The sequence below is a fragment of the Vigna umbellata genome, chromosome 7 (genome assembly GCF_029865625.1).
Source record: "Vigna umbellata cultivar VRB3 chromosome 7, Vumbellata_1.0, whole genome shotgun sequence".
Classification (NCBI taxonomy): domain Eukaryota; kingdom Viridiplantae; phylum Streptophyta; class Magnoliopsida; order Fabales; family Fabaceae; genus Vigna; species Vigna umbellata.
The window spans coordinates 44931439-45003527 of NC_142171.1; the positions used below are offsets into that span (position 1 = coordinate 44931439).

General features: G+C 35.6%; 1 protein-coding gene and 1 pseudogene across 2 annotated transcripts; both read left to right on the forward strand.

Moving 5' to 3' along the window:
• Positions 1 to 6058: 6058 nt before the first annotated feature.
• Positions 6059 to 55969, forward strand: LOC124824169 (kinesin-like protein KIN-14B). Of its 2 annotated transcripts, none has more exons than XM_088093793.1 (24): positions 6059 to 6164; positions 6264 to 6496; positions 15566 to 15689; positions 22801 to 22887; positions 23113 to 23283; positions 23420 to 23526; positions 23725 to 23856; positions 23948 to 24126; positions 24867 to 25028; positions 25225 to 25316; positions 28440 to 28591; positions 29022 to 29195; positions 30379 to 30525; positions 38477 to 38665; positions 41169 to 41240; positions 46699 to 46754; positions 46857 to 47070; positions 48199 to 48390; positions 48500 to 48691; positions 48875 to 49225; positions 53232 to 53330; positions 54352 to 54492; positions 54581 to 54739; positions 55237 to 55969. In XM_088093793.1, exons 2-24 carry the CDS (start codon positions 6305 to 6307, stop codon positions 55690 to 55692), a joined length of 3840 nt encoding a protein of 1279 aa, XP_087949919.1. In that variant the 5' UTR covers positions 6059 to 6164; positions 6264 to 6304; the 3' UTR covers positions 55693 to 55969. The 2 variants fall into 2 exon arrangements, with proteins under 2 accessions (XP_087949919.1, XP_087949920.1); XM_088093794.1 differs by having other exon boundaries at positions 29022 to 29156.
• LOC148196377 (uncharacterized) lies at positions 9270 to 11547 on the forward strand (annotated as a pseudogene).
• Positions 55970 to 72089: the final 16120 nt, after the last annotated feature.

Sequence of the window (72089 nt, forward strand, 5' to 3'; positions counted from 1 at the left end):
TATGTTGATCATATAATTAATGAAACATAAAACATTGAGTTTGTAGAATTCATTCATTGAAGGTGGTACAAGTGGTAGAGTTGAATGTGAGGCTATTGAGATTCATGAAGGGGGTGATGTTAGTGTGGAAGGTGAAGGTGTTCAGGTTGATGAAGGGACTGATATTGTTGTGGAAGGTAAGGGTACTAAGATTAATGAAGAGGGTGATGTTGTTGTGAAAAGTGAGGGGGTTGAGATTAGTGGAGAGGTTGATGTTGTTGTGGAAGGTGAAAGGGCTGAGATTGATGAAGAGGTTGATGTTGGTGTGGAAGGTAAGGGTGGTGAGTTTGATGAAAAGGCTGGTGTTGGTGTGGAAGGTGAGGGTATTGAGTTTCATGAAGAGACTGATGTAAGTATGGAAGGTGAAAGTGTTGATAATGATGAACATGAGTCAATTGAAGATGTGAGTTTTAATGATAGTCATGCATAATTATGTCAAGATAGAGATGATGGTTTTGAAACAGATTATAAACTTCAAAGACTCATCGATGAAGTTTTAAAAATGTGGAGACAACTTGTTGAAAGATTTAAAAGAGGTTGAAAGATTTAAAAGAGGGTATGGAAGAGAGAATTAATGCATTAGTAACTAAAACTTTAGTAGCTAATGTTATTGACCAATTTAGATATTAATTTATTATAATATATAGAGATAAATATATAAACTATTTTAGTTATTAATAGTTTTGAATTTATAAATTGGTCATATGAATAAGTATTTATTGTTTTTAAAATTGGTCATTGTTTAGAGATTTTCTTTATAATAATTGTTTTAGAAAAATTATATGACGCTACGTAATCATTATAACCTTTCTTTTGAAAAAAATAGAGTAATTAATATAAAGTGATATTAGTTTGAGAGTGATTAATTTGTTTGTTTTTATTTCATATCAAATTATTATATACTTAATTAACTATTTTTATATTTGATGATAGATTTTAATGGTCCATTTTTTCACTTATCTTCTTAAGAAAATGTGAAGCAAAGCGTTGTCCTTAACTATTTTTTCCTTATGACGGAATTTTAGAAACGATATTCATATACACAGATTATAGCACGTGAAATGAATGAAGTAAAAATAATTGACGATAGGAATCGAAGTTTTTCTAAAGTATATTTTATTTCATATAATTGTTCTTTATGGAAAAGATGATGAATTAATTTTGAAATGGTCTTCGAATAAACTTTTGTGTGGGATCCAACTGTCTATGCTTAAAAAGAAGAACAACTTGATTATTTGATATCGTTACTGCAGTAGAAAGAGCCAATCCCCCTTAAGTCCTTTGCTATTGCAATTTCAAAACCCAAAAAGAAAAACCAACCATACATACATATGATTTTTAAAACTATTTCTAAAACCTTTGAAAAACATATATCACCAAAACATGTCGGTAGATGAACAATGATATGATGGAATTATTGTGTATTTTTTACAAAGTTAACTTAGCTGGCTTTGTCTCATCAACAGGTTGCAGATTAACAAAATATAACAATATATTTTAAGAACAACATATTTTGGTAAATATGTAAAATATATTAAGAACAATATATTTTGAACTGTATACTTTTAATTTTTAACTTTCAATTATTTTTTGTTTTTTTGTTATTTTACTTCACTTTAACTCAATAACTTTATTTTACTTATTTGTTTTTTTTTTATTTTAATTCGTTAAAATAGTATTATTACGATTAATCATATATTCTTTGCTTCGAAACTTAAGAATATATTTTATCGAAAAATGACGTAAAAAATTATATTTTAATTACATTTTGTAATAAAACACTTTTATTTTACATTCAATTTTGTCCTCGTTTTACTAAAAAAATATGTTGTATTTGATATAGTGGAAATCAAATAGGAAAATAATAAGAATGATACGAAGGTTTGAATTAGAATAAAAAAAGGCAAGTGAAAAAAAAAAAAATTGGGCTAACTACAATATTTGTGGTGCCCATAAGATGAGAAATAGTCATACATGTGAAGAGAGAGTCTTGCTCCCTCCACCACCCCTCTTCTCTCTCCGCCTGCTCAACTTTTTCTAAATTCTAATTCTACTCTTTTTACTTTTATTTTTAATTATTTTACTTTTTATTTTTTAAAACTTTAATCCCCTTTCAATTTCACCCTTTCTCTTAGAGGCAAGCCCTACCCTCCACCTCACTTTCACTTTCTCTCTTTCTTTTCAATTTCCACATCTATTAACACCATTCTCCATTTTCATCTTTTCTTTATTCTTTATTCTCGAAAGCTTAGTTACGTTATATTGTATATGGTTTGATCACTTTTGTCATATTTTTTAAAAAGTAATGGAAAGAAATTGACAGTTTGAACAACAAATTTCATGTGGTAGCTCATCAACCTATTGGATGTGAGGATTTCTCAATGTGGTGTAGGTTCAATAAACTAGTTCTGATATTCAAAGTCACACAGTGTGATATATGGTGGTGACGTAGGTGTTAACGAATGTCAAAATTGAAAAAAAAGAGAAAGTGAAAGTGGGGATGAGGGGGTGGGGGCTTGCCTCTGAGAGAAAGAGTGAAAGTGAAAGGGGATTAGGGTTTTAAAAAATAAAAAGTAAAATAGGTAAAGGTAAAAATAAAAAAGGTAAGATTGAAATTTAGAAAAAATTGGAAAGGTGGAGGGAGAAGATGGAGTGGTGGAGGGAGTACCACTCGTGAAGAGATAATAGTAAAATTGTCCCGTTTTAATTTCAACGACCACACATTTTTTCTTCTCCTTTATCATATTTAGGATATTGAATCACTATGGATTAAATAACTTAAAATGAAATAAATAAATAAAATTTAAAAATGTCAGGAATAAATATGTAAATTCTTACGAATTACCATGTTTCTTTTTTCTTTATTTTTATTGAAAGCACACATATAACTATACATTTTTCTCTCTCTATTTTCACTCTATTTCACTTCAACCAAATAAGATTTTCACTTTCTGTTTGATTGAGATTCCTTTTTTTCCCATCCATTATTTTCTTTCAATAAAAAGACAAAGAAATTTTCAATGATCCTAATGTATTAACATGTTTTATTCAATTTATTATATTTTGACTAAATATTTATTGAATTAATCATTTTTATTTTATCTAGATGCAATCTAGTGGACAAATAAGACTTGAATTTCACATGACAGATTGAATTGAATAATGATACTTTGACAACATTTTTTAAAAACATTTTAATATCATCTACATGTTATTATGTGATTGGTCCATGTTGGTGTTTATGATTATTATTATTATTGATTGTGGAATAATTTTGAACTAATCACATAATGACACGTAGATAATGTTAAAATGTTATCAAAAAAATGTTATCAAAATATCATTATCCGATTGAATTAGAACTGGTACGATACTTGTTTTACATGTTTGGTGCTAAATTACCATCAATATATATTTTTTTTAGCTGTGTGAGGGTATAAGTGAAAAATATACCTATATATTGTGAATGACTAATATATTCTAAAAATCTTGATTGGTGTTCACCGTGAAGTCCTTAACTTAAATGTTTTAATTTTGAAGGTAAATTGTAAACTAGGAAGGTGTGAAATGTAGCGTAACTTAATTGTTTAGAAAATGAAAGTTGTATTTTAAGTATGATACTTAAGCCATGACATCATTGAGGTAAGTTGTATTTTAAAATTTAATTTAACTCTAAATTAGTTACCAAGATATATTAGGATAATTTTTTAAATTAATTAACAAGATTGGCTAGTATACTTTTGAGACTGATTTTTTAAATTGAGTTATAAATTTTGAGATTCATCCTTAAATTAATTGCCTCAATCCACATTTAGACTAATCTCTCGAATTAACTAACAATACTAAGTAGTTGTGGAATAAATGTGAGATTAACACTTAATAATAATAAATATAAATTAATTAATTAATAATAATTAAAGTATAATTGAATCACAACTAAAAAAAATAAAAGTTAATAATAATAATTATTATTATAAAACACATTTATGACCTGACTTAATACATTATGTTCAAATTCTTATTGATTTAAATATTAAAATACCTTATTAAAAAAGTCTCAAACAAATGAAACAGTGAAATTGGACAAACATGAGTACTATTTTAGAAATTTAAAAATACTTAAAAAATCCGGAGATTTTGTAAAATATAAGTGATTGTTTGACCTAAAAATAGTTACCATTTTTTTTATTAAATTATAAAATTTAAGAATAAATTTATATATAGTTTACTTCTAACAAAACCATTTCTTACTTTAAGAATTGAATTAACAATCTCACGTACGGGCAACATTGATGATCGTTTATCCTTTAATATTTTTAATAAGCACTTATATTTTTAATTTCTTACTATGGAATTTCATATGCATTATTATTTGTATTTTTAATGAAAATCAACAAATCAATATTCCAAAATTTTTATTTGTATTTTTAATAAAAATTAACAAATCAATGTTCCATCTTTTCCCAAAAACTAATAAAGACACGTTTTTATCACACCAGATTAATACAATTTTAGAAAAGCTTATAAAATAGGTAGCTTTTGTTAACGACTACTTTGAAAGTATAATGATAAGAGAAACATGCTTTTCCTTTTAATATTTGTGTAGATATGTTACGCAATTATTTTTAAGCAGAGAAAATATTCCACCACCAATTTGTATTAATTTTAAATGATAATCTTGTTATTTGTTAAAAAAAAACAAAACACTTCAATATGCGAATGACAAAAACTGTATTTTCCTTCATAATAAGAGAAACATGTTTTTCCTTTTAATATTTGTGTAGAAATGTTACGCAATTATTTTTAAGCAGAGAAAATTTGTAGTATATTACCAATTTGTATTAAATTTGAATGATAATTTTGTTATTTGTTAAAAAATAAAAAATAACTTTAATATGCGAACGACAAAGAAATCATATGTATTTTCCTTATACAATAGTAATAGTTGAAATACAAGTTGAATTAAAATTTAATATTTATAATTATAAATATTTTAAAGAAAATAATTTGCATTTTAAAATGTAAAATTTAAAAGAACATCACATGTCACAAGATTAAATCGTGTCCCCATAATTAACTTGTCAAACTTAGCTCTTAATCTTCTCTTTTCTATATGATATAATATTAATAATATTAATAATATTAATAAAGGAGAAAGGAAGAAATCACCTTATAAAAAATAATATACTTAATTAAAACTTAAAATTTTTGATAAATTTAACTATTTTTAGTTGAGTTTATATTATTTTTTATTAAATATTAAAAGAAAAATATTTTTTAATTGAATTTTATCTATTTAATTTTTTAAAATGAGTGACTTTATTTTTATCTTACTTTATTGTCTTGCTTATAGTTGTCTTTAAGTATTATTTTGTATTAATATTATACTATATTCCTTCATATAACAAATTAAGCAAAATATTAAGGAATTTTATGTCTTTATACTAATGGATTGGTGAACTTTTTCATAACAATAGTATAAGAGCTTTACAACAAATCTAATGTCTCGAGTTTAAACCTCGTGGAGAACCTATTCCTATAAATAGGGAATTTTGAATTCACATATGGTCAGTCTATAAAAAAGAGATTTTTGTTAAGGAATTTTATGTCTTTGTTAATTTTTCATTTTATTTTTCTCTTTGTTTTGTTTACCCTCATTCAATACTTTTTTGTTTTCACTTCATACTCAATCTCATTTAACACTTAGTTCAATTTTATACTAATTTCATAATTTATCAATTATCACATAATATATTAAAAATATTAAATTATAAAAATTCAATTAAAACTATAAATTTTTTTAGTACTAAATAAGTATTATTTTTTAATAAAAACTCAATTTAAAATATCTAAATATATTCAAATTTAAAATTTAATTAAACCAAACATAATATTACCAAATTACATGAAAGTCTTGGCGTAGGACTCAAGTCCAATCCACGAACCATGTAGAATATTTGCTGGGCCGAAAATGCAACAAAAGTGTTCTATTTTCTAAAACGACGTCGTCTGCACGGTCTAAAAAACCAAACAAACACCCGCTTCCTCACTCTGTTATTATTACAGGCACAGCCGGTACCGTACGGTAATGATGTTGATGCAAACCAAAAAGCTGTTTCCATTCAGTCAGTGTTTTTTTTCGTATTTTTTTCTTTCACTTTTTAGAACAATCTCAGTAGTAATTATATCACATTAATCATAATTGCTCTCTGTCGATTTTGAAGGTGAGGGAGTGGAAATCTGAGAGGGTTTCGCGGCAGCGGCAATGGCGGAGCAGAGTAACCGCTGGAGCTGGAACATCACCGGCTTCGAGCCGTGGAAGTCGACGTCGACGTCTCCTTCGCCGGAGCAAAACGATCAGAAACCATCTACACCGTTTGCGAGAAGAAACTCTACCTCCTCGGTTCCTTCGCACTCCATGGCTTCCAAAGTTGAGGAATTAAGAGACAAGGTTAAGGTAATGCGTTTTCATTTCCACGTGTATCGCATTCTTCTTCTTTCGAACTATTTCGGCGAGAGTTCCAGTGGTTTCTGCTTCCGCATCGGTTATCTATGCACTTTGAATTTCATGATTTTTTTAGAGAATTTTAGTGACTGTTAGTGGAGAGGATTTGACTGTGAAGTAGGTATGGAATCGGAAGAATATTTAACTTGCTGTCTAGGAAATTGTTTGCCTTACACGACCTTGAGTTCTGGCAAAGGTGACACGTTGAACACTTTTTTGATCATTCCATATTTCAAAAAGGAAAAACAAAACAAAAGAAACGGCGTGTTGACGAAAGAAATAAGACTTACCTGCTTACTAAGGTTTCATTTCTAAAACTTGTCTCATTGTGTGTAATGCATTTGGAAGAAGATAGCCAAATGTACGCGTTTGATTGTTGCCTTGAATGTTTCTTCTTCCAGTCGAAAGCTGTTTGTGTTGTGTTAGGCAACAAGATAGAATTTACAAAGGGAATGTGAGCTAAGAAGGGATTCACTGTCCCCATCGAAACTGGCAAGTCAGAGTGTCTAGAACATACTCCTAGGTGGTAATTTATCACAGCCGTTGCTTGAAAACTACGTCAAGCAGTTTCAGTCTGCATTAATTAAGATTCCAGGATCAATCAACATGAATTAAATTAGAGTATTCAGATTACAAAGGAAAATGTGTGGAGAGAAGGGATTCACTGTCCTTACTGAAACAGGTGTATCAGAGTGTTTAGAGCATAGTCGTTGGTGGTAATTTCTTTCAGCTGTTGCTTGACTCTATCAATCAGGTTCAGTCAGATTAAATTACGATTCCGGATGAAAATGCCAATTTTTTTTTTCTTTTCCTGACAGTTTTATTGCATGGTTTGAATGAAGGTGGACGTCTGGCTTCTATACGTTTTTATGTCTTCAAAATCTGCATTGAATCTGTTAGAGTGAGGAGATTAAAATATCATCTCAATAAGTGCCAGAACTGGACATTATAAAATACCTAGCATTTATTTTATCGAAACTATCACTTGTCTAATATTAAAGTGACAATGTAAAAATATTCTGCCAATACAAATAGTTTCAAGCTAGTTTGTGGATTTTTTTAGCGAAGAAGTAAAATCAAACCTTTTTCTCTTTAAAATTTGTGCTAAATCAACAGCAATTCAATACATAAAAGCAAATTAGATTATTTTCTGTGAAGAAAAGATGTTATCTATCCACAAATATATGTGTATCATTTTTCTACTTGTAGTAGTGCTCAAATTTTCCTGCATTTATGGAAAACCTTTTCTACGTTCGAGTTCAAATTATTTTTGAGTGGTTCATACCATTCCATGTTTGGTTGGCATTATTTTGGAAATTAATTGCTGTCTTTTTGACAAGCTTTCTTAGGAAATTGTTTGAAAGTATTTATTTTCTAATCGTGCCAAATATATAGTAGTATGATAACATTTTCCCTAAGAACAGTGATTCCAGATTCAATAATATGCGAAAATGATTATTTTCTAAAACACTTTATTTGAATTGTGCATAATTTGCTTATTTGTTACTATGCACATAAGACAAAACTAAACGGTTAGATAGCTGTTTTTTTCCTTAGTAATTGTAGAAAATTGAGTAATTGTCTCTTTGGCTAGCAATGCCATGTCATCAGAGTCTATGAATTACTTTTTTAACTTTTATTCATACACTTTGCAAACTAATAAGTGTTAATTGGAGCGGTTCAGATTACGTAGTGGGTGAAGTTCTCAATACACAATAGAGAATGCAAATGAAGCAAACTATTGATAAAACAAAATATAAACTTAATGGGGCATAAAGTCTCTTAGATTCTTGAGTGAACTTTACTTAAGTGGAATATTGCAACTTGCATGATCTTACTGCTTGGTAGTTCTGTAATGAAGAAGGAAAAAATGTGGTCTTTCAATTTCAATATTATGAATTTATATGGTAGGCATGTTGGGAGAGTCTGTTAGACCATAATAAAAACTTTGGAAGATAAATAGTTTAAGATTGTTTTCACTGCTAATTCTGAAGGTTTGACTATTTGACGTGCAAACAGTGAACACAGATCTTGTTAGGAATAAAAGAGAATGAGTTAGACACGTGTGAGACACGTGTAAGGAGAGTAATATGTTATAGTTGTTAGAAGAGAGAGAAGGTATAAATAATAAACTAAGTAGGGGGAGAGGGGGATCGGAGAATTTGTTCAGACTGGATATTTTCCAGAGGAGGAAGGTTAGGCTTCCTTGGGGTGATTCTTGTATTCTGTTTCACTCATTCATCATTAATACATATATACATACTTTTCCATTCTTTATTCGAGAGTTGTGGTGAGAAGAGAGTCTTGATTAGGTTATTGGCATAAAGTAACCCAACAGATCTTTATGTAAAACAGTATAAGTTATCCTCTTCTGGGTTACATAACGTCATGCATAAAATTTAAGGGAAAACATACTGTGTCGAACAAATTAATGTGAAGATGACTTTTAAACAATCCATACTTGTAATAAAACTTGGTAGGAGAAGGGTACATTACTTAATGTTTTGCAAATACTTGGGTATGATTGGGTTGATGCAGAGTTTGAGCCAGATGTGGTAGCCTGGTAAGTATTCGGCCCAGAACTCCATGCTGTCATGTACCAAAGAAAAGGATGATTAAAACATGTTTTTTTTCTTTTCTTGAGTATCTTTTATACGCTTTAAATCAATTTTATGTTCTTATAATTACTAGCTAGTTTTGTTGGTTGGAATATATGTGTTGTAATTAGAGAAAATATCTTTAGAATCTTCTTAATTAGATGAAATAGATATATAATCTTTTATTTTATTTTGTTTTCCTACCCCTATTTCTCTTTTTAGGATAATTAGATTACTATAAATAGAGGATACGAGAATGTATTTTTAATAAATTAGTCTTATTTTCAACTTGGTATCAGAGCTCCCGATCTTGGGGCTCCGTTCCGCTGCAACAGTCGCACCGTCGCCGCTGTCTGACCATCGCTGCTGCTGCCGTCGCCGGTTGGGGTCTTTGATAGGGTAGAAAGGTGCGCCCAACACCGGCGACCACAATGCCGAAAGTCGCTCTGTGAGAGGAGCCGTCATGCGCCGCCACGCGCCTCCACCGTCGCCGGCGTGTGTTGCCCACACGCCCACCTCCAGCGAGACCCACTCGCCGCCGCCGCCACAGGCAGGGTCGCCGGAGCCTCCTGAGTCTATTCATGGGGTCGGTGACGATCCGTTTGGCCTATATTTGAGCAGATCTGAGTTTGAAGGTTTTGCTCCTCTTCTCGGTGTGACCCACACACCGTCGTCGTCTCGGAAAAGGACACCGAAGACTCCTAGTTCTGTTCTACAGGATGTCTGAAGTAAAAAGTATTCCTTTGCGGATACCTAATGACCTACCAAATATAGGAGGTACCTGTCGGTTGGATGGTCAGAATTACTTACAATGGAGCCAATTTATTCGAAGGGTTCTCAAGGGTAGTTCAAAACTTGATCACATAGATGGGGAAGGACCAGGACTAGACGACACTCATTTTTCAATTTGGGACAATGAAGATTCATTAATTATGACTTGGATGTGGCAATCCATGATTCCTGAGATAAGGAGAAATTATATGTTTCATTCTTCTGCAAAAAAAAATATGGGATGATTTACAGAGTGCTTTTTCTTTAAAAAAGGATCTTGCTACATACTATGACATTGAGAACAGGATATTTAATACAAAACAGGGCTCCCTTTCCGTATCAGAATATCACGGAATCCTGAATGGTCTTTGAATGGAATTCGATCAGAACCAAACAATAAAGATGTGTAAAACAGATGCTACCGCTCTTGCTGAATTCATTGAAAGGGGAAGAATCTTTAAATTTCTCCAGGGCCTGAATCATGAGTACGACCCAATCCGAGTTCAGATTTTTGGAAGAGAAAAATTACCATCCCTGTCAGAAGTTTTTTTTATGATAAGAGGAGAAGAAACTCGGAGAACCGTCATGCTTAATGGAGGGATCTCCAACGCAGGCTCTGCCATGACAACTGGAAACGGAGTCCACAAGGGAACAAATGCTGGGGGAAAGACGTTTGAAAAAGGTACTTATGGGGACTATTGTTCATACTGTAAAAGATCTGGACATACCAAGGAAACATGCTTCAAACTCCATGGAAGAAAGAATGTTCTCGAGCGCCTGGGAAACAACAAAGGGTCTACTAAAAAATGGGTAAATCCTTTGTAATACTTACCTCCTCCTCATTGATATCTTCAGGAATCCTCACCTCCGGATTAGACAATCTAGTTCCATTGTAACACCTCAGAACAGCAAGCCACCAATCAATCTAGTTCTTCACAGTCTAATCCACCACCACCACCAGATCTTGATATGAAAGCTTATAAGGAGAAACTCGAGCGCTTGGAAGCAATGGTGGAATCAATGAGTAAGCCCTCTAGATCATGTATTTTGTCCATAGAAGGTAAGATTTGTCTCAATACTGTTGGTCATGTGTCTCAAGGTATTTGGATCCTTGATTCGGGTGCAACTGATCATATGACACCTTTTAGTGGGTCTTTCGACTCATGCTAAAAGCAATAAAGCACAACTTATTATAGTTGCGATTGGTCAAGGTATACCTATATGCGGCTCTAGGAATATAATTTTGGACTCATCTATTATATTCAAGGATGTTTTACATGTTCCTCAATTAGCTAATAGTCTTATCTTTGTGCAAAAACTCAAAGGATTTAAATTGTTCAGTAACATTTTTTCCAACTTATTGTGTTTTTAAGGACCTTGCCATGGGGAAGACGATTTTAACTGCTAAGGAGCAAAGTGGGTTGTATTTTTTAGAGTTTGATGACCAAAGCAACACACAAATTATGAGTCAACAAGCTACATCTGAGATGTGGGCAAATTCCCAAATATGGCTACATCATCAAAGGCTTGGACATCCTTCATTTAGTCTTATCAAGTCCTTGTTTCCCCCATTTGTTTACCAAAGAGTCTGTTGAGTCTTTTAATTGTGATATTTGTCGATTTTCAAAACACCATCGAGCATCTTATCCTATTAGTAATAAAAAGAGTATTTCTCCATTTGATTTAATTCACTCTGATGTTTGGGGTCCTGTCATAGATTCTATTTTCGGAGCCAAATGGTTCGTTACCTTTATTGACGATTGTACCCGTGTCACGTAGACATACCTTATGAAAAATAAATCCGAAGTTTTTCAAATTTTTGTTAATTTTTTCTGTCTTGTCCAAAATCAATTTGGAAAAAATATCAAAAGAATTAGGTCTGATAATGGTACTGAATATGTGAATCATGAATTTCTCAATTTTTTGTCTCATAATGGTATTGTTCATGAACTAACCTGTGTTAACACCCTTCAACAAAACGGGGTTGCTGAAAGAAAGAATCATCATCTTCTTGAAGTAACTAGAGCTCTTCTTTTTCAAATGTCTGTTCTAAAAAATTACTAGGGAGAAGCTGTGTTAACTGCTACATATCTCATCAACAAGTTACCCACTCGTATCTTAAATGGCATTAGTCCTATAGAGTCTCTATTGTCTTTTGTTCTTTCTTCTTCCCTAATAACGAGTCTACCTAGTCGAGTCTTTGAATGTGTTGTTTTTGTTCACTCTCATCATCCTAACTGTGGTAAATCCCAGAGCTCTTAAATGTGTCTTTATTGGGTATCCTTCTAATAAAAAAGAGTACAAATGTTATCATCCTCAGAGTCATCGCGTCTTTATCATCATGAATGTCACCTTTCATGAAACACAATCCTTTTATGTCAGTCCACCACTTCAGGGGGAGAAAGCACTTGAAGTGGATGAACTCTCCTTCTTGTCATTACCATGTTTGTCTTTGCAGGATGCCCAAGACCTAAGCAATGAAGCTACCATAGTCCACAGTGAGGAAGAAGACAAATGTTTTGGCAAATAATATGAAAGAAGAAAACAACCCACTTTGACTCTTGAGCAAGAAAAATTGTCTAATCCGGAGGTGAGGATCCTTGAAGATATCAATGAGGAGGAGGTAAGTATTATTGAGGATTTACCCATTGCATTGAGAAAGGAAAGAAGATCATGTGCTAAATATCCTATTTCTCAGTATGTTTGCACTAACAATCTCTCTAATAAGCACAAAAGTTTTATTGCTGCCATTGATGTCACATAAATTCCTACCTCAATCCAGGAGGCCATGAAAATTGAACATTGGAATCAAGCCATGAAAGAAGAGATGAATGCATTAGAAAGAAATTCAACTTGGGAGATTGTTGATAAGCCAAGAGACAAGAAGGAAGTAGGGTGTAGATGAATATTCACAGTGAAACATAAGGCATATGGGACAATAGAAAGATATAAAGCTAGATTGGTGACAAAAGGATATACCCAAACATATGAGATTGACTATGAGGAGACATTTTCCCCAGTGGCAAAGATGAATACAGTTCGAGTTATTCTCTCCTTGGCTGCCTATTTTGGATGGGACTTACACCAGCTAGATGTGAAGAATGCCTTTCTTCATGGAAATCTAGATGAGGAAGTGTACATGGAGATTCCCCCAGGGTTTGAAGTGAAAAATGAAAGAAACAAGGTATGCCTCCTGAAGAAAGCATTGTATGGTCTTAAGCAATCCCCTAGAGCATGGTTTGGAAGATTTACAAAAGCAATGGTTTCCTTGGGATACAGACAAAGCCAAGGAGATCATACTCTATTCATAAAGCACTCTTCTACTGGTAAACTCACTCTATTACTTGTCTATGTGGATGATATGATTATTGCAGGAGATGATGAAACAGAAAAATTGGCATTAAAAGATAAATTGGCAGCTCAGTTTGAAATGAAAGACCTAGGAAAACTCAAATATTTTCTTGGAATAAAGGCTGCCTACTCCAAGAATGGAATTTTCATCTCCCAAAGGAAATATGTACTTGATCTCCTCAAAGAAACAGGAAAGCTGGGATGTAGAACCTCAACAGTTCCTGTAGAACAGAATCACAGAATTGTAAGTGAAGAAAGTGCTCCTGTAGAGAAGGCCCAATATCAGAGATTGGTGGGAAAACTGATTTATCTATCACACACAAGACCAAACATTTCTTATGCTTTGAGTGTAGTGAGCCAATTTATGCATGATCCAAGAGAGAGACACATGCAAGCAGTTGACAAAATTATCCAATACTTGAAGTCAAGTCCAAGAAAGGGGTTATTATTCAAAAGGGAAGACAAATTGACTATGAAGCTATATATTGATGCTGACTATGTAGGTTCTATTACTGACAGAAAATCTACTTCTGGGTATTGTGTATTTCCTGGAGATAGTATGGTAACATGGAGAAGCAAAAAGCAAGATAGAGTATCCCCTTCTAGTGCAGAAGCTGAATTTTGAGCCCTTGCTCAAGGAATGTGTGAAGGACTCTGGATGAAAATCATTTTGGACGATCTTAAAGTCAAAGTGGAGAACCTGGTGCAACTACACTGTGACAATAAGTCTGCTATGAGCATAGCCCATAATCTAGTACAGCATGACAGAACCAAACACATTGAAATTGACAGACATTTCATCAAAGATAATCTTGACAGAGGATTTGTGTTTACCATGGTTATCAAACTCGCGAGTTAACTTGTTAAATCGGTCAAGTTTACGAGTTCACTCGGTGCTTTCGAGTTAACTCGTAAGCAAACTCGTTTTTGGTGTGGGATCGGTAGACTCGGTGATAGGCATGTTAAACTCGCCTAAAATCGCGAGTTGGGTTCCGATTTTGCGAGTTTGAGAAGAAATTTTTTTAGGGCTCACCAGATTAGGTTTTTTGAGCTTTTGTTGAATCGATTCACTCACTGCTTTCATTCTCACTATTCATCTCCTTTCTCGCGCTCTCGCCGTCAATCTCATCGTTCGATCTCGCCTCTGTTGCGCTGTCGTTCATCAGGTTCGCCCTTTATCCTGTGGTCGATCTCGCCTTCCGTCATGCCTTCCTTATTGTCGTTCGATCTTGCCTTCGTTCGCGCCGTTCGTGTCGTCGCCATCGATCTCGCCGTTGCCGTTGATCTCGCTGTCGCAGTCGATCTCACCGCCGTCGTCTCTGACCGTCACTCTCAATTGTAGAGCTCACGGGTTGTGTAAATGTAAACCCTCTGCCACCTATGCTGTTGGTGATGTTTAAATTGATTTCATGTTTTATTACCAAAGCATTTTACAACACAATATTAATGGGTTTCATTTTATAGCACTGCACCATTCATTTTATTTTTCAAAAATAAAATGTTACACACTGCACTGTTGAACAACCCTTGCTGCTACAATATTTTAAGCTGTTCGGCATTTTATTTTTATGTTTGTAGTGAAAGAGTTTATCTTGTTATGTCTGGAAACGCATCAAACTCGGTAGAATCTAATCCAAGTGCATTTTCAACAATTATTGAAAGTAGAAGTAAAAATGTTCTGGAAAAATGATGATGAAGATGATGAAGAGATTAGATGTAGAGACTTTGACATTTCAATTTATGTTTTACAATAATAATATTTCTATGAAAAACATTTCTTTGAATTTATATTTTTTTTCATGTAAAGTAAACTCTTACGAGTTTACGATTTGAGTTTACTGGACTCTCATGAATTTATGTAAACTCTCGAGTTTGACAACCTTAGTGATTACAACTCATGTTCCTACAGAACTTCAAATAGCATATATTTTTACAAAAGAGCTTCTTCCGGGTAGATTTCAAGATGTTATAGGCAAGTTGGGAATAATTGATATTCATTTACCAACTTGAGGGGGAGTGTTGTAATTAGAGAAAATATCTTTATAATCTTCCTAATTAGAGGAAATAGCTATATAATCTTTTATTTTATTTTGTTTTCCTAGTTTTCCTATTTTCCTTTTTAGGAGAATTAGATTATTATAAATAGAGGATACGAGAATGTATTTTTTATGGTTGAGAATAATAAATCAGTCTTATTTTCAACTATATGTTTTTTTGGTCTGCTCTCCTACTTGATCTTTGTGGATTATGGAAATTTTTGTTTTAGACACATGTTAACAATTACACCAGGTATTTTGCACAGCTTGCAAGAAATGACTACCTGCAGTTAAGACAAGAAGCAAGTGAACTTCAAGAATATTCAAATGCAAAACTTGACCGAGTGACACGATATCTTGGTGTTCTTGCGGAGAAAGCCCACAAGTTAGGTAACACTTATTTGGCCCACTTGTGGTCCATTAGATATTCAGCTATGTTTGATATTTGTCTTTTTTAGTGTTATTTCTTTTGGTTGATTGGGTCATTTATATACTCAGATAAACAACTTAAATAAATGCATGGTCAGGCAGATTTCATTCAATTAAGCTCTACAGTTATGAATGTATAAGAATGACTACCAGAAATGTCAGCTGTGCAGTATATTTGTTATAACTCTGCCGATGACACCAGTGTAATATCAGTAGCAAAAGCCTGAATACACAGATCTTATGTGAAATTCTGAATTCCTTGGAGTCCATTCATAGCATAGGACAAAATATCCCATAGTCTCTTTTTATTTTGATTTATTCATAATGGGTTTGTTATAGTAATTTAATATTTAACCATTGAAAGTAATATTTCTCTCTTTGGTTGCTACGCCATTTCATTTCAAACAAAACATTCAACCACTGTTTCTTTCTGCAGATTATTATCCTTTATTATTTTATCTCCTTGTGCTTTAACTTCACAACTTTCTTTGTAGATACAATACAAGTTTAACTAAGGGCACTTCTAGAAGAGAAAATTAAAGAAAATGAGTTTTTCAATAAACTAAAATTAGCTTATGCACAGATTAAAAATAAGAATTTAGGAAAACTATGAGAGAGCTTTTAGAAATTAGGTTATTGATAAACTAATTTTGACTTATGAAAAATTTCATTTCATTTTTCATTCTTATTTTTCTCTTAGAAATGCTTCTAGAAGCTTGTCTAATATGGCCTCAATAATTCATTAGTAGATCACTTTCACTTTCTCAATCTGAATTATGAATTGCAGTTCTTTAAAACCTATCCTTTAGATAATTTGTTGCGAAAAATATTAAAGTCCCATTTTGATTAAAGATAGTGCCAAAAGGTATAATATAAGTAAGGGTAATCCTCATTTTACAAGTTGATTTTATAGGATAAAGTTAGGCCTAAACCACTTTCTGAGATGGGACGAGAGTTTATCCTAAATCCATTAAAACGATCATTCACCATATTATACATGTACCGAGTCCAATAGTGTTGGATGTGATAGTGTATCGGAAAAACCCAAGGTCTACATTGTCTAGAGATAGTGCTAAGATACATAATATAAGGGAAATGCTCACTTTATGAGTTGATTTAGTAAGATTGAGCTTTGGCTAAACCATTTCCTAAGAATTTGAAATTGAGAATATGAAATTGAGAATATGAAATTGAATCACTCTGTCATTTACCTACATCAGGTTCAATCACCAGAAATGGAAACTAAATGAATAATGGTATGAAAGAAAGATAAGTAGGGAAAATCACTGAATTTGTGCTCTGCATCACCCAACGCCAGATCTATCTAATGAATCTTGGAAGGCAGAATCATTCTAGAGCCCATATCTGACCAAGCAGCAAACTCAAACTGGATTCACCATGAACATTGTGCCATCACCTTGTTCTTTTGCCAATAAAAACACCATTGAAGCCTAACATCTACCTCATCTCTCTTTCCTCCCCAACTTTGTCTACCTCCGACAATTGGGTCTGCAAGCTGAAGGCCAGCTACCTCTTCATCAGCATCAACAACTTTGCTAGCTGTAGTGTCATCACATAGTAATGGGTGGAAAGGGAGGAAGTTTTGGGTGATGGTTGGATAAAAGTTTCCTATAATATCCTTAAATAAATTATTTAAAATAAAAGTGATTATGAGAAATAGAGAAGATTGGGAGAAAATATCCCTTGTGTGTTTAGCATACACATAGGGTAGTTTATTTATATTGTAAGATATGGGCCAATGCCCTAATACAGAATAGACTAAGCCCAAATAACAAAAACACACATCTTAATATCTAACACTCCCCCTCAAGCTGGAGCATATAAATCATATGTTCCAAGCTTGTTACAAAGATAATCAATTCTAGGTCCTCGTAAGGACTTAGTGAATATGTCTGCCAACTGGTTGCTTGAATTAACAAACTCAGTCTTGATATCTCCGGATATGATTTTTTCTCGAATGAAATGGCAATCAACTTCAATGTGTTTGGTTCTCTCATGGAAGACAGGATTAGAGCTAATATGGAGAGCAGCTTGATTATCACATATAAGTATCATGTGAGTGACATCTCCAAATTTCAATTCACTCAACAATTGTTTAAGCCACACAAGCTCGCAAGTAGCTGATGCCATAGCTCTATATTCTGCTTCTGCACTGGACCTTGCCACAACACTTTGCTTCTTACTTTTCCAAGATATCAGGTTGCCACCAATAGAGACACAATATCCAGAAGTAGACCTCCTATCAGAAGGGGAACCAGCCCAATCAGCATCTGAATAACAAACGATTTTTGTATCGTTGTTAGGGCCATATAGCAAACCTTTCCCAGGTGATCTTTTAATATACTTCAGTATGCGAACAACTGCATCCCAATGGTCTTCACATGGGGAGTTTAGAAATTGACTCACCACACTAACTGCGAAGGAAATGTCAGGACGCGTAACAGTAAGATAGTTTAATTTACCAACTAGTCTTCTGTACCGTTCAGGATCTGAGAAAGGCTCCCCCTGATTTGGTAGGAGTTTGATGTTAGGGTCCATAGGTGTCTCAACAGATTTACAGTTCATTAACCCTGTTTCCTCCAAGATGTCTAACGCATACTTCCTCTGAGATATGACAATACCATCACTGGATTGTGCTACTTCAATACCCAAAAAATACCGAAGTTTGCCAAGATCTTTGGTTTGAAAATGATGACAAAGGTGTTGTTTCATCTGAGAGATGCCAAGATAGTCGCTTCCTGTGAGAACAATATCATCGACATACACTATTAAGTAGATACATCCAGCACTCGAGTGGCGATAGAACACTGAATGATCCGCTTCACTGCGAGACATACCAAATTGTTGAACAACACAACTGAATTTACCAAACCAGGCCCGAGGAGACTGTTTTAGGCCATATAAGGATTTGCGAAGACGACATACCAATCCAGATGACTCCCCCTGAGCAACAAAGCCAGGCGGTTGCTCCATATAAATTTCTTCATGCAAATCACCATTGAGAAAAGCATTTTTGACATCAAGTTGGTAAAGAGGCCATTGTCGAAGAGCGGCCATGGCAATGAATAGGCGAACAGAGGTCATCTTTGCCACTGGAGAAAAAGTATCACCATAATCCAAACCAAAAATCTGTGTGTAGCCTTTGGCAACCAGTCGAGCTTTCAGACGATCAATTGTACCATCAGGACCAACCTTGATAGCATACACCCACCTGCAACCAACAACAGACTTTCCAGATGGTAATTGGACAAGCTCCCAAGTTCCACTTTCCTGTAAGGCACTTAATTCATCCATCATAGCTTGACGCCAACCAGGATGAGTTAAGGCATCACCCACAGATTTGGGAATTGACACAGAAGAAATGGATGAGAGACAAGTATAAAATGATGGAGATAATCTGTGGTAATTAAGAACAGTATAATGGGGGGAAGGGTTACGGGTAGAGCGTATACCTTTACGGAGGGCAATAGGCAAGTCAGACTCAGTTGCTGGAGCCGGAGGAGACACATGAGGCGGCACCGGAAGTGAGTCATGAGGTAGGCAATTACGGCGACTATAAACCTGAAGTGGTGGAGGTGAAGGATGAGCCTGTGGTGAATGAGAGTCTAAAGAAGGAGAAGACAAAAGGGGTGGAGTATCACCAGGAGGATCACAGACAAGAGGAATATCAACAGTAACAGGGAGAGGTACAGAACTAGAAGATAGATGTGAAAAGTAAAAAGAAGACTCATCAAAAGTGACATCAGCAGAGATAAAATGACGATTGAGAGATGGGGAAAAACACTTATAGCCCTTTTGTGACCGGGGAAATCCTAAGAAGACACATTTGTGAGATCTAGGAGACAACTTATCAAGACCAGGACTAAAATCATGAACAAAACATGTAGACCCAAAAACTCGAAGAGGTAATGGATGCAGAGGGTCTTGAGGAAATAAGATAGAATGAGGGATTTTGTTATCTAGGACGGAAGATGGCATGCGGTTGATAAGATAACATGCTGTGAGAACTGCATCACCCCAAAAGCGTGAGGGTACTTGACCGTGTATCAGAAGTGTACGAGTTGTTTCAATAAGGTGTCTATTCTTGCGCTCAGCCACCCCATTTTGTTGAGGGGTATAAGCACATGAGGTTTGGTGAAGAATGCCATGAGAAGCCATAAACTGTTTAAACTGTTGAGAAAGGTATTCACGGCCATTATCACTACGTAAATGTCGAATAGAAACCCCAAACTGTGTTTTTATTTCATTGAAAAAAGATTGGAAAATAGAAAACAACTCAGAACGATTCTTCATTAAAAACAACCAAGTACATCTGGAATAGTCATCAATAAAAGTAACAAAATACTGAAAACCTAAAATGGACTTAACACGACTAGGTCCCCAAATGTCAGAATGAACCAATGAAAAGGGAGACGACGCCCGTTGTGAGACACTACGAGGAAAGGAACTACGAGTATGCTTCCCTAACTGACAAGACTCACACGACAAACTTGATAATGTGGACAACCTCGGGACAAGTTGTTGTAGTTTGGCAAGACTAGGATGACCGAACTGAGCATGAAGAAGGGATGGTGACTCCATGACTACGCCAACATGTGGAGAAGGACGAAGATGATAAAGGCCATGAGACTCACATCCTGTGCCAATCATGTGTTTCGAACTCCGGTCCTGCAACCAAACAGAATCTTTAGTAAATGAAATAACACAATTAAGAGTGCGAGTTAAACGACTAATGGACAGTAAGTTGAAGGGAGACCCAGGGACATAAAGTACATGATCAATGGATATGGATGGAAAAATATTAACAGTACCAATACCATGAGATGAGACTCTAGACCCATCAGCCATTGTTACCAAGGGTAAATTATCAGGACATGACAAGGAAGAAAACAAAGACTTGTTACCGGTGATGTGATCAGTGGCGCCTGAGTCAAGGACCCAAGGTCCGAGAGAGTGAGTTAGACCAACAAAAGGTGTACCTGTACGTGCAACAGATGCAGATGTAGTGGAACCAGAGTGCTGATGATCCTCATACCATCTGAGAAATTCGTTGAAGAGTGCAGGTTTGTCTATGGTATTAGATGAAGTAGGATGGTCTGCAGACGGTGATCGGGGAGGTGGATCAGAATTTGCCATTGCTACAGATCGAGGAGGACGTCCATGGAGAGCATAACATTTATCAATCTTGTGGCCTAACTTGCCACAATGGTCACATTTTGGACGTCCTTTACTTGGCTTGCGAGACCGACTTCGATCATCACGTTGAGCAGCCATAACAGAGGAATCATCAGTATGGGAGGATGTCTCAGTGACGGGTTTGCTCGGTATACGCAAAAGAGCAGAACAAGTAGAAGTAAAGTTGGGTATGACAGGAGAACCCAAAATCTGATCACGGACATGAGAAACATCATCAGAGAGTCCGTATAATGCCAACAACATGAAGAACTTTGATCGTTGTTCCAATTCTTCAGCAGGAGTGGAAGCAGGAGGTAATATATCATTAAAGTCATGAAGAAGGGCATGAATTTTACCCAAATAATCTGCCATGGGACCAGGATTGCGCGGACCAATAACAGTTAATAGGTCCTGACAAACACCATAAAGACGCTGAGTGTCATTGGTGTATAACAACTTCGCTTGTGCCCATACTTCTGAACATGTTTCATAGGATCGAAACATTTGTTTCAGTGAGGAGTGAATGGTGGACTTTATAACAATACATAACTGAGCATCAATTTTCATCCAGCGGGAAGTGTCATCTATGGGAGCAATAGTCACATTTTGAGTAAGATGATCTAAGTACCCCTGACTCTTCAACCAAAGTTTGATGTCGGACGCCCATGTTGCATAATTTGTGCCATCTAACTTGTCAATGGACAAGTGTACATTCACATAATTGGTATATATTGAGGGATCAGAAGATGAGCCACCAACAGAGGTGTTTGTAGACGAGGAAGACGCCATAGAGAGGGAGAAACCCTAAAAATTCAAAGTGCTCCGATTGACGCAACGACCACAGATCCGGAAAGAGGGCGAGGAGGCGATCACGGCGGTGCTGATCGGCGGCGGAAAGCTCCGGCGACGCGCCGGCACGCGCGGCGGCAGCGGCGGCAGCGGCGAATCTTGCGGCGGCGCGTGGCGGCGCGTGGGTTCTCCGATCGCCGCGATCTTCGTGCGACGGTGGTCGCCCGGCCGAGACGATCCCGATGGTGTGGTCGCCGGTCGATTCTGGAACTCCGGCGGCGGCGACGGCGGCGGCGGCGGCGGCGGCGACGGCGGCGACGGCGGCTGCGACGGCGGCGGCGGTGACGACGGCGACAGTGATAGGTGCCGGAGACCGTGGAGTTGACTGGAACTATTCCTGTGCTCTAGATACCATATGAGAAATAGAGAAGATTGGGAGAAAATATCCCTTGTGTGTTTAGCATACACATAGGGTAGTTTATTTATATTGTAAGATATGGGCCAATGCCCTAATACAGAATAGACTAAGCCCAAATAACAAAAACACACATCTTAATATCTAACAGTGATGATTGTATAATTGTCGTATATTTTTGGTTTTGGCTGTTAAAGCATTCCAACTAAAAAATGCATATGACTGTATTAGCAAATCCGTCCATCCCAATATCTGTGTGTGTGTTTGTATGTTAAGGTATATATAATTATATATTCAACATAACAAAAGATATATCTAACTCCTAAGATGTTCAAATATGATACTGATACCGTGGCCAAAAATGAATTGGTGCATTAGAGCTTTTTCTCTTAAATCTAATTCCTAGCAAGTTCAAACCAAACATGGCTTAAAGCAGTTTTATCTGAGGCATGTTTTCTTTCAGTAGGCATGAGATTTTATTTTTTTGTAAATATGATGTTCTGTGCAACAGCAATAAATGTAGTGGATGCATATCTAGTTCCATTAATTTCTTGAAGCACTTGAAGTTATGTGAAATGTGTATGTACGTACATCTACCATGTCTTTTCTTGTTAAGCCATTATGCTGATGGTTTTCTATTTTTATTTTTTGGGCTTCATCTGTGAATGTCAGATCAATCTTCGCTTGAAACTGAGGCAAGAATATCTTCTGTGATCTATGAAAAGAAGAAATTGTTCAATGACTTATTGACATCTAAAGGTGATTGCTATATGTAGCTTCTTTACTATTGATGGCTTCTTTGTATTGACTTTGTTTTTGGTCCCTTTGCAATGCTGTTTGTGTATTATGTAATATGCAATATACGTCCATTGTAATTTAAGTTGTTAATTACATGGCCCCTCTACTTTTAAGCATACTAAAATGGATGTTTTGCTGAACTGGGATGGTCCATTTAGCTGTTATATATGGTTCTATTATTTGCAGGTAACATAAGGGTATTCTGCCGAGCTAGGCCATTATTTGAAGATGAAGGTTTCTCAGTTGTTGAATTTCCAGATGATTATACCATACGAGTAAATACTGGCGATGAATCCTTGTCTAACTCAAAGAAAGAATTTGAATTTGACAGAGTTTACGGACCTCATGTTGGACAGGGTAAAATGGTTCTACTCTATATTACTATTTTTTTGGGTTGCAGGAGGAGGGACTAGTTAGGGGGTTCCAACTTCAAAATCCTGGTCCTGGTCTGCTTTGCTTCTTGCTTATATTGCCTCTTATCTTATGTTTGCAGCTGAGTTGTTCAGTGATGTTCAACCAATGGTGCAATCAGCTTTGGATGGATATAATATTTCCTTATTTGCATATGGACAAACACATTCTGGAAAAACACACACTATGGTTGTTCTTTCTGTCTTTCGCTGTGTGTGCTGGTTGTTATCCTACTCTTTCAAAAGAAATAGATATTTGGATGAGGGTCTAGAATTCAACGTTGATATAAAATTGAAATACCTCTCATTTGGGTGAGCTTAATTATTTATACATCGAGTTAATAATGCCTGATAATTTGCATCTGCAATGTTCATTCATTATTCTCAGGAAGGATCAAGCTATGATAGGGGATTATATGCTCGTTGCTTTGAGGAGTTGTTTGACTTGTCCAACTTGGACACAACTGCTACTTCTCAATATACATTCTGCGTTACTGTTTGTGAGCTCTATAACGAACAGGTCTCTTTCTTTTAACTTCCTTTGTAACTCTTTCTGGTTTAGTTTGACTTGGGATTATAAAGGTTTCACTGCTCCTTTTATGTGCTTACAGATAAGGGATCTGATCTTGGAGTCAGGGAAAAACTTGCCTAAACTGTGTTTAGCTTCACCTGAATATCTCATAGAACTAATGCAGGAAAAAGTTGATAACCCTATGGAATTTTCTAGGGTTTTGAAAGCTGCATTTCAGAGTCGAGGAAATAATCCATTAAAGATTAATGTTTCTCATTTGTATGATCTCTGGCCTATATTATGCATGGCTACATTGTAAAATGACTTTATAATTTCTATTTAATGTTTCATATGATTGATTTCTATTGATAGGATACTTTCTCCAATGATACAATATACTCTCACCGTTCCTATTCATAACACCTCATACCTAATTCACCATGATTGAGGAAAGTGGTTTAGTTAGCTGATGAAAATAAATTTGTCTTAAATTTATATTTTTGATCCAAAACTACGTGTCACCACTACTCTTCTCTATTGTCTAAGTGTTTTCTTGTACAATCTCTCTTTTCTAATGAGGGACATTTTAGTCCAAAAATAATTAATGGAAGAGACATTATGAATTGAATCTTATAAAAAACACCACTTCAAATTTGGGTCTTATAAATAGAAATAGAGGGATTAATATAATATGCTTAACCTTTTTTTAGCTTCTAGTGTTCTTTTAACACATTGGACTTTTGGCTAATTAAAGTAATATTAGGAAACAATAAATATTGAAGGCTCTAAAATTTAGATATACGGGCTTAGTAAGCAACAATATTAATTAGTTTAGCTATGTCTTAATGTTTTTCTGAATTTATCACTGCCACTATAATTGTTCTCTCAGATAGATTCTCGAGGTTCTTACCATTTTGATATTGGTGCTCACTATTTTCTGAAAGTTGATGTTTTTTACATGCTGTACAGTGTACATTAATTCAGATTAGTGAATTTCATTTTATGCCTTGTATTTTCAGGATTGTTACCATACACATATTTTATAACAATTTGATCAGCGGTGAAAACTCATATAGCAAGTTGTCTCTGGTTGATTTGGCTGGAAGTGAAGGTTTGATATCAGAAGATGATAGTGGTGAGCGTGTCACAGATATGCTTCATGTTATGAAGTCACTTTCAGCGTATGTCTTTTTTTCATAATGTTTTTTGAACTCTTCAATTTTTTCTTCCCTATCAACTTTATATTTATTAGCTTAGTAGTCGAAGGTGTTCTTTGTTCACCCACGTAAAGTTAATGTCTAATGTCAATTCTCAGTATACCACCTGTTAGAATTTTCTGAGTCTTACTTTTTGTTGCTTTTGAAAATGTTTTTACAGGCTGGGAGATGTATTATCTTCTTTGACATCAAAAAAGGATGTTATTCCTTATGAAAACTCAGTGTTGACGAAACTACTTGCAGATTCTCTTGGTATTATTATTTTTCTTTTATTTTGTTTTAATAAGCTTATGGTAACATCTATATGGTTTTAAGTTGTTAGACACATTGATTCTTGATTAAAAATTACAACAGAAATTGCACGTGCCTCTTAAAATGCTAATAAGTTTTATATGCTTGGTGTGACTTTTGCGTGATATTATATTTTCTGTTCAATACTTGATACTGTGCATTGTTTTTGCTGTAACTCTTCGTTCTCTAATTGGATTGTTGTTACTATTAATCCAAACCTGCTCCACTTCAAGTGGCACCTGTCTTGTTCTTACTTGATTTGTTTGTTTTCTGGCTTATTTTGTCAGTGTATTGAAGGTATGTAGTCTTTTGTTAGTGTTACCATTTTTTGTTATCTCTCTTTTATATGTTGATTAGAATTTATGGAACTGTTTCTTGATTATAAATTTAGCTTTTGGAATCTGTAAGCAGGAGATTTGTTTTTAGTTGTGTTTGTTAATTAGGAAAACATAATCCTTATGTTAATTATGTTATTTTTTCATATTCGTTTGTATTTGGGCACATTCTCATTATTATAAATACATTACCTTATGTATATTTTCTACACAAGAGAGATTAATCCAATATCTAGTTTTACTATATTCCACATGGTATTAGAGCCTAAAACTTTTGATAGGCAATATTTGAATTTTGAATTCATTGAGAGAGGATTCTCTTGGTTATTGTCATAAAACACGGGTTCTTATCAAACATTGAGATATTTGTGAAGAATCTTCATTGACTCATTAGTGTGCTAGATTGTGGCGTCTCCATATTTGTCTTATTTATGCGTTCTTCTCTGATTTTCTTTATTTATGTTACGGGAGGAATCAAATTCAAAAATGATTATACTCTTTTTTGGATAGGATCGTATAATCTGGGCAGCTATCAACTGTGCTGAGGTCACCTCAATCTACAAAATTATCCCAAAAGTCCCCTGCATACCAGGACCTCCCAACTATATAAAGGAAATCTCACTCACTCTAACAACCCAACTAACAACTACTTCTTGATTTGTTTACTCCTATCGCACACATTATATCCTTATTATTATACGCAACTGCAGAACAACCTTGTTCTCAAGGTTGGAATAGTGAAGCTTGATCCCATGACAGTATAGTATTGTGTTATCATCGGAAGGGAACCCATTCGCTACTGTCTGTAATTTTAGATTTGGAGGCTTGGGTGGTGGTTGATATGAGAGAATTGTTAGCTCCTTCGTTTTCATTAATGATAAGAACTGCTTCAAACCAAAAGACCTGGAAAACCAATGAGTTCTTGCATGACTCAAAAATGCTGTAGCAAATCTTCACGACGACTTTCCTTTTCTCATTTCTACTTTTAGTCTTCTAGAATTACTTGGTCATCCCCATAAAGCACAAGTGTCGCAGTACGCTCTGAAACTGTTTGCACTGCTTCCATTACTGAAGTTTCTTTCCTACCATCTTTACTTTCTTTCATTGTGAGTAATTCAAAATGGCTAGTTAATAACATCTCTGCAAGAAAATTGGAAATTCCTTTGTGGCCACTGCTAGAGGCAAGATCTGCAGGTGTTATAACGTCAGGAAATTCAGGATATGGATCTTTAACTGCTATAGTAGATGCACCCATGGACACTGGGGCCTCAGTTGGGTTGCTCCCTGACCCCACTGTTTTAACCCCCGGCCTCAACAATTCTTTTTCCTCATCTAGTTTACTACTCTGAGGATATCATTTTTATTTATTTTCTTCATCATTAGCCATGTACTCTCCTTCTTCAGAGAATTTCTTGCCTTGATGTTCTGTAGACTATTTTTCTCAGCATCCATACCTGTTTTCCCCTCATTCTTTCCTTTCATGACAAATTTCTCACTTCCTTTTGAGTTCCTTTCTTGATTCTGTTATTCCTGTATCATTTCTTTCAATTCTTGGAAACTTTCCCTTAATTTGGCTATGGCTCTACCCTGTTCGCTGGTCAATCTTTCCAAGGCACTGACTCTCCCTTCCATTATTCCACACCTTCTTGATCTGGCAAGTTGGACCAATTTGTTAGTAACCCAAAATTGAAAAGAGAAAGAAGAGTAATATTGTTTATTGTATAGACTGAAAAGAACACAAAAATAGGAGAGCACTCTCTCCTCCAAGGGTTTCCCTTTCACTAAGAGCTAAAGCTCAATCTACAAAATTATCCCAAAATGTCGCCTGCATACCAGGACGGCCCAACTATATAAAGGAAATCTCACTCACCCTAACAACCCAACTAACAACTCCTTCTTAATCTGTTTTCTCTTATACACATTATATCCCTGCTGGATATATTAACATTAAAAAAGGAGCATCTATATGATTAAGAAGACACTCTGGAATTGAGTGTCTGCAGGAGCTCTGACCAGAGCTCTGACCAGAATATGACAGAGCATCTGTAGAGGAAGACTTATAGGTAAAAACCGCATGAAGAAGCATCTATTTTTTATATAGAGCACTGATATACTCCACAAAAGGTAATCCTGTCTGAATTAAGTTGGACCACTATGGCAACAATGCTATCCCTTTTAGTATTTAACGCAGTTGCATATGTAGAACTCACATTTGAGACCATCGGTTAAGCTAGAACATCCCCGTGCTAGTTGATTTACATGGTGGTAAAAGAAATCTATTGAATAAAGAAAAACTCAATTAACTAACTAACAATGGTGTTAAATAATGTTGTTTTGAAAATACTTAAGTTTAAGCCGAGGCACTGATTTGAGAATAAAAGTACTTTGGTCATGAAATTGAAAGGAAACTACAGGGACCAAAATTTGGATCTAACCTTTGAATTTTTATTTAACAAAGGATAACGTCTTCTTTTGTATGGGATATAGAAACATAGGTACCAGTGTGAGGTGAGACTAAATATTTACTTTCATTTCTTTATATAAATTTGAAATAATTTACCTCTGCTCATTCTTGCTCTTTTTTCTTTGTCCTGAAAGTCGACACTCAATGTAGTTATACACACACATATACTATTTATTCATAACTAGGTATTCAATTATTTCTGCTTGGTCTTAGACATGTGATTATTTCTGCTTGGTCTTAGACATGTGATAACGTTTTCATTATAATTTTTTTTTCATGTTTTAGGTGGAAGTTCAAAATCTCTGATGATTGTAAATGTGTGTCCAAATTCTTCGAATTTATCTGAGACATTACTGTCTCTCAATTTCTCTGCCAGAGCTCGTAATTCTGTCTTAAGCCTTGGAAATCGAGATACAATTAAGAAGTGGAGAGATGTTGTATGTTCTTCCATAATCCCATTCCTCCTTTGGAAAAAGACAGTCTTCTACTTTTGATTTGCTTTTCATTTCCAACTGGGGTTTTTTGGAAAGCAATTAAAAATAATAACTCTTCTTATGGTGTATAATAGTTATATGAATATAATGTTTTAGGATTGAACCCATCCTTTTTCTCAATTCAAATTTCAGACAGTGTTTGCTGGTCTAATGAAAAGTTACTTGGCATGTAAAGATTGATTCTTGTGCGGTGTAATTGAGAAATTGCTTGGACTTGGCTATATCTTTTCTTATATAATGTTTTCATTCCATGGGAAGTTCAATTGTACTCAGATTTCTATCACTTTATAAAAAAATGGTGGTAATTTCAACATACTTCAAGATTACATATTTACTATATATGTTCCAGATTTAAGTTGTGATGGTTTTATAGGCAAATGATGCACGTAAAGAGTTATATGAGAAGGAAAAAGAAATCCAAGATCTCAAACAAGACGGTCTGAGACTTAAGCAAGCACTTAGAGATGCAAATGATCAGTGTGTTCTACTCTTCAATGAAGTACAAAAGGCATGGAAAGTTTCGTCTGCATTGCAGACAGATTTAAAGGTTTAAATGCTTACTAATTATAGTATAGTATGTGGTGACGTGTTGCTTAGTGGTTTGAAAATTCTGTGTATATGCATGACATGTTGTAATAATGTTAATGAGTATTTGAGTTCAATTAGGGATGAAGGCTGCGATGAAACTTGGTTTTAGATGTCAGAATTTACTAACAAGCGGAATAATAAAAAATATGAACGATAGAAAGTGAAGTGGTGCAAATTCACTATTATGATAAACCAGAAAACTTAGAATGTTCCAAGGACCCTCAGCTAAGAGCCAAACTCCTGAGAAGAATCGTAATAATTCTCCCCCTCCTAATCCACCAAAAACAAAATGTGTCCCCTCACATCCTACACCTCAGAATCTATAACAACCCATACCCGTTTTTCTCTCTCTTCTAACTAACACATGCCACTCACGAAGCCACGTCACCCTTCTCTCTCCTCATATAAACTTTGCCCCACCTATTTTTATTATTTCCTCCTCCTTGGATCAAGGGTTCATTGACTTCCATAACACTTGAGTACGTATCAGTTGGACAACAATGAAGGCTGCAATCAAATCACATGATCAGAGGCTCCAAAGGATTGAGAGCTCTAATACCATCTTAAATTTAGGAGAAAGAATATATTTTTTATTATTTTTCTCTTTACATACATTGGATATATATACTAGAGCTTATCAAATATTTTAGGAAATAAAGCAGCCTATTCTACGGAACAAATCCATGTGGGATTGTTATTTTAGTAATAATAGCAAGATACAAAAAATATAAAAAATTAAATACATGGCAATAATATGTAAAATTTCCTAAAATATATTGACAGTCATTGTCCTCTCTTCATTGGATATCAAATTTGCTAAGTTTTCTTGCTGTTGTCCTTGTGTTCCTAAATTTTAAAGAGTGGAGAAGTTTGTGCCAAGTGATGTTCTTTTATCATCCCAATTGGGTGATGTTCTTTCACTTTTCCCCCTATTCTGTCTATTCTTTTATGGAGTTGATTTCTATTGGCTATTGTTTGAAGAGTCAATGTTTCATGTGCCTTTGTTCAGAGAGATGTGAACGTTTGTACAAGATATGCTTGATGCCCACTTTTCTGAACATGCAAACTGTGCTGCAATACTTGATTGTTAGCTTGAACAGGATACTTGTCAGTGAGCAACATCATTGCTTTATTTTCTGCAGGCAGAGCATATTTTGCTGGCTGATACTTATAAGGCAGAGAAAGAAGAAAATTCTCAGCTTAGAAATCAAGTTGCTCATATGTTACAGTTAGAAAAAGCACAAAATTTGCAGATACAACAGCGCGATTCAACCATTAAAAGTTTGGAGGTTAATATTTAGTAGTTTTCATAAAATCTTAAAGTACTTTGTGAATGGTTTATTGAGTTCATTTTCTTCAATAATTTTGTCGGAGATAGGAGTATTTAGGAGAGGAGCTTCTTTAATATTTATTTTTTCATGTATCCAATATACTTGGAATGGCTATGTTCAATACATCTTAGGAAGTAGTGGTATTTTAATTTCTCTATAGAATTAGTTATCTTTGAAACACTCTTCCATGCAATAAAATCTCCATTCTGCTGGGTTAGAAAACACTAGAGCACATCTAGAAATGTTTCGTTTGTCATTTCCACACAATTTTTTTTATTACCTGTTGTTTCCTGATAACAATTTGAGTTATTTCAAAAAAATGTGTGCAATGTTCTAAATACTGACATAGCAGGATCATCATTTGCAGTTTGTATGCAATTTAGCAAAGCCACATTAACTAATTAATCTTGGTTAATATTATGGATGTGTTAGAATCCTATAGATATTTGGTAGCTGATGGTACTAGTATCAATTAGATTGATTCTATATATATGTTATTAGCCTAATATAGGGTAACTGATTATTTTGTATTCATGACTGAATGTTCTATAAATTTAGTTGCTCTGCTGGGGTCAGAACACAAGGAAATCATCATATGCCTTCTGTTAGGAATAAAAGAAGTTAGTTGTTAGTAGAGAGAGGGTATAAATAATAACAGAATAGGTGGAGAGAGGATTATCAGATATTTTACTTTTGGGAATAGACTGGACATTTTTCCGGTGGAGGAAGAGAGGCTTCCTTGGGACACTTACCTGTAAATTCTGTTTTTTCATATTTTACAGAATTAATGAAATACGTATACATTCATCTCTTTTCTACTGTTTGAGTGTTGTGAGAGAGGAGAGTCATCTGTTACGGTTCCTTGCATAAAGGAACCTAACACCTTCTTGGTTTCCCTCTTCTCAACAATTTGAATATTAAAATGCATTCTAGGTTCTAGAAATAGTCAGCTGTACAGAAATCATATTGAAGTTTCACTTCCCGTCTTTTATCTGTAATTGAAAAACAAACCTTTTACATTTTTTTATTTTCATCTTAGTTGTTAGAGAAGTGGGCAGTTGCTTCCTTAGCTCTTTTCATATCCTGATAGATATAAGCCATTGGAGTTTCTTCTCACAATCTAAAGAAAGCATATGGATTAGAATACCAAACACCTTTGCAGCACACCTAATAACACGTTGTTCCTATTTTGTTTCTGGGTTCCAAACATCATGACATGGACCAACTTTCGAAATTGCAAGTGTTAGATAAGGCTCATGATTGGCTTAACAATAACAGTTACAAAATCCCTCAGCTAGTACAATTTTGAGACACTTATTTGCGTTGTCTCCCTTGCCTATTCACTGGTAATCTTCTAATATAAACATCACTTGAGAATTAAACTGTAAAATAATTCTAGAGGGCTTGATTGATCCCTCTCATAATCTTCTATTTATAAGAATAAATTGATACAAGAGTACATGATAAATAGGGTAACCTAGACACAATATAATTATGACAAATAGGGTAACCCTAGACACAATATAATCATGATAAATAGGGTAACCCTTAACACAATATAATTATGATAAATAGAGTAATCCTAGACACAATATAATCATGATAAATAGGGTAACCCTTAACATAATATAATCATGATAAATAGGATAACCTTGAGATAATATAATGATGATAAAATAGGATAAATATCCTAACACTCTCCCTCAAGCTGGAGCATACAAATTGTATGTACCAAGCTTGAAATAAATAAACTCAATCTAACAAAATCAACTTGTCTAAAATGTCGAGACAATAGACGTGGTAACTTTGGCTTCGAACAAGATACACATATGCTTCAGACCATCGAGAGAGAATGTCTATAAACCAAATTGAACTCACAATCCAGCATAGCCAAAGAAACTCTTGTTGAAATATAGGACTCGTCTTCAAGAGTGTGCAGCAAACCGATGATAATGGTTGTTAGATGTTAAGTTGTGTGTTTCTGTTAATTGGGCTTAGCCCATTCTGTATTTAGGGTTTAACCCTTATCTTACATTATAAATAAACTACCCTATGTGTATGCAAAACACATAAGGGAGATTTCTCCTAATCTTCTTCACTATATTCAATATGGTATCAGAGCACAGGAATAGTTCCAGTCAACTCCACGGTCTCCGGCACTCATCATTGCCGCTGTATGCTTCCAACCACTGTAGGCCCCATCACCTCGTCGGTTAGTGATGGCAGTCCCTGTAGTTTTGTTGCTTCCAGCCACTACAGGCCCCATCAGTCAGTGATGGCAATTTAGTCCCTACAGTTTTATAGCTATCAACCGCCGCTGCAGTCGCTACTGTCTCAAGCAGACGCAACTGCGTCAGTTCTTCTTGGGCTAGAGTTTAGTCCGATCTTCTTGTGATACACTGCTAAGTATCACCACTATTCCACATTTCTGCCCTTCACACTAAGGGGGAGTACGTTTCCAAGACACTGCAAGTCACATATATATGGGTGTAGTCCCTGCAGTTTTGTAGATTTCAGCTACTACTGTTGATCCCGTCACCCAACCATCATTGATGAGGATTTAGTGTAGTCCCTGCAGTTTTGTAGCGCTTAGCTTTCAGCTACTACTGTCGATCCCGTCAGTCATCCATCATTGATTCGGAATCAGTCCTTGCAATTTGTCATTGTCCACCACTGCTCTCCTTCATCCACTTTTGAAGTTGAAGTTTCACAAGCTGCTATTAGTCCATCTATGTTTGCCTCACACTCTTGAAGACAAATCATCTAGTTCAACACTGAGTTCACACTCTTGAAGACAAATCATCTAGTTCAACACTGAGTTTATGTCCCTGGGTCTCCTTTTAACTTATTGTCCGTAAGTCGTCTAACTCGTTTCCTTAATTGTGTTATTTCATTTACCAAAGATTCTGTTTGGTTGCAGGACCAGAGTTCGAAACACATGATTGACACAGGATGTGAGTCTCATGGCCTATATCATCTCAACCCTTCTCCACATGCTGGCGTAATCATGGAGTCACCATCCCTTCTTCATGCTCAGTTAGGTCATCCAAGTCTTGCCAAACTGCAGCAACTTGTTCTGAGTCTGTCCAAATTATCAAGTTTGTCGTGTGAGTCTTGTCAGTTAGGTAAACATACTCGTAGTTCCTTTCCTCGTAGTGCTTTACAACAAGCGTCATCCCCCTTTTTGTTGGTTCATTCTGATATTTGGGGACCTAGTCGTGTTAAGTCAACTTTAGGATTTCAGTATTTTGTTACCTTTATTGATGACTATTCCAGATGTACTTGGTTGTTTCTCATGAACAATCGTTCTGAGTTGTTTTCTATTTTTCAAACTTTTTTCAATGAAATAAAAACTCAGTTTGGGGTTTCTATTCGCACTTTACGTAGTGATAATGGTCGTGAATACCTTTCTCAACAGTTTAAACAGTTTATGGCTTCTCATGGCATTCTTCACCAAACCTCATGTGCTTATACCCCTCAACAAAATGGGGTGACTGAGCGCAAGAATAGACACCTTATTGAAACAACTCGTACCCTTCTCATTCATGGTCAAGTACCCTCACGTTTTTGGGGTGATGCTGTTCTCACGGCATGTTATCTTATCAACCGCATGCCATCTTCCGTCCTAGCGAACAAAATCCCTCATTCTATCTTATTTCCTCAAGACCCTCTACATCCATTACCTCTTAGAGTTTTTGGGTCTATATGTTTTGTTCATGATTTTAGTCCTGGTCTTGATAAGTTATCTCCTAGGTCTCACAAATGTGTCTTCTTAGGATTTCCACGGTCACAAAAGGGCTATAAGTGTTTTTCCCCTTCCCTCAATCATCATTTTATCTCTGCTGATGTCACTTTTGATGAGTCTTCTTTTTACTTTACACATTTATCTTCTAGTTTTGTACCTCTCCCTGTTACTGTTGATATTCCTCTTATCTGTGATCCTGCTGGTGATGCTCCACCCATTGTCTCCTCCTTCTTTAGACTCTCATTCACCACAGGATCGTCCTTTACCACCACCCCTTCAGGTTTATAGTCGCCGCAATTGTCTCCCTCATGACTCACTTGCAGTGCCGCCTTCTGTGTCTCCTCCGGCTCCAGCAAATGAGTCTGACTTGCCTATTGCCCTCCGTAAAGGTATACGCTCTACCCGTAACCCTTCCCCCCATTATACTGTTCTTAGTTACCACAGATTATCTCCATCTTTTTACACTTGTCTCTCATCCATTTCTTCTGTGTCAATTCCTAAATCTGTGGGTGATGCCTTAACTCATCCTGGCTGGCGTCAAGCTATGCTGGATGAATTAAGTGCTTTGCAGAAAAGTGGAACTTGGGAGCTTGTCCAATTACCATCTGGAAAGTCTGTTGTTGGTTGCAGGTGGGTGTATGATATCAAGGTTGGCCCTGATGGCACAATTGATCGTCTGAAAGCTCGACTGGTTGCCAAAGGCTATATACAAATTTTTGGTTTGGATTATGGTGATACTTTTTCTCCAGTGGCAAAAATGACCTCTGTTCGGCTATTCATTGCCATGGCCGCTCTTCGACAATGGTCTCTTTACCAACTTGATGTCAAAAATGCTTTCCTAAATGGTGATTTGCATGAAGAAATTTATATGGAGCAACTGCCTGGCTTTGTTGCTCAGGGGGAGTCATCTGGATTGGTATGTCGTCTTCGCAAATCCTTATATGGCCTAAAACAATCTCCTCGGGCCTGGTTTGGTAAATTCAGCTGTGTTGTTCAACAATTTGGTATGTCTCGCAGTGAAGCGGATCAATCAGTGTTCTATCGCCACTCAAGTGCTGGATGTATTTACTTAATAGTGTATGTTGATGATATTGTTCTCACAGGAAGTGACTATCTCGGCATCTCTCAGATGAAACAACACCTTTGTCATCATTTTCAAACCAAAGATCTTGGCAAACTCCGGTACTTTTTGGGTATTGAAGTAGCACAATCCAATGATGGTATTGTCATATCTCAGAGGAAGTATGCGTTAGACATCTTGGAGGAAACAGGTTTAATGAACTGTAAATCTGTTGAGACACCTATGGACCCTAACATCAAACTCTTACCAAATCAGGGGGAGCCTTTCTCAGATCCTGAACGGTACAGAAGATTAGTTGGTAAATTAAACTATCTTACTGTTACGCGTCCTGACATTTCCTTCGCAGTTAGTGTGGTGAGTCAGTTTCTAAACTCCCTATGTGAAGACCATTGGGATGCAGTTGTTCGCATACTGAAGTATATTAAAGGATTACCTGGAAAAGGTTTGCTATATGGCCCTAACAATGATTGAAAAATCGTTTGTTATTCAGATGCTGATTGGGCTGGTTCCCCTTCTGATAGGAGGTCTACTTCTGGATATTGTGTCTCTATTGGTGGCAACCTGATATCTTGGAAAAGTAAGAAGCAAAGTGTTGTAGCAAGGTCCAGCGCAGAAGCAGAATATAGAGCTATGGCATCTGCTACTTGCGAGCTTGTGTGGCTTAAACAATTACTTAATGAATTGAAATTTGGAGATGCCACTCACATGACACTTATATGTGATAATCAAGCTGCTCTTCATATTAGCTCTAACCCTGTCTTCCATGAGAGAACCAAGCACATTGAAGTTGATTGTCATTTTATTAGAGAAAAAATCATATCCGGAGATATCAAGACTGAGTTCGTTAACTCAAGCAACCAGTTGGCAGACATATTCACCAAGTCCTTACGAGGACCTAGAATTGACTATCTTTGTAACAAGCTTGGAACATATGATTTATATGCTCCAGCTTGGGGGGAGTGTTAGATGTTAAGTTGTGTGTTTCTGTTAATTGGGCTTAGAACATTCTGTATTTACTGTTTAACCCTTATCTTACATTATAAATAAACTACCCTATGTGTATGCAAAACACATAAGGGAGATTTCTCCTAATCTTCTTCACTATATTCAATAATGGTCAATGGATAGCAAAAGTGCAAAAACACAGATTGACAAACAACTCAATACAACCTATGGAGAATAATATTGGCCATCAATGGACAACCACAAAACTTCAACTAACACCACGAAACTTCAACAAGGATGACTTTGATAAATGAGATTTCCATTAAAAGTGGATGACAGCCAACAATGGTAGATAGCGACAAACTGTAGGGACTAAAATACTATCACTGATTGATGGGGCCTGTAGTGGCTGGAAGCGACAAAACTACAGGGATTGCCATCACTGACGAGGTGATGGGGGCCTACAGTGGCTGAAAGGACAAACAACAGGGACTGCCATCACTGACTGATGGGGCATGCAGTGGCTGGAAACATACTCCTCCTCATGACAAACGACGGAAATGACTACGTGCCGATGACAAATCGTGAAGGTGGAAGATCATAACGGGCTCCTTTATTCATCAAAGGATCTAAAAACAGATCTGACAATGGACTGGAGAAATTGTTTGACTAAGATTCTAAATTTGGATAGAAATAGACTCCCCTTATGCCATGAGGAACCTTCAACCTATGACTTTGGTGTTGAAATTCCTTGGTGTTAACCAATTAATAGCACTGACTCGGAGACTTGTAAATAAATGACAAGCCATCAGGAACATCACAGCTGCCACAATAATGCTGAAACAAAGAATATTTTTTCTTCTTTTGGTCCAGCGAGACTGACAGTGATTTTGACACTGGGAAGGTGACTTGTGACAAACACGCGCCGGAAGATGATCGGAGAAAAGTCTTTCGTGATAGTGCGTGTGGAGGAGAATGAGGCAGCGACTACCAAGGATGAGTCGCGCTCCTTGAGGCGACAAAACCCCTAACTTTGTCGAAGAAAACGTGACGGTGGTGGCAAACATCGGACAGATGTGGCGCACGTGACGGCGCCGGGATGAGAACTAGCCCTCGACACCGGCGGGATTGGTCGTTGCTCAAGGAGGCGATCAAGATCCACTGGTCGCCAAACTATACTAAGGCAGTGGATGGTGGCAGACGACAGTGGGATTGCTCATTGAAGTATTTTAGAAAAGATGAAATTTTTAATGCCGCCAGTGACGGCAACAAAGACATAGTAGGAAGAGACTCAGACTACCTGCCTTGATACCAACTTGAGAATTAAACTGTAAAATAATTCTAGAGGGCTTGATTGATCCCTCTCATAATCTTGTATTTATAAAAATAAATTGATACAGGAGTACATGATAAATAGGGTAACCTGGACACAATATAATTATGACAAATAGGGTAATCCTAGACACAATATAATCATGATAAATAGGGTAACCCTTAACACAATATAATTATGATAAATAGGGTAATCCTAGAAACAATATAATAATGATAAATAGGGTAACCCTTAACACAATATAATCATGATTAATAGGATAACCTTGACATAATATAATGATGATAAAATAGGATAAATATCCTAACATATCTTTCTCAGAGTATCTGTTATGTTTGAGAACTCTAAAAAGCAGGGGCTGCAAACTGATTGTTAAGTTGGGAGATGAATGAAAAACTAGTGGAATTGGATTATACATACCAGAACAGAGGTCCATCAGTAACTGATGGGAAATTTACAGGCTTCTAGTGTCTTTCTTTCTAATCTACTCATATAGCTGATAGACAGAGTTCAAGAGAGTTTGGTCTTTATATATGGCTTTAATATTAAGATTACTTGTCCACGTAGCACATACTGTGGTTGCTACTTGCTAATGCTAAGTCTATTATATTTCTGGTGTTAGTACTACAATTACAACTGTGCCATCCACCTATCATCTGCCGTAGTTTGTGGCATGGCATTGCTGATCATGGCTTGCCACCTAAGCTTTGTTATATATATGACAACTTTGGTCTTAGATGCATGTGACCAGCTTTGTTCTTGCTTGCTTGATAATGTTTGTATCTCTTTTTATTCTCTTATTCAGGCCAAAATTGGAAGCCTTGAAATACAACTCAATGAAGCCCTTAGATCGAGCAACACTAGGTTAAATGTTGTACCAGAAACTGTTTCTGGAGCTCTACCTAATTCCAGGACAACAGGGGATGTCATGGATTCATCTACATTAACCAATAAACTAGAAGAGGAGCTCAAGAAACGTGATGCTTTGATTGAGGTTTGTTATATATATTATCTTTATCTTTTATCTTGAGTTAGTTTGTTATTATTTCTTATTTGTATTTTGGGCCAAACTCATATTTTTTCTATTATATATATAATACCCTATATGTATATTCAACACGAGAGATTAATCTCATACATATTTTTCATTATATTCAACGTGGTATCTAGAGCCTAAGGTTCTTTTGAGGAAAAAAAATTTTGTTGTCTCTATCACTACACCTATCGCTGTCAGTGGCAGCGCCACCTACCGCTGCTGACGGCGCCATCGTCTACTATCATCACCTGCCGCCATGGTTATCAAACTCGCGAGTTAACTTGTTAACTCGGACGAGTTTACGTGCTAACTCAATGCTTCTAAGTTAACTCGGATTTGGTGTAGAATCGGTGGGCTTGGTGGTAGAATCGGTAGACTCGGCTGAAATTGTGAGTTTGCTTCCGATTTGGCGAGTTCTTGAAGATTTAGGCCTCATCATATTAGGGTTTTTTGATTTAGGTTGAGTGACGAAGCTCTATTTCTTGTTTGTCTCCTACGATTCACTAAACACTGTGCTTTGTCTATGTGATTCAGTAGTTGTCGTTTGCGTTTCGTCCTTGCTCGCGTTTTGCCCTTGTTCGCAGTCGCTGTTGGCCACGATCTCGCCGTCACCGATGGTCTCGCATCGTGCCTCCTTCAGTGGTCGCACTATTTCGCCTCTGATCGTGTTCTTCGTTTCGCATTCATCGTGCCTCTATTTCACTAATATGCTCACAACCCTTGGTTTGGTGTCCTTGGTGTGGTGTAATGTAAGTGAAGTATTTTTTTTTTTCTAAAAAGTACTAAGCCTTTGTTTGTGTCTTTTTTTCCTTCAACTGCTCCACTTTTGTTTTTTTTCCTTTATGGTTTTTAATAATTATATCATTAGAGGATTAGGGAATTAAAAATAGACACTTGATATTTTAATTTATGTTAATATTTTTATGAATCATATTTCTATAAATTTATTTATTTAAAGTTATATAATTTTTTGGACTTATTTATATCAGATATTATTTATACAATTATTTTTTCGTGTAAAGTAAACTCTTACGAGGTTACGAGTCGAGTTTACTCTACTCTCACGAGTTTACATAAAATTTCGAGTTTAATAACCTTGCCTTCCGTTGTCACTATTGGAGTTCCAGTTTCGACCGACGATCACACAATTTTGATCGTTTCACCAAGGTGACCACCGTGTTGCGGGGCTCCTGCGCGCTTTCAGTGCTTTTTCAAGTTGTGGATATGCTCCCTTTTCAGTTGTGCATGCGGCATGTCTCGTCTCTTCTTAGACAGTGATTTAGAGTGTCGATGTCGTTCTTTTTCCTCTTTCAAGTTCGTCGTGTGTGGTTGCCCGTCTCATCTCCTTTCAGGCAGTTATTCAGAGGATCAAGATTGCTCTTTTTTCTTTTTTAGGTACCTTGATTGGAGAATCTTGGATTTTTAAGGTCTCTCTGTCTTGTTCATCCATGGCTTCTTCCTCTGTTGTCTCTTTTGACCTCCTTTTTGTCACCATTGTGTTTGATCCGTCCATATATGCATTTTCTCCCATGGCAAAAGATGGCTTTTGTTAGTTTATTTATAGTCGTGGTGACTCTTCAACATGATCTCTTTATCCACTAGATATCAACAATGCATTCCTTAACGGCGATTTGTAAGAAAAGATTTATATGGAGCAACCTCCCAGATTTATAGTCTTCCAGGTTGGTATTTTGTCTTCTATGCTGTCTTCGTAAACCATTAAAAATTTGGTGTCACTCAAGTGTAAAAGCAGATATTTTCACTAATATTAATAAAGTTTGGTATATATGATTTGTATGAACTAGCTTGAAAGAGAGTGTTAGATATATTATCTTTATCTTATTTTTATCTATTATCTTTAGTTAGTTTGTTATTATTTCTTATTTGTATTTTTAGCCTAGTCCATATTTCTTCTATTATAAATACAATACCCTATATGTATATTCAATACAAAAGAGATTAATTTCATATATAGTTTCTTACTATATTCAACAAGGTCCAATATCCTTTGTCTGATTGTACCATTCTTCCAATTTCTGTTTCCCACCCGGTCATGGTTATTTATTCACTTCTTTATCCAATTTTCTTTTCAATTTTTGGAAATAATTTTAATTGAGGATAGATTAAGCAACAAGTACACAATTGGTTAACTGACAGATATTCCTTTTTCTGGGGTTTCTCATGTTGAAATCCTTGCCAGCCATCTTAATATATGTGGTGAAAAACGGGAAATGCTTAAACTGCAACCAAGAATCTCAAATATAGTTTGCTCTTGGTGTGAACTTTCTAGAATGTAAAAGATAGAAGAAGTAATCTCTGAATATGATCCTATGTATCAAAATGGCACCATGCCATAAGTTCAGAGTATTTATTTTGTTGAGTTCTTAAGCGGTTTTGAATTCTTACATGCTTATATTAGTTTCACTTGTTATGTTGAGAAACTCCGTTCAATGTTTTGCAGAGGTTGCATGTAGAAAATGAGAAATTATTTGATAAGTTGACTGAGAAAGCATCTCTGGCTGGATCACCTAAGGTAGGCAATTTTTTTTTTCTACATTAGTTGCCATGCCCAAGTTATCAGTAGTTATGTTCTGTGTCAGCGGTGGGGGTACATTTACATCATGAGTTACTTTTAACTCACTCCATCGAGTAATTATTTATAAATGTTGAGAGAGACAAATAGATGGAAGAGAAGAGATGCCAAAAACTGTATATGGACTACACAACAGAGTCCATTTTATAAAGACTGATGGCAGTAAATACATGATATGATATGCCCATAAATCATATTCTATTAAATAAATTCTACTAAGATATTCCTATAAATATAAAGATCCTAATTAAATAAGAAAATGAATTAAAATATAAACGAAGAATAAATCAAAGGAGATTATCTAAGATACTTTAAAATATTCTAATATCTTTAGATATTCCTATATATTTTTAACAATACATACTGAATTTTATCAATCAATCATTGAACTTTAGTAGATGAAGATTATAAAATGTCCTAGAATTTTAAAATTATTTGGTACTTCATTGAACTACTTAACATTAAATAATTTATACCTTTGGAAATGTATATAAATATGTAAATATTAGATTAAATATCTATGTATTGCGATCTCCATTAACTCCAAAAGTTGAATCCTGTACACTTATGTTGAGTAACATTACATAGTGTTAAATATAGTGAAGAAGATTAGGAGAAATCTCCCTTATGTGTTTAGCATACACATAGGGTAGTTTATTTATAATGTAAGATAAGGGTTAAACCCTAAATACAGAATGGGCTAAGCCCAATTAACAGAAACACACAACTTAACATCTAACACATAGGATACTAATTTTTACCAATTCAAGTGTCATATCATGATAATAATCATCATTCTAAAATGAAGATAAATTGAACATCCATGTGTACCTGTGATTCCTAAATAGAATCATTTTTGCATTCTTTTAATGGATTATTTACATGAAAAGTGTTAAATAATAGAGAAGATTAGGAGAAATCTCCCTTATGTGTTTAGCATACACATAGGGTAGTTTATTTATAATGTAAGATAAGGGTTAAACCCTAAATACAGAATGGGCTAAGCCCAATTAACATAAACACACAACTTAACATCTAACACTCCCCCTTAAGGTGGAGCATATAAATCATATGTTCCAAGCTTGTTACAAAGATAGTCAATTCTTGGTCCTCGTAAGGACTTGGTGAATATGTCTGCCAACTGGTTGTTTGAGTTAACGAACTCAGTCTTGATATCTTCGGATATGATTTTTTCTCTAATAAAATGACAATCAACTTCAATGTGCTTGGTTCTCTCATGGAAGACAGGGTTAGAGCTAATATGGAGAGCAGCTTGATTATCACATATAAGTGTCATGCGAGTGACATCTCCAAATTTCAATTCACTAAGTAATTGTTTAAGTCACACAAGCTCGCAAGTAGCAGATGCCATAACTCTATATTCTGCTTCTGCGCTGGACCTTGCCACAACACTTTGCTTCTTACTTTTCCAAGATATCAGGTTGCCACCAATAGAGACACAATATCCAGAAGTAGACTTCCTATCAGAAGGGGAACCAGCCCAATCAGCATCTGAATAGCAAACGATTTTTGTATCGTTGTTAGGGCCATATAGCAAACCTTTTCCAGGTGATCCTTTAATATACTTCAGTATGCGAACAACTGCATCCCAATGGTCTTCACATGGGGAGTTTAGAAATTGACTCACCACACTAACTGCGAAGGAAATGTCAGGATGAGTAACAGTAAGATAGTTTAGTTTAGCAACTAATCTTCTGTACCGTTCAGGATCTGAGAAAGGCTCCCCCTGATTTGGTAGGAGTTTGATGTTAGGATCCATAGGTGTCTCAACAGATTTACAGTTCATTAACCCTGTTTCCTCCAAGATGTCTAATGCATACTTCCTCTGAGATATGATAATACCATCATTGGATTGTGCTACTTCAATACCCAAAAAGTACCGGAGTTTGCCAAGATCTTTGGTTTGAAAATGATGACAAAGGTGTTGTTTCATCTGAGAGATGCCGAGATAGTCACTTCCTGTGAGAACAATATCATCGACATACACTATTAAGTAAATACATCCAGCACTTGAGTGGCGATAGAACACTGAATGATCCGCTTCACTGCGAGACATACCAAATTGTTGAACACAACTGAATTTACCAAACCAGGCTCGAGGAGATTGTTTTAGGCCATATAAGGATTTGCGAAGACGACATACCAATCCAGATGACTCCCCCTGAGCAACAAAGCCAGGCGGTTGCTCCATATAAATTTCTTCATGCAAATCACCATTTAGGAAAGCATTTTTGACATCAAGTTGGTAAAGAGGCCATTGTCGAAGAGCGGCCATGGCAATGAATAAGCGAACAGAGGTCATTTTTGCCACTGGAGAAAAAGTATCACCATATCCAAACCAAAAATCTGTGTGTAGCCTTTGGCAACCAGTCGAGCTTTCAGACGATCAATTGTGCCATCAGGGCCAACCTTGACAGCATACACCCACCTGCAACCAACAACAGACTTTCCAGATGGTAATTGGACAAGCTCCCAAGTTCCACTTTTCTGTAAAGCACTTAATTCATCCAGCATAGCTTGACGCCAGCCAGGATGAGTTAAGGCATCACCAACAGATTTAGGAAGTGACACAGAAGAAATGGATGAGAGACAAGTGTAAAAAGATGGAGATAATCTGTGGTAACTAAGAACAGTATAATGGGGGGAAGGGTTACAGGTAGAGCGTATACCTTTACGGAGGGCAATAGGCAAGTCAGACTCGGTTGCTGGAGCCGGAGGAGACTCATGAGGCGGCACCGGAAGTGAGTCATGAGGGAGACGATTACGGCGACTATAAACCTGAAGGGGTGGAGGTGAAGGATGATCCTGTGGTGAATGAGAGTCTAAAGAAGGAGAAAACAAAATGGGTGGAGCATCACCAGGAGGATCACATATAAGAGGAATATCAACAGTAACAGGGAGAGGTACAGAACTAGAAGATAGATGTGAAAAGTAAAAAGAAGACTCATCAAAAGTGACATCAGCAGAGATAAAATGACGATTGAGGGAAGGGGAAAAACACTTATAGCCCTTTTGTGACCGTGGAAATCCTAAGAAGACACATTTGTGAGACCTAGGAGATAACTTATCAAGACCAGGACTAAAATCATGAACAAAACATGTAGACCCAAAAACTCGAAGAGGTAATGGATGCAGAGGGTCTTGAGGAAATAAGATAGAATGAGGGATTTTGTTATCTAGGACGGAAGATGGCATGCGGTTGATAAGATAACATGCTGTGAGAACTGCATCACCCCAAAAACGTGAGGGTACTTGACCATGAATAAGAAGTGTACGAGTTGTTTCAATAAGGTGTCTATTCTTACGCTCAGCCACCCCATTTTGTTGAGGGGTATAAGCACATGAGGTTTGGTGAAGAATGCCATGAGAAGCCATAAACTGTTTAAACGGTTGAGAAAGGTATTCACGGCCATTATCACTGCGTAAAGTGCGAATAGAAACCCCAAACTGAGTTTTTATTTCATTAACAAAAGATTGAAAAATAGAAAACAACTCAGAACGATTCTTCATGAGAAACAACCAAGTACATCTGGAATAGTCATCAATAAAGGTAACAAAATACTGAAATCCGAAAGTTCACTTGACACGACTAGGGCCCCAAATATCAGAATGAACCAATGAAAAGGGGGATGACGCTCTTTGTGAAACACTACGAGGAAAGGAACTACGAGTATGTTTACCTAACTGACAAGACTCACACGACAAACTTGATAATTTCGACAGACTCGGAACAAGTTGCTGCAGTTTGGCAAGACTTGGATGACCTAACTGAGCATGAAGAAGGGATGGTGACTCCATGATTACGCCAGCATGTGGAGAAGGGCTGAGATGATATAGGCCATGAGACTCACATCCTGTGCCAATCATGTGTTTCGAACTCCGGTCCTGCAACCAAACAAAATCTTTGGTAAATGAAATAACACAATTAAGGGAACGAGTTAGACGACTTACGGACAATAAGTTAAAAGGAGACCCAGGGACATAAAGTACATAATCAATGGATATGGACGGAAAAATATGAACAGTACCAATACCATGAGATGAGACTCTAGACCCATTAGCCATCGTTACCGAGGGTAAATTACCCGAACATGACAAGGAGGAAAATAAGGACTTGTTACCAGTGATATGATCGGTGGCGCCTGAGTCAAGGACCCAAGATCCGAGAGAGTGAGTCAGACCCACAAAAGGGGTACCTGTGCGTATAACAGAAGTAGATGTAGTGGAACTAGAGTGCTGACGGTCCTCATACCATCTGAGAAATTCCTGAAAGAGTACAGGGTTATTTATGGTATTTGATGAAGTAGGATGGTCTGCAGACGGTGATCGGGGAGGTGGATCCGAATTAGCCATTGCTATAGGTCGAGGAGGACGTCCATGAAGCCATAACATCTATCAATTTTGTGGCCTAGCTTGCCACAATGGTCACATTTTGGACGTATTTTACCTAGTTGGCGAGACCGACTCCGATCATCAAGTTGGGCAGCCATGGAGAGGGAGAAACCCTAAAAATCCAAAGTGCTCCGATTGACGCAACGACCACAGATCCAGAAAGAGGGCGAGGAGGCGATCGCGGCAGTGCTGATCGGCGGCGGAACTCTCCGGCGACGTGCCGGCACGCACGGCGGGAAGCGGCGGCAGCGGTGACTGTTGCGGCGGCGCGTGGAGGTGCGTGGGTGGTCCGTTCGCCGCGATCTTTGGACCACGGTGGTCGCCCGGCCGAGACGATTCCGATGGTGTGGTCGTCGGTCGATTCTGGAACTCCGGCGACGGCGGCGGCGGCAGCGGCGGCGACGGCAGCGGCAGCGGCGGCGACGGCAGCGGCAGCGGCGGCGACTGCAGCGACAGCGGCGGCGACGGCAGCGACAGCGGCGGTGATGGGTACCGGAGACCGTGGAGTTGACGGGAACTATTCCTGTGCTCTAGATACCATGTTAAATAATAGAGAAGATTAGGAGAAATCTCCCTTATGTGTTTAGCATACACATAGGATAGTTTATTTATAATGTAAGATAAGGGTTAAACCCTAAATACAGAATGGGCTAAGCCCAATTAACATAAACACACAACTTAACATCTAACAAAAAGGAACTGTGCAACAAAGTATTCGGAAATGCTTTTTCTCTCTCTTGTGCAAATAGAACTTCCACTGCAAAGAATTTTTTACTTCTAAATATGGCTTCTGTCTGTGCGGCTCTAACTACATGGATTCTTAAATATTGTTTCCGCATGCTTTCTTTTCTTCTATCAGTTTATCAGCCCCATTTGCTAAAATATTGACGCGATATAGATGGCAGAATCTAAATTACTGTGACCATCATTTCTGTGCTATTAATGTGGTGCTTTTGCCATTTTAAGATTTTAAATTTATTTTCAGCTGTCAAGTCCATTATCTAGGGGATCAATTAATGTTGAGCCTGGAAATTTGGGCAGGTACAATTTTACATTTTGTCATATACATTGCAGTTCTATTTTATTTTTAAGCTTGTGGATAGTGGCTTTATTCTCATTGTATTCAAACTGAAATGACACCAGCACCACTGCAAGAGCTCGTTCTATGGATCTTCTTCCTTCATCTTTTGTCACAGATAAGAATGACGGCACTGTTGCTTTAGTTAAATCTGGTTCTGAGAGAGTTAAGACTACCCCGGCTGGTGAATATCTTACTGCAGCACTGAATGACTTTAATCCTGATCAGTATGAAGGACTTGCTGCCATTTCTGATGGTGCAAACAAGCTTCTGATGCTGGTATGTATCTTTAGTGTTTAGGTTCAGTTTATACTTTGGTGAAAGCAGATAAATTGTAGTTTATGTGCAATGGTTCTTTACTTCTACATAAAGTACCTTCTTCATAAGAATGTTGCTGTGCTTATCACACTTCTAAAATTGAAAGCTGGACAATGCAACAACTGGGATGCATTGAAGTCTTCCCTGGTTCAAATTGGGAATTCTGCTTTAGTTGCCGCATTGTAGGCCTTAGACAATGCTTGCTCTTAGTTCAGTTTGAAAATGTGTGGAAGTTATTAGTGATAGTTTTCTTATGGTTGCGAGACAATTTGTGGCAATATATTACCATAGTGAGGAGAAAATTGCGTTGTGTGGAACATGAAATATTCTCCTGTAAAAGAAAATACAATAATATTAGATAAAGTTGCTAAAAATGCTAAAAAACTGTCCAATTTCTTTGCATGTCACTAGTAGAAGTATTTTTGAACCAACCATTTGCAGAACATAAAAGACAGGCCTAAAACCCAACATTATCCCTTATCAGATATACAAACATAGACAACAACGATCAAGTCTTTTCTCACCAAGTGAGGTTCGTTGGTATATGGATCAAACACTTCCTAAGAAATCTGAAATAAGGAACCCATACAGGAGAAAATAAGAGGCAAAACTCCTTGCAAGTTTGAGTCATTACTCTAGATTCCCATTACATTACTTTGATAAAGACAACCCCCCACGACCATATTGTTTTTTTTTCTATATTAACAGACTCAGTGCATACTTTTCTCTCTGTAACTCTATAAGTGAGCCCTGGAACCTTTCTGCACCTTTTAGAAAGATTTACAGAAATTGTGTTATGAGCACACGCATGCTTCTCTATTTATTGGGAAAAGTAATAATATAATAAAAGGAAACAGGAAATATAAAACTCAATCCCTAAACTTAAAGGCTATACAATATTTTCCGTTTTACGGAATCATATCTTTGACACCCATATTCTTCTGAATAAACAACATAAATTTCAGTGTAAGGTGGGGTGTGCCACACTTCAAGTCCAAGTGATCAAGCGTGGGCATGTTAAATATAAACCACTCTAATAGCTTAAGCTTGCAAGATGGAATTTTACCGTCATTAATCTTAATGGCACAGGTTCTGGCTGCTGTCATCAAAGCTGGTGCCTCCAGAGAACACGAAATACTTGCTGAAATTAGAGATGCTGTTTTTTCATTTATTCGAAAAATGGAGCCAAGGCGAGTAATGGATACCATGCTTATTTCCCGTGTTAGAATCTTGTATATAAGATCTTTGCTTGCCAGATCCCCAGAGTTGCAATCCATTAAGGTACAGTATTTTTCTTACTATAACTTGTTAATGTCAATTTAGTGATGTTCTATTGAATTTTCCTGGTGTACCTTTCTAATTTAGTAAATCTTGCACTCTGAATTGAAAGGTATTGCCAGTTGAGTGCTTTCTTGAAAAGTCCAACACTGGACCCAGTAGAAGTTCCAGCCGAGCAAGCAGTCCTGGAAGATCTTCAGTGCAATATGTTGATGAGCAGATCCAGGGATTTAAAGTGAATATAAAGCCAGAAAAGAAATCGAAATTTTCATCTGTTGTGTTGAAGATACGTGGGATTGATGAGGTAATGATATTATGTGTTGAAAATTACTGAGTAGGATTTGTTTTTCTTGCCTTTCTTTTGAATTTTGAATATCATAAATAATATGCTATTTCTTGGTGATACTGTCTCATTTTTTTTACCTATGGTGTTATGAATATGCATGTGTGTGTCACCTTGTTTTATAATCTTGAATAAACCGTGTAGGAAACCTGGAGACAGCAGGTAACTGGGGGAAAGCTTAGGGAAATCAGTGAGGAAGCAAAAAGTTTTGCAATTGGAAACAAGGCTCTTGCTGCACTCTTTGTACATACTCCAGCTGGAGAGCTGCAGCGCCAAATTAGATCCTGGCTTGCTGAGAAGTTTGATTTTCTATCTATTATGGGAAATGATGCACCGGGGGGAACAAATGGTCAGTTGGAGCTTATTTCAACTGCAATTATGGATGGTTGGATGGCTGGACTTGGCAGTGCCCTGTCTCCCCAAACTGATGCCCTTGGCCAACTTCTATTTGAATATTCAAGACGTGTCTATACTTCTCAACTGCAGCACTTGAAGGTGCGTTTTATCTTAAATCTGTCTAGAATGATTGTTCTAAATAAATACTATTTGATGTTCTTGAGAACCAGAAAAAGCCCTGTATAACTTGTCACTGATTGAGAGAGGTGGTACTGTTAATAGTTAAGTTAGTTGTGTTTGACGCATTTGTAAACATGCTAGACTTTGCCCACCTACTTATATTGGCATTGTTGTTGGATAATGTGTTTTTCTTTACTTTATTTTGGTATTTAGCCAATATTTACGCCAAAAGAGTGTTTTCATTGGAGGCACAAAGATATTGTCAGTAAGGTTTACCTAGATGAAACATTTTCTTCTAGGCATGTATTTTGCTGTTACTTTTAGAGGATATCGTGTCTCTGTTAGTCTGTGATAGGAAATTGGACTAGATCATAAAAGTACATTATGCATATGTTCTCATTATTCTCAAGTAGATATCAATGAGGTATCATCTTCAAGAGATACAAAATAATAGAGAAATGTAGGAAACTGAACAAGGAAAAATACAAAGATTACCCCACACTTTCGAGAAGTATGGTTTTCTGACATAAATCCTCCACCCTTTAATTTTCCTGTTTACTCTCTTTCCCATATTTTCCATGCTGACACCCTTGCCATGTAAGATGTTAATTGTTCTCCTTTCTAGCTATGCTTGCTTTGGAATCTGATCCCATGCTGCTCATCCAATGAAATCCTATATCACTTTGTTTTTATATTCTTTTATCTGTTAATTTAAAAAAATATCCGACAAAAATATTCTAGTCCAAGACTAGGAAAGCTATACTGGGTAAAGGCTGTTAGCTACTAGGGTTTGGTGTGCAACAACAATGAAAGCTGTCATGAAAGGGATGGTGGCAACAAAGAAAGCTGTCGACTAGGGTTTTGGTGTGTGCAGTCAAAGGCGGCACCCAAAATTTGAGAGCGCTGATACCATGTTATAATTTAGGGTAGAATGATTCATCTTATTATGCTGAGAATACAATATATATATATATATATATATAAGGCTAGAAAGCTATTTTAGGAAAAATAATAGTAGCTCCTAGACAACTAGATCCCTATCATTCAGGGATATCCCATCATATACCGTTATTATAATATGCTAAATAAGGAAACAATAAAACACAAAATCTTGACAGAAATAATACAGCTAATAAAACAGATTCTACCAGTTACTACTTCATTAATTCCTTGATTTTTTCTTTTCCAAGGATTTGGACTCTCAGTTGATCAAAATCAGAGTAAAGCCCCACTAAGAAATCATCTACTCCATCCTAGACACAATATAATCATGATAAATAGGATAACCCTTGACACACTATAATGATGATAAAATAGGATAAATATCCTAACAGTGAACAAGCTGGGTCCATTTCAAGTAAATTTTCCCATTCAATCGGTAGGTAGTGTTGAGGTTCTGCAGCTGTTCCTAAGTGTTTTGTGACTCAGTATTCACCACTAATCGGCTATGTCAATCGCATTACAATGACCATAATGCAATATGTATTTGTTTGTTGCGACGGCAACTAAGAAACAACATTGCAAATCACAAAGTAATGAAGGTTGGCTATCCTTAAAAAAACTATTGACAACAATGAAGGTTGTCTTGAAAGGGATGGTGGACAATGAAGGCTGTCGTTTAGGGTTTTGGTTTGTGCAGTCAGAGGTGGCTCCTAGAAATTGAGAGCTTTGATGCCATCTCACAATTTAGGGTAGAATAATTGATATATTAAATTATGCCGAGAATACAATTCATATATACAAGGCTAGAAAGCTATTTTAGGAATAATAATAATAGCACCTAGACAACTAGATCCCTCTGATTCAGGGATATTCCCATCATACACTATAATTGTAATATGCTAAATAAGGAAACAATACAGCTAATAAAACATAGATTCTGACAGAAATAATACAGCTAATAAAACATTTACAGAAATAATACAACTAATAAAACAGATTCTAACACTCTCCACTCACAATCCTTCCCATCATATGTTATCACAAGTTGTTTCTATTCATTATACTCATTTCTCTTCGCTTTCCTCTATGTCGCTTCCTATATGATGCCTTAGCCCACATTGGATGGAGACATGCCATGTTTTATGAATTGTGTGCTCTTCAAAACAGTGGTACTTGGAATCTTGTTCCTTTACCTCCTAGGAAATCTATTGTTGGATGTCAATGGATCTTCACAATCAAAGTTGGCTCTAATGGCACTATTGATCAGCTCAAAACTGGTTTAGTTCAAACTTTTGGGCTAGAGTTTGGTGACACCTTTTCTTTGATCACCAAGATCACCTCTTTCAAATTATTCTTAGCCATGGTTGCTCTTCAATGTTGGTCCCTCCATCAGTTGGCATGTCAAAAGCACCTTTCTACATGGTGATTTACTGAAGGAAATTTATGTTGAACAACCTCTTGGTTTTGTTGCTTTGGGGACTCTTCCCACCTTGTATGCTGGTCTCTGCAAATCTTATATTGCCTTAAACAATCTCTCAGAGCATGGTTTGGTAGATTCAATGCAGTTGGCCAACAATTTGATATGACTTGGAGTGAGGATGATCAATTTTGTGTTTTATCATCATTCAAGGTTGCGGTGTATCTACTTTCTGGTCTAGATTGATGGCATTGTTCTTACAAGTAGCAATTACCGTGACATTTTACATTAAAAAAATACCTTTGTCATCATTTATGGACAAAAGACCTTGTTGGAGTTAGATACTTGAGAATTGAGGTAGCACAAGTCAACAATTGAATTTTAATTTCCTAGAGGAAATATGCTTTTGATATTTTAGAGGAGAATAGGCTAATGAAATTCAAGCCCCTTGACATACCTATGAATCCCAATGTTAAACTTCTACCAAGTCAACAAAGCAACTTTCAGATCCTGAGAGGTATGGGATATTGGTTGGGAAACTTGACTATCCACAATAACTTCTCTTGACATTCCTTTTCCGGTAATGTGTAATTCAATTTCTAAATTATTCATGTGCAAGATATTGAAATGTTGTTATTTGCATTCTAAAGTACTTTAAAGGAGCCCTGGGAAAAAAGATTTGTTATATGAACAAAGTAATCATTCTTGAGGATACTCAATTACAGATTGGGTAGGCTCTATAGGATATTGTATCTGTATTGGTAATAGATCTAGTGTAAAAGTAAAATATAGAGCTATGACTTCTGCTGCTTATGAACTTATTTGGCTCAAAAGACTTTAAGAACTAAAATTTTGAGAGGGTACACAAATGTCTCGTTTGTGATAAACAATCATATTGACTCAAATCCAGTATTTTATGAGAGGACCAGACACTGAGATAGATTGTCATTTCGTTTTTTAAAAGATTTTATTGAGAGACATCACTACTCAATTTGTTAACTCCAATAATCAGTTGGTGAATGTCTTCACCAAATCATTACAGGGTCTTAAAACTAATTATATTTGGAACAAGTTTGGTGCATATGATTTACATTCACTAGCATGAGGAGTGTTTGATGTATTTTCAATATATGGGCGTAGGCCCTTCTCTGGTCTATATGTAATGTGTTCCTTTGTTGTGCTCAAAAACACAGATTCATTCATATTAATATACATCTTATATTCTTGCAATTACCATGTATCGCAAATCACATTTGTGTGGTTTTATTGTGTCAAAATATATTTTAGGAAATTTAGATATTATTCTCATCTATTTAATTTGTTATATTTTCTGCATCTTGCTATTATTACTAGTATAACAATCTCACAATTCCAGGGATTTGTTCAGTAGAATAGGCTACTTTTATTTCCTAAAATATTCAATAAGTTCTTGTATATATATCCAATGTATGTAAGGAGACAAATAATAAGAAATATATTCTTTCTCCTAAATTTAAGATCTTGATTGGGTTTTACCGGTTTGTACCCATCATGAACCAAAAAAAGCGAGAAACTCATGTTTGATTAATTTTCTCATACGTGTTAAATTATGTTTTGATGCTTGTTTTCCTGACATTGGCTTATCAGGATATTACTGGTACCTTGGCAACAGAAGAGACTGAAGATGCGGCACAAGTGGCCAAGTTGCGTTCAGCACTAGAATCTGTTGATCACAAAAGAAGAAAGGTACTTTCTTTCACACTTGGAATGGAGCAAAATATTTTGGAACTGCCCGTGTTAATCCACAACATGGTTAATTATACAAACTGATATTGGGAAACTGGGAAATTAGGAAAATGATACAAATTTAAATCCTAATTATTAACAGAAAATATGCAACCCTTTAATGGGATGTATTTTCTGAAAATTGGTGATACTTTAAGCATGCGTATACTTGTATGAACCTGTATTTGAATATGCCTTGAGCTTTGTTACGAGTTGAATGTTTTGCTCTTGCATTTGTTTATTATACAAAAATTGCATGGGATGTTTTAACATAATAACGTTATATCATGTTATTGTCATGCTATATTTTTGAAAGACTTTTCACATGATACTTGGAAATTGCTTTGATAAGAGGAAGTTAAAGTACCATAAAATTGAAACTATTTTTTCGTAACTTTGTTGATTCTAATACTGTTTGTCCAAGTTATATCAGCACTTCTAGAGGGTCATCTTTTTGTAATTAAGAAGATATAAATGAAACATCTATTCCTTCCCATTTCACGTATGTTGAAATATAATGTCTTTATTATTATTAATATTTATGTTAGGATTTTGTTAGGGGCTTCCGCTCTTTTACTTTTTAGAACTACTGTCTCCTATAAATATAATAGTAAGTTGTATCAAATTTACTAAGTGAAAAATAAGACTTTTCAGCTTCTCTAACTCTTCAAGTAGGTATATATAGACAACACACCTGTAATGACTATTTATCTCAAAGGAACTAAAGTGAACTTTCGTAGTCCTGAGCTTCAATGTGGTAAAATTGATTGGTACAGTTCTAGCCGAGAAACAAAATAGGTTCTAGAGGAGGGATTATTTTACAGTAACATTAGTCTTCAGTCTTAAATGAGTTTTCTGGCAATTTTGTTCGACTTTGTAATTTTAGTGTAGATTAAGTTTTATATGGTAATTAAAGAGGGAAGTTAATGCCTTATTCTCTTAAATGAATGTCTATTTATGATGTCCTGGCAATTATTTTCAGATTTTACAACAAATGAGAAGTGATGTAGCTTTACTAACCTTGGAAAATGGTGGTTCACCTGTTCAAAATTATTCTACTGCTGCTGAGGATGCAAGATTAGCGTCTCTTATTTCACTTGATAGAATATTGAAGCAAGTCAAGGTTTCTTTTTTCTTATTTTGAAATCTGTTCTTCAAAATTTGGTGTTGTGCTAGCAAATACTCAATAATTCATGGTATAATTTGAACAGGATATAACTAAACTTTCTACTGTGAACACCATCGAAAAAAGTAAGAAAAGAACGGTGCTTGGTTCTCTAGACAAACTGACAGAACAAATGTCTTCACTTCTTGAAATTGATCATCCATGTGCTCAGAGGTACATTGCAGATGCTCGCAGAGTGGTTGAGGTAAGCAAATTGATGCTCCATATGGCTAGATTGTATTTTGAGTTGTGAAGGAATCAGATTATGCTCATTCTGAATTCGGCATACTCAGTTTCGACTAAAATCACAACTTTTTCTCTGGGGAAAAAAATTCTCATCATAATCACAGGAACAAGGCCATTGGGTGGGTGGGTGCGGGAGTAGCTGACGCCTTCTGAAAATTACCATTTATGTACTCTGTCGTACCTTTTAAAAAGTGTCTCTCTTTATGTTTCCCAAGATTTATCTGACTTTTCTGTATTTGACTATTTTATCATTTTTTTTAAATTGTTAACTAAGTTTGTGTTATCAACCCAGTTATATACTTAAGAAATGCTGTACCCGAAACAAAAAGGAAAAGTAGGGAATGAAAGGATAAAAACAATTTGAAATGCTTTTCTATCTCAGCATTTCTGGTAAAATTGGGTCTATGTCCGACTTATGTTGAGTTTTTTGATTCCTAAACCTCTTTTATGATGCAGTCAATTCCTGAAGAAGATGACCGCAGTCAGAACCTATCACATTCTCGTATGTCATCTACTGATACAGGCTCTGGGTCTGGAACTGATGTGGCACAGTGGAACGTCCTTCAATTCAATACGGGTAATACCTCCTCATTTATAATAAAATGTGGAGCAAACTCAAATTCAGAACTAATCATTAAAGCCGAGGCTCGAGTTCAGGAACCTAAAGAAGGTGAGATTGTGAGGGTTGCCCCAAGGCCGTCCATTTTGGAAAATTTGAGCTTGGAGGAAATGAAACAAGTATTTGCTGAACTACCCGAGGCTCTAAGATTGCTTGCCCTAGCAAGGACTGCAGATGGAACTCGAGCACGATATTCTAGATTATATAGGACTTTGGCTATGAAGGTTCCATCACTTAGGGATCTGGTAAGTGAACTTGAAAAAGGGGGTGCACTGAAAGATGTGAGGACTTGACCTTTTAAGGGGAAAAATGTTTATGAAATTTACATTTGTATGCCTCGAGTTGCTTGCATGTGAGGCATCGGTTTGGAGGCAGGGGTCATTGAGTGTTGGGGAACCATTGTGTGCATTATGTACAACTATTATTCTGTATGCTTGTTAATGTATTTAGTTGTAATTATCACAGTTTTTTTATACTGCAGTTTTGTTTATCAAGTCTAATCAAATCCAAAGAACGAGTCTTATGTTTTTCACTTGATGACTGATAATTAAAGAAATTTTAGACAGCTGAGACTTGATTTTCATTCGAACTTCTATATGGGAGCATCTTAGGTACTCTTGAGTGCTGGGAAACCACTGTATGCATAATGTACAACTATTGTCTTGTACGCTTGTTATAACTTGTAATTATCAGTTTTTTTTTTTATATTGCAGTTTTGCTTATCAAGACTAATCAATCTAAATAACGAGTCTTTTTTCTTTACTTGATGATTGATAATTAAAGAAGGTTTAAAAGGTGAGACTTGATTTTCATTTGAACTTCCTATGCAGGAGCTTGTAGTACTCTTGGCATACTTCTCCCATTGTAGATATGTTTGTTCTTATTACATTTTTTATTTTAGAAAACTTATTAATTAGTAAAAGTTATTCATGTCATGTCAAGTGTCTTTTAGTGGTCTCTCTTGCAACTGAATTCAGGATGGTACGATTAAAAAATATATAAAAGGGTATATAAAAGTCTTTAAAAAGATTCTTTTTGAGATCAAATTTGGGATCTAGGAGTTCGTTAAAGGGAAGGTAATAATATCCTACTACTATATATGAAGGTGGGTTTAAAAAAGAATATTTAAAAATAAAAATAAAAAATCTCTATACACATGAAAAATATTTAGCAAATTCGAACTTAGATTAGTATGAGTAGGGTTAAGTCCAGCTTAGGTAAGTTAGGCTAGGTTAAGATCATGGCAAGTTAATTAAGGAAGGCATCACAAACTAAGGTTTGATAAGCCTAATTATGATTGTCACAAAAATTGAAGAATTTTTAATAAGGTCACAAGATATAGAGGAAAAGCCTAGTAGAGATAATCACACAGTTATTTTACAAAAGTATTTTCCCTATTTTAAATTCCAAAAACTTTTAAATACAAATTAAGTCGTGGGTTTTATCTCATTTGTAAATCAATAAAAGAAAATTACAATCCAGGAAGAAGTTTGTCCTAGTGCTTAAATTGATACATTCTAAATGGTCTTAGGTTCAAATCTAACTCCAAAGCATAATAGTAGCATTTTATTTCAATTCTCCAAGCATGTTATATATTGCGTACGGCCAAATGACCCGCCTAACGATTTGCAAGTTAAAGAGCGCTTGAGACAGACTACTATGAGTGTTGAAAAGCTCTTCCTTCTCCTTCATCCATGAAGGTTTTTTCCTTTTTGGGCTGAAGAGGATGATGCAAATGAGATGCAATTAGAGCATGAAGTGGTTTCTAAGAACCTTGAAAAAGGACTTGCTTCTTCTCTATTATTTCAATTTATTTCATATCTCTTTAATTTTGTAAATCCTAAGTTCTATATCATGGAAAACTAAACCTATTGTTGAGATTAGATGTAATAAAGTAATTTCTTGTGTATTTTATGATGTTAATACATATGATTTTCCATTTCCATGTTAGTATTTGATTTCTATGCTTAATGTTGGTTGTGCCTTGATCATCCATTGCTTGATTATTGGTTCTTAAGGTGTTGCAAAATGCCTTTTGAACCTAAAACTAAAATTAAGTACCTAATTGAGCTTGTATCTAGGGAAAGAACATGGTTCATTAGTAATCTTAAGACTTTTAAACTTAATGTATGATTTCTTTGTTGAGAATTCAAGGAATTAGAACTCAATGAGTAACATATGATCAAAGTCACTATAGATATAATTTGAGCATATTTATGAGTTGATTTTAACATAAAATTGGAATTGAGATTGATTGATAATACATGAGAATGAAGTGGATGAAATATAGTCTTGACAATTATACATACTCTGTTTCTTGCAGACCAACTGTTCGATATAAAAAAAATTAGGGTTAAATATGTTTTTAGTCCCTAAACTATCAAGCGAAATTGTTTTTAGTCCATCTTTCAAACTAAGCTAAATTTTGGTCATTCTCCTTAAAGAAACCTTAATTTTTCGTCCTCCAAAACCAACAGCGTTAAAAAAAGCTGAGCTGGCTAATGGTGTGTGTCACGTCATTTTCTTTTGTAATTTTTTGCCTCCCTCATCCAACGCTTCTCCACTTTCCCCTCCGCCATTCATGGCCTCCTTTTCGGCCACGTCACCCACCTTCCCACCACACCCTTCGACGACTCTTCCTCTGTCATCCCCACCCTCCTCACCACCATCACCAGCTTCCTCTACTCCCCCTCTTTCCATCAATCCTCAGGCATTGTCATCCCCTTCGCCCTCCACCCTCACTCCTCCGTCCTCGGGTGAAATAAAAAAATTGATATACTACTTTCACACATCTCTTCTACTAATCTATAGGTAAATTGTGAGTTCAAGAACTCTATATACATCACATGAAACAATAGACTCAATTGGAAATGCAAATATCTATAACTCAAATGTAGACAAGAATGATGATGTTCCTAATGTGAAGTTCGAACACATTTAGCCGTCAATGAACTGTTTTGTATAAACACGGTGTCGCCGCTCCCTTGCATAGATGACCTAGAAGATCAAAGACAACATTACAGTAGCAGATACCAAAATTAATCCAATATAAATCAATTCAATATTTGTCTCCAGGCCAGGACAGTGATCGCTGCTAATGTCTATGAATGTTTTTCGCACAAAAGTGATCATAGAATGGGATTAAGATCATCCTCGCTCTTCGATTCCAAAATTCGCCACCAGAGGTTTTGCTTTTGTGGCCACAGCTTCTAAAAAAGTGAGTTAGGGTTTTGATGCGATCGATCTCGTTAGGGTGTCGGCGATGATGGTAGATGAGGGATTCGGTTACGTGTGGTTCTTGGACGGTGACGGTAGCGCCGCCGATGACGACAAGTTTTGCATCGATCTGGAAACCGTTATGAGCGTTCTTGACAAGGATACTGATCCCTCTAAGGTACAATTTTTTGTGCTTGCAACGAGAGTATGAGCGCGCCCCAACGATTTCTCCCAATTTTTCAATGCTGTGAGGGGAAATTATTGTGAATTCCGATCGGATTGACAACGAGCGAAGATCCACCCGAGGACGGAGGAGTGAGGGTGGAGGGCGGAGGGGATGACAACGCCTGAGGATTCATGGAAAGAGGGGGGTCAAAGGAAGTCGGTGACGGTGGCGAGGAGGGTGGGGACGACGGAGGAAGAGTCATCGAACGGTGTGGTGGGAAGGTGGGTGACGTGGCCGAAGAGGAGGTCGTGGATGGCGGAGGGGGAAATGGAGAAGCACTGGATGAGGGAGGCAAAAAATTACTCAGAAAAAAAAATGACGTGGCACACACCGTTAGCCAGTTCAGCTTCTTTTTAACGCTGTTGGTTTTGGAGGACGAAAAATTAAGGTTTCCTTAAGGAGAATGACTAAAATGTAAAGAGGGACTAAAAACAATTTCGCTTGATAGTTTAGGGACTATAACATATTTAACCTAAAAAATTATTGTGTTTTGTGAACATTGTGTCAAACTAAGTTATAGATTGCAATATTTGTCATGTATGACATAAGTATCTTTGGAGAGAAAGATAAATACTCATTACTTGCTATGTTACGACTGATGCATTGTTGTTCATTGGTCTAAATGCTAACATAAATTTCATGTTGGGTTGAGATAGACTCACCCTAGTTTGAATCCACATCAAGTAATGTCGAGTTAGCTCAAGTCAAAAATGGATCAACTCAATCAAGACGAGTCAGGTTGGACAAAGGTTAGACTAAGTTGGCCTAGGCCAATGTCAATTTGGGTCCCAATAAAGAAAGATAAAGTCAAATTAGGTCATAGTAACTCAAGGTTAGATCAAGTCAAGCACAAGTTAGGTTGGTTGAGATGGACCCAAGGATGTTGTATTAGACCGACCTATATCAAGCTGAGTTGGGTTGGACCTATGTTAAGGTAAACTGGGCAAGGTTTAACGCAAGTCAAGATGAGACTGCAAGTTAACTCCAAGTCATTATGGGTTGGTTATGGATGAGTCTACGTTAAGTTGGCTCAGGCTCATCCTAGGTCAAGATGAGTTGGATCGAGTCAAGCTTAGGTCTCAAGTTTGCTTTGGTTGAGCCAAGTTAAGTCATGTTGGGATAAGTCAAATTAGGTCAAAAAAGAAAAACATCTAGTTAAGTTGGACCCAAGTCATGAAAGATTTATAAACAATTGAACCCAAATCAGATTATATTGAGTTGAACTTAAGATACTATTAAACTCAATCTTACAATTAAATTACAAATAGTAAAAAATTAGTTTACTATTAATATAAAATATATAGAATTAAATTATTATTTTGTAATATTTTAATGGCTTATCTAATTATTAAAAATATTTAAGAGTTAATTGAAGTTTTACTTTAATGTTGTCACTCTGAGTTAAGTTAGAAATAAAATTTGGAAATGACTTCGGACTGGTTCTTCCATATAAATCAAATTTACACCTCTAAGTAAAACACACATTTACATGTACGTATCTGATACATATAATTTTTATTAAACATGTACAAACTAACTATTCAATTTAGTTTATAAGTTTTATTGTTTTTTATTTTTATCATATGATTAAATTTAGTATTAATTTTTCAAACTATTTTATTATTCTATTACTCGTAAATTTGATTTATTTTTTGAAATGATTATTGTTTTTGTTGAATGATAACGTAATACACATTTAGGTATGTCGGGAAAATATTATTAATAGGCGAGTATGTACACAAATTTGTAAGGAGAATGCCTGATGAATTCATATACCAATATTTGTTAGATTAATAACAACTACTTACAGCAGATAAGATTAGATTTTAATCCAATAAATTTGAAAAACTCGTAAAAAAATAAAAAGAAGATTAATAATAATTATCAATAGACAATGGTATGTCTAAATGTATTTTATATTATTAATAACTAGAAAATATCTTTTAAAATATTAAACTTTTAATGCCATATAATGTTAGTATTTTAGGACACATTTAAACGTATAATGCAAGTAGATACAATTTAAGGATGCATTGTTAATATCTAACTTTTAACTGTTGTAAGTCTAATTTGTTGCAACACTAATATTTAATAAAATTCTCAGAGAAGTAAGTTTAGCAACTAGGAAAAAGTATATGAGAAGTCAATTCTAGCACGTTATACGTAGCTTTTGACTGCCAACCGAATTTTTTATTTATCAGTCATCAACATTTGTATTTAAATTTAAAAAGTCATTTGTATCTTATGCAATGTTTGTCTTTCGGTAAAGGAATTAGAAATCAAGTGTCATTATTTTTGAAAGCTTTAATTTATTGAGTAATGACATTTCTTCGCTAGGATAAAGAATTATTTGATGATAAAATTGACTCATAAGTAAAAATTTGATTGGTGAAAGTTTCCTATTCTAGATCAAGTTTGTCCTTAGAATAAAAGTTTTAAATGGGATAAGGGTTTAAGGTGCTTGACAATAAAGAGGGTTTATTAAATACATTATCGATTAAAAATAATTAGACATTGATGTTTTAGATGTATCATGCTACTCATTTGATAAACAACAAAAGTATTCGAAGGTAAATTATCTAAAGGGAAATTATCAATAATCATCAGGAAAAGAATTATCATATCACTAAATAAAGAGAAATAATCTCTTAAATAGTGTAGAGAGGGACAACACACACATAAGGTCTCCACACTGTTAATTATTGTCCGCTTTGGGCCAAACCCTCACGGATTTGCTTTTGGTACCACTCCAAAAGGCCTCTTACCAATGGACGTATCTTATGTGTATATAAACTCATGTACATCTCTTATTTTATCCGATGTGAGTCTAAGTCCCACATTTGATAGAAATGAGAAAGTAGAGCAGTATTTAAAGGTGGAAGACCCATTAACCCATTGCCTTAAGGTTTTGGGTAAAAAGTGATGTCGATCTCTTATATAGTTAGCTCAGATGTTATTGGTGTTTGTGTAACCCACAGGGAACCTCCTCCTCGATAGACCCAACAGTGGTATCAGAGTTGATGATTTGTCTTGGTGACCGGCTCAAACGAGTATAATGATCCCTATACCGAAAGTCTTCTTGGCAAAGGGTATCCTGGTAAGCAAGTTCCGTTAAGATGAACGGCAGTTGGAAAGGGTTACTCGTGGTTGTGGTTGGTTGGGAATGCTTCCGCTGGAGGGGGAGTGTACCTATGTGGAAGGGACTCACCCTTGAGGGGGAGATTGTTGGGAATCCAAGTGTGAGTCTAAGTCCCACATTGGATAGAAATGAGAAAGTAGAGTAGTATTTAAAGGTGGAAGACCCATTAACCTATTTCCTTAAGGTTTTGGGTAAAAAGTGGTGTCGATCCTTTATATAGTTGACTCAGATGTTATTGGTGTTTGTGTAACCCATAGGGAACCTCCTCCTCAATAGAACCAACAAATAGTTCATGTTCTTGAAAGGAAAATTTGTTTCATAAAAGAAAATATACCTTCAAATTAAAAATTGTTTGGTCTCTAAATTGTAACATTTGCATCCCTTATAAACTAAGTTTGAAACATTTGAAAAAAAACTATCTTATAGTAGGTTTAATTGCTCTGTTGGTCCCTATTTTCATTGTAGTGTGTCAATTTGATCACTACTTTTAAAAAAATGTCTAATTTGTCCACACTTTGTGTGATGTGCATCAATCAAGTATGTGCTATATGAAGTGTACTGGTTAGGGTCATAGTGAATCGCCTTATGGATAGGCGTCGATCGGTCGAGGTAGCCGATCGACCTATCAAATATGGGCAGTTGGCAAGTATGTTAGAAAACATTAATGGTTAATTAATAGGTTTGATTGTCATATAAAATATGAATATACAACATTAGTTGTTTGATTGTCATATCAAATATGAATATACGGTATTAATGATTAATGAATGAGCTTGATTGCTATAAGCCATATAAATATGTAAATAATGTCTAGGTAAAGACATTTTTTCCATTTTAATCAAATAGAGACCTCTTTAAGAAACACATCTAACTTGAGCATTAAAGTGTCTTCTGCAGGTCAACAATCGGTTGGTGTGAATTGCGTTCTTGAAGAGGATTGGACGATCGGAGCAGAGCAGAGCCAGAAAAGACGACCGACCCTCATACCCTTTCAAACGAAACAAAGTCCAATTATATTCACGGTGTTTAAATAAATAACGTTGACTAATTGGTGAAACTGTTTTGTGCATATTTTGTTGTTGTGGCATTGTCGTGGGATATTTATTGTGACGTGTAAGCCATTAACGGGGTGGTGACGTGGAAATTTTGCAATTAGGGTTTAAGTTTACAAAAAAATTAAATGTTAATGGAATTAGGTATTTCGAGCGAAGAAAAAGAGTGAACGAATTTAGAAATTTCTAATAGAGAGGAAGAGAAGTTGAGTTCATGATTTGGAACAAAGAAGAAGAGAATTTGTGATCGAGATGATGAACAGAAAAGAAGAGAATTTTAATTGGGGATTTGTAACAGATAATTGAATTTGGGGTTTCCAACAAATAAAAAGAGAAGCGCATTTGGGGATTTCAAAAACCGAAGAAGTGAAAGTGCAAAATCAATCTTTTTTTAACACCGAAGTGAGTTCCATTGAAAGTCCAAGGTGCTTTTTGTTGAATGTGTGTCTATATTTTCCTTTTGGCAGTGTTGTCGTGTTGTGGTGTATTGCTTATTTGTTTATGGAATCAATTCATAGTGGTGGTCCCCTCTCCCATGAAGTTAGATGTTATTTTCGTTGTGATCCCCCATTATGTGTGTTTTTATTTTGGTTGTGGTGCCTCATTTGAAAGTGATTATCAAAGTTCAGGTTTTATAGAATGTGTCAATGAGAATTCCAAAGTTAACACCTCATGACATTCCAATCCCTGAAATGCATCAAAATAAATAAAAATCAGTATTCAAATATAATAATAATCTAGTAGTAGAAATTATTGTAATTTAACTTTGATAACGCTTTCCACCAAAACAATAAGCTTAAATAATGGGGATGAAATTAAGAAGAACAAAAAATTATTTCTTATATAGGTTAAAATAGTTGAAATTTAATTGGGCACTGATATGAAATAAGATGTATGGTAAGAGGTGGGTTACAATTAGTTGGTTAGTTAGTAGCTATAAAGGACAATTTTTATATTGTATAAAATATTTATAAGAAAATTTCCTTTCTAATTCAGACTAAAAGCATGAGTTTGTTATCTCCTCCTTACATTATTATGGAAGTATATTCATAAAAAGCAATAGTTTCTTATTACCTTTCTTAGTAAAGGTAGTTGTGTTTACTTCAATAACATAGTCATACTAGTCAACCAATAGTCCATTTGAATTTCCTGGTCACATGCATGCACATATAAGATTATACCTACATAGTCTCGTGCAATAACAACATAAAAGAATAATTAACTCCAAAATAATTTGGTTAATCCTAAGAGTTATAACAAACAATATCATCTAAAACTTGGCACATCAGTAAATAGTAAAGTCATGTCTTACGACATGGAAATAGGGACAGAAATAAATCTAAGTAAAATGTTTTTAATCAAGATTATTTTCATAACTATATATTTTCTCCCACCTTTAGGCAGAACGAAGTGAATATGCCAGGTTGATCTCACTTAGGCCTTATATTCTTAACCCATTATGCATGTTGTTGTTTTGGTTGTGGTGCCTCATTTGAAATTGTGTAGTCATTTTGATATATGACATGATTAAATATATATATATATATATATATATATATATATATATATATATATAGGCATAATTTAGTTAAGATGGTTAACTCTAATATCGAAGTAGTCTTTCATCATGGGGTAAGTTTGTCAATAAGGGTCACTGAAATACGTTGGAGAAACCAATACTTTGGTAATTGACCCAGATAGATGAAGCTACTTTGTGATTTTGTCCATTAAAAAGGAGATGAGTTATGTGAATGTTAAATAGTTGTGGTATTCAGTGGGTGGAGGTTCTGTGTTAGAAGGAAGGTTGAAACTATTATCTGATGACAAAGATGCATGTCATCTAGTCAACATTGTCATACTAAATGGTCAAGCTCACTTGTATGTTGTACACATGGTGTCAAACCCTAATATAATTAATATGTTGGAATATTTTGGAGGTAGGGGTAATTGTAATGATGGGGAACAAGTAAATGTGGATGGTGAACCCCAAGTTGGTGTGGCAAAGGGTAATTATAATGTAGATGTTGAAGATAAGGTTGTTGTCGAGAGAGGGTGAGGATGAGGTTGTTATGTAGTTGGAAGTAGAAGGTGGGGATGGTGTTGCTATTTTGGGGAGGGTGAGGGTGAGGATGATGTTGTGGAGGTGGAGGCACATGATGATGTTGCTAATTTGGGTAAGGGTAAGGATGATGTTGGTGTGGAGGGGGAGAGTGAGGGAAAGGATGATGTTGTTGTTTTGGGGGAGGGTAAGGATGATGTTGATGTGGAAGGTGAGGGTGATGGATATGATGAGGGACATGATGAGTCTTATGTTAGTAGTTGGAATGGGTCCCAAGAGGATGTGTTGAGTGAAGATGATCTTATGGATGTTAGTGTCCATGGAGATGAAGTTGAACATGATTTCTACAAAGGTAGTGTCGAAGTTGAAGTGGGTGGACCAAGTGGCTCTTCTAGTCCATTTCAGCTTGTACAATACAGGGGTTTATCTGACAGTGAATGGAAATATGGAACTTTAGGCATTGTTGTATTAAGTGATTCATCAGATGATGATAAAGACCGATATGGAAATTTTGGAATTTTCTCAATATCCAACTATGGAAGAATATAAATGGAAAGTGAGAACATACGTCACTGAAAAGAAAGATTTTACTAAAGTATTCAAAACTTATGGTGTAAAGAATGGTAGAAAATTGAAGGTTTTTAGAAATGACAAACGAAGAATTTGTGTAAAATGTTGTGGAGCAAAAGGGAAATGTCCATGGTACACTTATTGTGCATATAGCGCTGCCTAAAGTACATGACAATTTAAAAAGATTATAAACAAGCATACATGCAGTAGAAAATTTAATATCCGTTTAGTGACTTCAAAATGGTTAAGTGACAGGTTAGAGAAAATCATAAAAGAAAATCCAAAACTAACCTCCTAAACAAAGTTTATAAGAAATGGAACATTGGTGTGATAGAAGGCAACATCATTCACACACCCTCAAGCATGGGAGGTAGTGATGAGAGAAATTAAAGACTTGAATGAAAACTCCTTTAAACACTTGATAGTTATTCCCTCAAGGCATGTATTCAAAACATAAAACCATGTAAATTATTTACAATTATTTGTTTGTCACGTTTCACTTTTTTTTTAACTAGATTTTGGTCAAGGTTAAGGTTTACAACAATAGATGCTTGTGACATCCTTGTCATATGTCTGAAGCTTTTAACAGTGTCATAATAAATGCAAGGAGTAAGTCCATCGTAACAATGATGGGAGACATTCGTATCTACCTCATGAAGAGATGGGTAAGAAATAGAGACAAGATAAGTACATGTGAAGGTTCCTTATGCTAAAAAATTAAAAAAAAAAGACTACAAAAGGAATTACACAACACAAAATATTGGATACCTAGGTATGCTTTCACAACAACTTCAATTGTTGATGATTGAATATGGATTAGCCCGTTCTTACTTGAACTGTTTTTCAAATAGGTGGTTGTAATAGAGAATGTGATGAGAGTAGGTTGTTCCTTCTATCCGATGAGTGAATTTTCGAGGATGAAAATTTTTTCTTGTTGGGAAGAATTTAAAACCCCAGAAAAAAGGTATTTTAGAAGTGATGGTAGTCTAAAAATAGTGAGACTCAATTATTTTAATGTTAAATGATTTTATTATAAATAATTTTGTTATAAACGAGTTTCATTATTTTAAAACGTATCATCTCTCTAGAAACCACTTTTCTAGAGTTCTCTACCTTCTCTCTAAGAATTCTAACTCTTGAGTCATCTCTTTGACGATCAGGAGGTGTCTAGACAATCACGACGTCAAGGTCTACAAATCTAACTGATCAATTTATGTTTTAGAACAAGTAAGTTTCTACTCGTTTTTCTGTCCACTTTGCTTTGGTCAATGATCATGCATAGAATTGTTATGCATGTATCATTTAGTTCTCTTTTCTCGCTCTTGGTGAATTTAGAGTTCTAAGAGTCTGTTTCAATTTTTGTACCTCGTAGGTTCGTTTAGGAATTTCTTGCGTTTCAAGCGATCGGCGGGACGTTTTCGTTGGTTGAGGCTATTTCTTGTAAGGTAAGGGAAGCTAGAACTTGTCTTAGTTGTGTTTATATTATAAATTTGGTGTCTCTGAGTTATAGAGGATTTTGAAAAATATTGGTATGATTGGGTGTATAAAATGTATGTTTGATTAGTAATTTTGATAATGTGATGTTGAATATAAGTGGTATAGTGTGATTGTGATGATTAATACTATTATAATTGAGTATGATGATGATATTGAAATGTTTGAAATTGAATTCAAGTGGTTGTGTGAAATATTGGTCAAGTTACTTGAGTTTCAAGCTTAAAAGAAAGGTTTTGGTGAGTGAAATTGATAATTTGGTATTGGAGTGAGATGGCATCTGGTGTAGCACTGTTATGTGGTTAATTGGGAGTTGTTAGAAGAGTTGAATGGTTGAAAACTGATATGGAGCAAAGATCAGGGTTCATTATTGAAGTTTTGAAGTGTTTTAGTGGAAAAATTGAGGGTTTTGAGTAGTGATAATTGGAAGTAAGAGGTGTTGACTGTTTTGGACAGGTAGGAGTGTGTTATAGGATCCACTAGGAGTTGTCTAGGCTGTTCAATGAGAAAAATCTGGTATAGGATAGTTGGTGTCATCTTAGGATGAGTTTGTAGAGGTTTTTTGCCCAATTTGAGGTTTTGAATGGTGAGATCTTGAAACAAAGGGATTGTGAGCAATTTGGGGTGTTGGGGTGTACTAGAAAATGTGTTTGGACCTAATTATGCAGTTGGGAAACTAATATAGCGGTTAGAAAGTGTACATTTGAATTTGGGTAGCTTATAGGAGTAAATTTGAGTTTTCAAAGGTCAATTTGGATTTGGAGTGGTCAAGTTAAGTTAGGGGTATGTTTGTAAATATTTCTCAGTACCTAAGAGTGTTTATGAATCATTTAAACTTGTATAAAGGGTCACCAAAGTCAAAATAGGTGAATTTTAGAACTTGGTGCAGCTCTGGGCGCCCTCCAAGGGGCCCCTGGGCATTTTTGCGAGATGAATTCGCTTGGGTGCCCCCTTATGCCATGAATAAATTGTGTTATTGGGTGATTTCTGATGACTTGTAATTGTGTTTCTATTTCTTTAATGCATGATAAATAGTCTCAAGTATTGGTGTACTATGTGAATGTGAATTAATATCAATGGTTTCAAAGGTGTGGAAGAGAGTTTCAAGGAGGAACTTCTTAGTGGTGGCTTTAAGTATTGTAAGTATGAATATGTGAAGCTCAGTCTTAGAGTTCATCCTGACATTCTAATGGTCACCCATTCTCAAGTAGAGAAGGGTGAGGCATGTCGTGAGAATAGCAGAAAGTCCTAGTCTAAGGGCTTTACCTTGGCCTAAGGCGAGTGATAACGGACTAACCTTGTGTGGTAGCTTGAGGTGGGCCAACTGTTTCACCACAACAAGTGCATGAACTGTCATAGCTCGATATTCATACTAATCCAGATAGTCAAGTCAAAGGGTGATTATCATGCATAAATTGTTTGGTTGATTTGGTGTAAGATGTGTATCTTTAAGTAAAATGTTTAATATGTTTTGATGTATTATGAAAATGTTTTGTATCACTAGCTTACCCTTGCTTTTGTGTTGTATGTTGTGTGTTGTTTCTCTTTGCGATGATCACCTGAATAGTGTTAGCTTAGGGATACAGTCTTTTTAGTTGTTCCAGTAGGATGTAAGGATGAAGAAGTTGGAAAGTCAGATTATTATACAGGTGCAGAACTTGTTTTTTATGTTTATTTTTTTTATACAATGATTTCATTATCTTATATGTAATATTTCATTTTAGTAGTATTTTATTAAAAATGGAATGTTAATATATTCTTCTCTACAAATTATAAGTTTCTTTATATGACAAAATCTATTTAGTTATATATTTTCATGCTATATTACATTTATTAAATATTTCTAATCCAATAAACTACCTTATTTTGTTCAGAATTTATAAACTGAAAGCTTATACACTACTATTTAGTTTATCATCTAATATTGTTAAATCAAACTCTTAGTTTTTAGCATGTTTTAGTATATCTTATATTCCCTTCTTTATTAGTCATTTTTTAAAGATTTTTAATTATGAATACGTATCATTTTCAAATTTTAAGATGATATTAATTGTTCTGTATCAATTTTACTAATATTCTTAACCTAATTTGTAATTACTTTATATTTATTGTTTTATTACATAAGTAAAAAACTTAAAATAAAAACTCTCATCACTGTTCTACTAAAATTAAAAAAATATATTTGTATTTCTTGTTTTTACATTTTTAGTTAATTTAAAATGTAATCTAAAAGGTAATGGTGTGAAACAGTATCAGTCAAGACAAGAGGTTACACACTGAACTCTTTGATTTTCTTAGTTATGTCATTTTCCATATGATTAGTTATGTTTTTGCAAAAATTATCTCTACTGGGATAAGACAGTGTAAAGATGCATTTACAATGACTTGAAGAGTGAGTATGAAAGGGCAAGATAAATACTGTACAAAATGTTAATAAAAGATAGTGAAATAGAAAAACTATTCCTACTTTCTGTTGTTTTTGTGGTAGTTCTTGATGAGAGGGCTCCTTAAAACTGAAACAATCCAACAGAGTTTCTGCTTAAAAAATTTAATTCACTTGTGTCTGGAAATAAAATTATAAATCCATCACTTATTGGTGACATCAAGTGGGTCATCTGTAATCATCAGTAACAATTTTGCTAGACCAAGTGATAAACAATGCTGCTCCCAAAAAACTAGAGTAGCACACTCATTGTGAAGAAACTCACATATAACATAAACTCAGTTATTCTTTACCAAAAACACCATTAGCAAAATGGGTAAAAAAACACAGTTTCATTCTAAGATCATAAATGTAGATCAATACAAAGCACACAATCCAGAAGACATCAAATATTTTCATTTAAATTTCAGAAGGTCTTTGAGGACATTATATAAATGGCTAAACATGAACATGACAATGCCCTCTTTACCAAAATGCCAGAAACTCCAAATCAAAACTATAATCCAATTTTCCTTTTTCAGTTTGTTTACAAATAATCTATGCAAAAAGCTATAACTACTCTCTCCAATCACCACCAGCCTAGTCCATGCTCAAGAATTAGGAAAGAAAGCAGATAACTTTTATCACCATTACTGCATGCATCACTTTCGAAATAGCCTACCAGCAAAGACATCAACATCTCCTCCAGTGAACTTCAATCTTTTTCACCTAAATCAAAATCTAAATCCTACCATCAAAATCATCATCTTCTCCTTATTCCACCCTTCTTGGCCACAGTTTTTACCCTCATCCTACTTCTCCTCAATCCCTTAGGATATTCTTGCAACCCTTCAGTGACAAACTCTTCATTATCATCATCATCAGAAATGTACACAACGGATGCAGCATTTTGCTCACTAAATGTGTTACTACTCTTAATCTCCTCTTTAACCTCGTAATACCTCAAGGGCACACTCGCGTCACACGAGTAGTACTGTCGAAGCTCTTTTTCCTCCACCACTGCCTCCCCCACCATCGAAGGTGGTTTCACTGGCACGCCCTGGAACACTTTCCCGCAAACCTGACACAACAGCGCGCAATCCTCATACATCTTCTCATACTCAAAGAGATTCCAGCAGTAGGGACACGCACTCCAGAAAGTTGCAGTTTCAGGGACTGGATGCTCGCGGTCGTAGAGGGCGCGGAGTTCAGGACGGGACAGCACGTGCCAAGCCTCCTGCACACGTGCAAGAGCCTCGTCGGAAAAGGGAAATTTGTCAGGGTTCGTCGGGTCCAGGAGGAGTGCCAGCTTCGCATACTGCCGCCGTGCGAGGTCGCGGTTGGCGCAGTCGGATCGGTGGAGCTGGAGGATGGAGTAGAAGTCAGCTGAGGAGAGGATGTTGGCGATGGCGAGGACTCTTGCCACGATGTCGGTGGGAGGAAGGCCGCAGGCAAAGTCACGGCAGTCAGAAAAACGGCGGAGGGAGAGCAAGGAAAGGCATGTGGTGATAGGGTTTTCGGATTCGGATCCTTTGAAATGATCCATTTGCGTTTATTGGAATGCGATTCTCGTGAGTGAGAGAATAGGAAAGGGTTTAAGGTCCAAATAATTGGAATGTTTTGGCAATAAATAAGTATAGAGGGGTTTTTTTTTGTTCAATTTATGTTTTTTCTTTTACTGGGATTTTTGTTCTTTATGATTTTGTTAAGTTTTTATTTTGTTTTCAATTATTATCATTAATTACTGTTATAGATGCCACTACATTTGTCATTTTTTTCTTTTATATTCATTCACTTCAGTATTACAGTTACCATTCTCTTATTAAATTTTATTTTTAGAATTCCTTTTATAATTGTGCATCTTGTCATGTTTTACACATTTAGTATTTTTTTTAAAACATGATCTTCATAAGTTTTCTCTTATTCTTGTGTATTTATTTTGGGACAAAGACTAGGATGCACCATGTGAATAAATAGTATAGGTGAAAAATTCAATTTTCAACCTTCCATCAAAAGAAAACTCATCATCACTCGTTGTGACAATTCTTTTGACTTAAACTATGGAACCAACGTTAGGGATATGAGAAGAAGGTGGAGTTTATTCATAGGGAAGGATCTATTGTAAAACAAATATTTACAATTTAATAATGATTTTTTTTGTTTGTAGTACATATATATTATAAATTATTGTTGACAATCTCAAAAAAACTTTTCTTATTTGCAAAAAATAAATAAATAAAATAACTAATTTTCACCAGTAAAAACTTAAATGATCTATTTATGTAAAAATAATTATTTACACAAGATAATAAAGAAATAAGATTAGAAATTGTAAGTAAAATACTTTGATATAATAAAAAAAAAGCATAAAAAAATAAAGTGTAAGAGGTTCCATTACCGCATCCAATATTTAAAGTTTATGAAAAGAAAAATCTTATAACTTTTTTAGATGATTTTATTATACAAGGTAAAAATCTTATGTATTAAATAAATAATTATACAAGTTATATAC

What these genes read in the sequence shown, in the direction of transcription:
- LOC124824169 (XM_088093793.1), top strand. Translation starts at nt 6,305, where the DNA reads ATGGCGGAGCAGAGTAACCGCTGGAGCTGGAACATCACCGGCTTCGAG. An exon ending in GGAGAAAGCCCACAAGTTAG is followed by an intron (nt 15,690 to 22,800) that starts GTAACACTTATT and finishes TGTGAATGTCAG; the next exon opens with ATCAATCTTCGCTTGAAACT. An exon ending in CTCAACTGCAGCACTTGAAG is followed by an intron (nt 49,226 to 53,231) that starts GTGCGTTTTATC and finishes TTGGCTTATCAG; the next exon opens with GATATTACTGGTACCTTGGC.